Consider the following 72089-nt stretch of genomic DNA (forward strand, 5'->3'; position numbering starts at 1 on the left):
TCATTCCTTCCTTCCGACACTTCCTTCCGACACTTCCGACACTTCCTTCCAACACTTTGTTCCGACATTTCCTCCCAACACTTCCTTTCTTCCGACATTTCCTTCCGACATTTCTTCCGACATTTCCTTCCGACAATTCCTTCCGACATATCCTTCCTTCCGACACTTCCTTCCTAGACTTCCTTTCGACATTTCCAACCTTCCGACACTTCCTTCCTTCCTTCCTTCCTTCCTTCCTTCCTTCCTTCCTTCCTTCCTTCCTTCCTTCCTTCCGATACTTCCTTCTGACACTTCCTTCCGACACTTCCTTCCTTCCTTACTTCCTTCCGACACTTCCTTCCTTACTGCCTTCCGACACTTCCTTCCTTCCTTCCTTCCTTCCTTCCTTCCTTCCTTCCTTCCTTCTTCCTTCCGACACTTCCTTCCGACACTTCCTTCGGACACTTCCTTCCAACACTTCCTTTTGACACTTCCTTCCTTCCTACCGACGCTTCATTCCTTCCGACACTTCCTTCCTTCCTTCCGACACTTCCTTCCTTCCTTCCTTCCGACACTTTCTTCTGACACTTCCTTCCTTTTTTCCTTCCTTCCTTCCTTCCTTGCTTCCTTCCTTCCTTCCTTCCTTCCTTCCTTCCTTCCTTCCTTCCTTCCGACACTTCCTTCCGACACTTCCTTCGGACACTTCCTTCCGACACTTCCTTCCGACACTTCCTTCCGACACTTCCTTCCTTCCGACACTTCCTTCCTTCCTTCCGACACTTCCTTCCGACACTTCCTTCCGACACTTCCTTCCTTCCGACACTTCCTTCCTTCCTTCCGACACTTCCTTCCGACACTTCCTTCCTTCTTTCCTTCCTTCCTTCCTTCCTTCCTTCCTTCCTTCCTTCCTTCCTTCCTTCCTTCCTTCCTTCCTTCCTTCCTCCTTCCTTCCTTCCTTCCTTCCGACACTTCCTTCCGACACTTCCTTCCGACACTTCCTTCCGACACTTCCTTCCTAGACTTTCTTTCGACACTTCCTTCCGACACTTCCTTCCGACATTTCCTTCCTTCCGACACTTCCTTCCTTCCTTCCTACACTTCCTTCCGACACTTCCTTCCGACACTTCCTTCCTTCCTTCCTTCCTTCCTTCCTTCCTTCCTTCCTTCCTTCCTTCCTTCCTTCCTTCCTTCCTTCCGATACTTCCTTCTGACTCTTCCTTCCGACACTTCCTTCCTTCCGACACTTCCTTCCTTCCTTCCTTCCTCTTCCTTCCTTCCTTCCTTCCTTCCTTCCTTCCTTCCTTCCTTCCTTCCTTCCTTCCTTCCTTCCTTCCTTCCTTCCTTCCTTCCTTCCTTCCTTCCGACACTTCCTTCCGACACTTCCTTCCTTCCTTCCTTCCTTCCTTCCTTCCTTCCTTCTGACATTTCCTTCCTTCCGACACTTCCTTCTTTCCTTCCGACACTTCCTTCCGACACTTCCGACACTTCCTTCCAACACTTCCTTCCTTCCTTCCTTCCTTCCTTCCTTCCTTCCTTCCTTCCTTCCTTCCTTCCTTCCTTCCTTCCTTCCTTCCTTCCTTCCTTCCTTCCTACCGACGCTTCCTTCCTTCCTTCCCTCCGACACTTCCTTCCTTCCTTCCTTCCTTCCTTCCTTCCTTCCTTCCTTCCGACACTTCCTTCCGACACTTCCTTCCGACACTTCCTTCCGACACTTCCTTCCTTCCTTCCGACACTTCCTTCCTTCCGACACTTCCTTCCTTCCTTCCTTCCGACACTTCCTTCCGACATTTCCTTCCTTCCTTCCTTCCTTCCTTCCTTCCTTCCTTCCTTCCTTCCTTCCTTCCTTCCTTCCTTCCTTCCTTCCTTCCTTCCTTCCTTCCTTCCGACACTTCCTTCCTTCCGACACTTCCTTCCTTCCGACACTTCCTTCCTTCCTTCCTAACCTTCCGACACTTCGTTCCGACACTTCCTTCCTTCCTTCCTTCCTTCCTTCCTTCCTTCCTTCCTTCCTTCCTTCCGACATTTCCTTCCTTCCGACACTTCCGACACTTCCTTCCAACACTTCCTTCCGACACTTCCGACACTTCCTTCCAACACTTCCTTCCGACACTTCCTTCCTTCCTACCGACGCTTCCTTCCTTCCGACACTTCCTTCCTTCCTTCCTTCCGACACTTCCTTCCTTCCTTCCGACACTTTCTTCTGACACTTCCTTCCTTCCTTCCTTCCTTCCTTCCTTCCTTCCTTCCTTCCTTCCTTCCTTCCTTCCTTCCTTCCTTCCTTCCTTCCTTCCTTCCTTCCTTCCTTCCTTCCTTCCTTCCTTCCTTCCTTCCTTCCTTCCTTCCATCCTTCCTTCCTTCCTTCCTCCCTCCCTTCCTTCCTTCCTTCCTTCCTTCCGACACTTCCTTCCGACACTTCCTTCCGACACTTCCTTCCGACACTTCCTTCCGACACTTCCTTCCTTCCGACACTTCCTTCCTTCCTTCCGACACTTCCTTCCGACACTTCCTTCCGACACTTCCTTCCTTCCGACACTTCCTTCCTTCCTTCCGACACTTCCATCATTCCTTCCTTCCGACACTTCCTTCCGACACTTCCGACACTTCCTTCCAACACTTTGTTCCGACATTTCCTCCCAACACTTCCTTTCTTCCGACATTTCCTTCCGACATTTCCTTACGACACTTCCTTCCGACATTTCCTTCCTTCCGACACTTCCAACCTTCCGACACTTCCTTCCTTCCTCCCTTCCTTCCTTCCTTCCGATACTTCCTTCTGACTCTTCCTTCCGACACTTCCTTCCTTCCGACACTTCCTTCCTTCCTTCCTTCCTTCCTTCCTTCCTTCCTTCCTTCCTTCCTTCCTTCCTTCCTTCCTTCCTTCCTTCCTTCCTTCCTTCCTTCCTTCTGACATTTCCTTCCTTCCGACACTTCCTTCTTTCCTTCCGACACTTCCTTCCGACACTTCCGACACTTCCTTCCGACACTTCCTTCTTTCCTTCCTTCCTTCCTTCCTTCCTACCGACGCTTCCTTCCTTCCGACGCTTCCTTCCTTCCCTCCGACACTTCCTTCCTTCCGACACTTCCTTCCTTCCTTCCTTCCTTCCTTCCTTCCTTCCTTCCTTCCTTCCTTCCGACACTTCCTTCCGACACTTCCTTCCGACACTTCCTTCCGACACTTCCTTCCGACACTTCCTTCCTTCCTTCCTTCCTTCCGACACTTCCTTCCTTCCGACACTTCCTTTCGACATTTCCTTCCTTCCGACACTTCCTTCCTTCCTTCCTTCCGACACTTCCTTCCTTCCTTCCGACACTTCCTTCCTTCCGACACTTCCTTCCTTCCTTCCGACACTTCGTTCCGACACTTCCTTCCTTCCTTCCTTCCTTCCTTCCTTCCTTCCTTCCTTCCGACATTTCCTTCCTTCCGACACTTCCTTCTTTCCTTCCGACACTTCCTTCCGACACTTCCTTCCTTCCTTCCTTCCTTCCTTCCTTCCTTCCTTCCTTCCTTCCTTCCGACACTTCCTTCCGACACTTCCTTCCGACACTTCCTTCCGACACTTCCTTCCGACACTTCCTTCCTTCCTTCCTTCCTTCCGACACTTCCTTCCTTCCGACACTTCCTTTCGACATTTCCTTCCTTCCGACACTTCCTTCCTTCCTTCCTTCCGACACTTCCTTCCTTCCTTCCGACACTTCCTTCCTTCCGACACTTCCTTCCTTCCTTCCGACACTTCGTTCCGACACTTCCTTCCTTCCTTCCTTCCTTCCTTCCTTCCTTCCTTCCTTCCTTCCTTCCGACATTTCCTTCCTTCCGACACTTCCTTCTTTCCTTCCGACACTTCCTTCCGACACTTCCGACACTTCCTTCCTACACTTCCCTCCGACACTTACTTCCTTCCTACCGACGCTTACTTCCTTCCGACACTTCCTTCCTTCCTTCCGACACTTTCTTCTGACACTTCCTTCCTTCCTTCCTCCCTTCCTTCCTTCCTTCCTTCCTTCCTTCCTTCCTTCCTTCCTTCCTTCCTTCCTTCCGACACTTCCTTCCGACACTTCCTTCCTTCCGACACTTCCTTCCTTCCTTCTGACACTTCCATCATTCCTTCCTTCCGACACTTCCTTCCGACACTTCCGACACTTCCTTCCAACACTTTGTTCCGACATTTCCTCCCAACACTTCCTTTCTTCCGACATTTCCTTCCGACATTTCCTTCCGACATTTCCTTCCGACAATTCCTTCCGACATATCCTTCCTTCCGACATATCCTTCCTTCCGACACTTCCTTCCTAGACTTCCTTTCAACATTTCCAACCTTCCGACACTTCCTTCCGACACTTCCTTCCTTCCTTCCTTCCTTCCTTCCTTACTTCCTTCCGATACTTCCTTCTGACACTTCCTTCCGACACTTCCTTCCTTCCTTACTTCCTTCCGACACTTCCTTCCTTACTGCCTTCCGACACTTCCTTCCTTCCTTCCTTCCTTCCTTCCTTCCTTCCTTCCGACACTTCCTTCCGACACTTCCTTCCGACACTTCCTTCCAACACTTCCTTTTGACACTTCCTTCCTTCCTACCGACGCTTCCTTCCTTCCGACACTTCCTTCCTTCCTTCCGACACTTCCTTCCTTCCTTCCTTCCGACACTTTCTTCTGACACTTCCATCCTTTTTTCCTTCCTTCCTTCCTTCCTTCCTTCCTTCCTTCCTTCCTTCCTTCCTTCCTTCCTTCCTTCCTTCCTTCCTTCCTTCCTTCCTTCCGACACTTCCTTCCTTCCGACACTTCCTTCCTTCCTTCCTTCCTTCCGACACTTCCTTCCGACACTTCCTTCCGACACTTCCTTCCTTCCTTCCTTCCTTCCTTCCTTCCTTCCTTCCTTCCTTCCTTCCTTCCTTCCTTCCGACATTTCCTTCCTTCCGACACTTCCTTCTTTCCTTCCGACACTTCCTTCCGACACTTCCGACACTTCCTTCCAACACTTCCTTCCTTCCTTCCTTCCTTCCTACCGACGCTTCCTTCCTTCCGACACTTCCTTCCTTCCTTCCTTCCGACACTTCCTTCCTTCCTTCCGACACTTTCTTCTGACACTTCCTTAATTCCTTCCGTCCTCCCTTCCTTCCTTCCTTCCATCCTTCCTTCATTCCGTCACTTCCTACCGACACTTCCTTCCGACACTTCCTTACGACACTTCCATACGACACTTCCTTCCTTCCGAAACTTCCTTCCTTCCTTCCGACACTTCCTTCCGACACTTCCTTCCTTCCGACACTTCCTTCCTTCCTTCCGACACTTCCATCATTCCTTCCTTCCGACACTTCCTTCCGACACTTCCGACACTTCCTTCCAACACTTTGTTCCGACATTTCCTCCCAACACTTCCTTTCTTCCGACATTTCCTTCCGACATTTCCTTCCGACATTTCCTTCCGACATTTCCTTCCTTCCGACACTTCCTTCCTAGACTTCCTTTCGACATTTCCAACCTTCCGACACTTCCTTCCTTCCTCCCTTCCTTCCTTCCTTCCTTCCGATACTTCCTTCTGACACTTCCTTCCTTCCTTCCTTCCTTCCTTCCTTCCTTCCTTCCTTCCTTCCTTCCTTCCTTCCTTCCTTCCTTCCTTCCTTCCGACACTTCCTTCCGACACTTCCTTCCGACACTTCCTTCCAACACTTCCTTCCGACACTTCCTTCCGACACTTCCTTCCTTCCGACACTTCCTTCCTTCCTTCCTTCCTTCCTTCCTTCCTTCCGACATTTCCTTCCTTCCGACACTTCTTCCTTTCCTTCCGACACTACCTTCCGACACTTCCGACACTTCCTTCCAACACTTCCTTCCTTCCTTCCTTCCTTCCTTCCTTCCTTCCTTCCTTCCTTCCTTCCTTCCTTCCTTCCTTCCTTCCTTCCTTCCTTCCTTCCTTCCTTCCTTCCTTCCTTCCTTCCTTCCATACTTCCTTCTGACGCTTCCTTCCTTCCGACACTTCCTTCCTTCCTTCCGACACTTCCTGCCTTCCTTCCTTCCTTCCGACACTTCCTTCCGACACTTCCTTCCGACACTTCCTTCCGACACTTCCTTCCGACACTTCCTTCCTTCCGACACTTCCTTCCTTCCTTCCGACACTTCCTTCCGACACTTCCTTCCGAAACTTCCTTCCATCCGACACTTCCTTCCTTCCTTCCGACACTTCCTTCCGACACTTCCTTCCGACACTTCCTTCCGACACTTCCTTCCGACACTTCCTTCCTTCCTTCCGACACTTCCTTCCTCCCGACACTTCCTTCCTTCCGACACTTCCTTCTTTCCTTCCGACACTTCCTTCCGACACTTCCGACACTTCCTTCCAACACTTCCTTCCAACACTTCCTTCCGACATTTCCTTCCGACACTTCCTTCCGACACTTCCTTCCGACACTTCCTTCCAACACTTTCTTCCGACACTTCCTTCCGACACTTCCTTCCTTCCGACATTTCCTTCCTTCCGACACTTCCTTCCTTCCTTCCTACACTTCCTTCCGACACTTCCTTCCGACACTTCCTTCCGACACTTCCTTCCGACACTTCCTTCCTTCTTTCCTTCCGACACTTCCTTCCTTCCTTCCTTCCTTCCTTCCTTCCTTCCTTCCTTCCTTCCTTCCTTCCTTCCTTCCTTCCTTCCTTCCTTCCTTCCTTCCTTCCTTCCTTCCGCCACTTCCTTCCTTCCTTCCTTCCTTCCTTCCTTCCTTCCTTCCTTCCTTCCTTCCTTCCTTCCTTCCTTCCTTCCTTCCTTCCTTCCTTCCTTCCTTCCTTCCTTCCGACACTTCCTTCCTTCCTTCCGACACTTCCTTCCTTCCTTCCTTCCGACACTTCCTTCCTTCCTTCCGACACTTCCTTCCTTCCTTCCTTCCTTCCTTCCTTCCTTCCTTCCTTCCTTCCTTCCTTCCTTCCTTCCTTCCTTCCTTCCTTCCGACACTTCCTTCCGACACTTCCTTCCGACACTTCCTTCCGACACTTCCTTCCGACACTTCCTTCCGACACTTCCTTCCGACACTTGCTTCCGACACTTCCTTCCTTCCTTCTTTCCTTCCGACACTTCCTTCCTTCCGACACTTCCTTCCTTCCTTCCTTCCGACACTTCCTTCCGACACTTCCTTCCTTCCTTCCGACACTTCCTTCCTTCCTTCCGACACTTCCTTCCTTCCTTCCTTCCGACACTTCCTTCCTTCCTTCCTTCCTTCCTTCCTTCCTTCCTTCCTTCCTTCCTTCCTTCCTTCCTTCCTTCCTTCCTTCCTTCCTTCCTTCCTTCCTTCCTTCCTTCCTTCCGACACTTCCTTCCGACACTTCCTTCCGACACTTCCTTCCTAGACTTTCTTTCGACACTTCCTTCCGACACTTCCTTCCGACACTTCCTTCCGACATTTCCTTCCTTCCGACACTTCCTTCCTTCCTTCCTACACTTCCTTCCGACACTTCCTTCCGACACTTCCTTCCGACACTTCCTTCCGAAACTTCCTTCCGGCACTTCCTTCCTTCCTTCCTTCCTTCCTTCCTTCCTTCCTTCCTTCCTTCCTTCCTTCCTTCCTTCCTTCCTTCCTTCCTTCCTTCCTTCCTTCCTTCCTTCCGACACTTCCTTCCGACACTTCCTTCCGACACTTCCTTCCTTCCTTCCGACACTTCCTTCCTTCCTTCCTTCCTTCCTTCCGACACTTCCTTCCGACACTTCCTTCCTTCCTTCCGACACTTCCTTCCTTCCTTCCGACACTTCCTTCCTTCCTTCCTTCCGACACTTCCTTCCTTCCTTCCTTCTTTCCTTCCTTCCTTCCTTCCTTCCTTCCTTCCTTCCTTCCTTCCTTCCTTCCTTCCTTCCTTCCGATACTTCCTTCCTTCCGACACTTCCTTCCGACACTTCCTTCCGACACTTCCTTCCTTCCTTCCTTCCTTCCTTCCTTCCTTCCTTCCTTCCTTCCTTCCTTCCTTCCTTCCTTCCTTCCTTCCTTCCTTCCGACACTTCCTTCCGACACTTCCTTCCGACACTTCCTTCCGACACTTCCTTCCGACACTTCCTTCCTTCCTTACTTCCTTCCGACACTTCCTTCCTTACTTCCTTCCGACACTTCCTTCCTTCCTTCCTTCCTTCCTTCCTTCCTTCCTTCCTTCCTTCCTTCCTTCCTTCCTTCCTTCCTTCCTTCCTTCCTTCCTTCCTTCCTTCCTTCCTTCCTTCCTTCCTTCCTTCCTTCCTTCCTTCCTTCCTTCCGACACTTCCTTCCTTCCGACACTTCCTTCCTTCCTTCCGACACTTCCTTCCGACACTTCCTTCCGACACTTCCTTCCTTCCTTCCTTCCTTCCTTCCTTCCTTCCGACACTTCCTTCCGACACTTCCTTCCGACACTTCCTTCCGACACTTCCTTCCGACACTTCCTTCCGACACTTCCTTCCGACACTTTTTTCCGACACTTCCTTCCTTCCTTCCTTCCTTCCTTCCTTCCTTCCTTCCTTCCTTCCTTCCTTCCTTCCTTCCTTCCTTCCTTCCTTCCTTCCTTCCTTCCTTCCTTCCTTCCTTCCGAGACTTCCTTCCGGGACTTCCTTCCGGGACTTCCTTCCGAGACTTCCTTCCTTCCTTCCGACACTTCCTTCCGACACTTCCTTCCTCCCTCCCTCCCTCCCTCCCCGCAAACCTCTATAGTTTCCATTTGTGCATTGCAATTTTTCAATCTGTTCAAAAATGTAAATATCAAAGAAGCTCAGCCCTGTGAGATGCTCTCACTTTTCACTGGTAACATCTTTTGCTTTCAGCACAGTTTGTTGCTGTCTGTGCTCTAGCCTATCCCTTATCTTCCACACAATTCACACACTAATCCCTATCTTCTCCCTTGAAAATAATGATTGTCACATCAAATACTTTATTGAAACCCAGAGACATTACATCTACTTAATTTTTCTTGTATAACATGGTCTTATTTTATCAAAGAAAGTATCAGATGTGTCTGGTGGTATCTCCCTTTGATGAGTACAAGATGGCACTCACAGTCTGATCCAGATATACCCTGATCATATGCAGTAGCAATTTACATCTCTTTCCCAACCCAAATGGACCCCACCACTATATAACCATTTCACTCCTACAAAAGTCGCATTGCTTCTAGGAATTAATTCTAATTTCATTCTTGTATCTTGTGATCTGAACCATCTGAACATCCAGTGTAAGGCCAAAGGTGGGACTAATACCAGTGGAATCAAATATCATTGGTATATTCTCTGGGGATTGTGACTTAAAAAGAACTATACCTGTGATTGTCACACCAGATAGATTTTATCTATAATAGTTATTGTGGTAGAGGCATTTTTCTGCAAATCCCCTTGTGTAAAAATATTAGGTTTTACAGAACCTGCAGGGAAAACTGATGTGCAGTTATTCCAGTAATATCTTCTCTAGTCCCACTCTTATACAACTCAGTCAATGCCAGTAGCAAGAGAGAAATGCTTCAAGAAAAAGATAAATTAAATATTTCCTTGGAAGTGATATAGAATTTGGCATAAAAAATCATTATATTAATTCCCTACAGTAAATACTGTAGGGATCCCATTCTCAGGTAAGGGAGTATTTCTGATGCTTCATTGTAGAGACAAAAATAAAAATAGTACAACACCTAATACACCTGACTGTTTAATAAAATTCTTCCCTGACTTTCAAAGTGGACATAGTGAAGCACCCATGAAATATTCTTATATCAAGTTCAATGGAGCTAGTGTCTTAAGTTCATGCAGGATTAACTTAACACTAAATATAGCTGCACTAAGAACATTGTCTCTATGAACCAATAGTTCACACTGAAGAAGATCAAATCAGCCAGATTGAGAAAGGGATTAAAAGCACTTTCCAAGTTTCATCAGTTCATATGCTCAAAAATCAGAGCTTTGGTCATCGTCCCACAAGTTTCCACAGTGAAAAATTACAAAGATTTTGAAAGCTGCAGCTCCATTCAACTATCCATCACTCTCTAGCTCTCCTGTCTCCATTCTCCTTCTTTTCAGGGTTTTCTTCTCTTTTATGTCACACCTGCTTCAATAATTACAGGGAATGAGTTTTCAGCCATCTGACACAGTAGATTTGGGTCTTGATGATGCCCTTTCTTTTCTTTTTGTAGGACCAGATTGGGAAAGTGGTTTGGAACTGAAAATAGAGATGAGAAAGAAAAGGAGTTAGGAAAAAACTGTGATCTCTAGTACAGTCATCATGTATATTATGACATTAAATGACACCTGAGATGATCATGGAGAAAGTCCTAAAATAGTAATTTTTTTTTCCAACTTCCAGCTAGCTGAAAAAAATCCAAAACTTTTTTCCTTTTAGCTGAGAGGAGGGTATTACTAGAAAGGAATAAGTAGGTATCCACAGCAGAGAAGTTTGGTGACTAGTTGACATTTACATAGGAAGTGTGAAAAGTAGACCAAGTAGGTCATCAAACCATGTGTGACTTGAAGAACACATAAGTCTCTTAATGGTATAAATGAATCAGAAATTGTGATCGTGTATGCATTTTAGAAGGGCAGAATTTGTCCCATCATGTTGTCTGGAGAAAAGAATGACACACTGTAATGTGCTTTAATTTATTTTCCTGTGTGCAAACTCATTGTGAATGCAGAAACAGACATTGTGGTGATTAGATTTAATAGGATTAGGACTCCCTGATGCCTTGCTTGTACAGCGATTGTTCAAATTCTTGTAGAAGGAGCATTTTAATTTCATTTCTTTGTAAAATTCAAACTTCATTACCTCTTCAGCTCATTTATAATTTAATTCATTACATAATATTTATTTTCTCTTCTAATAATGACACCATTTTTTCACCTTCCTAACTGTGCTGGTACAGGGCTGAGTTTTGGATTCATGCTGAACACAAGGTTGATAATGTGGACATGGTTTTGTTTTTGCTGAGCAGGGCTTGCATAGAACCAAGGCCTTTTCTGCTTTCCCTACTGCTGGAAGGGAAGTTGAGGGCTCATGGGAGGTTGGGAAGGGTCACAGCTGGGACTGACCAAAGGGGTATCCCAAATCATATAACATCATGCTCAGTATTTAAAGTGAGGGGAGAAGGAGGAAGAGGGGGTCATTTGAGTGATGGTGTTGGTCTTCCCAAGTAACCCTTATATGTGATGGGCCTGGAGATGGCTGAACAGCTGCCTCCCCTTGGGGAGTGGTGAACCAATTCCTTGCTTTGCTTTCCTTTGGTGCGCAGCTTTTACTTTCCCTTTTAAACTGTCTTTATCTCAACCCATCAGTTTCCCAGCTTTTATCCTTCCAGCTCTCCCTGAGTGGGCTGCTGTCTGGGGTTATGCTATGACAAGAGCAAATGATCTCTCTTTCTGTACAGTACTCTCTCTAACAGGCTTGGTACTTTTATTCTGTGGCTGATTTTCTGTTGCAATTCTCTCTTTAGTCCTAATGACTACCAGACCCAGGTTCCTTATCTGCAACATCTGAGCCCCTTCTTCACCCTAATAATTGACCACATGATTCCTATACATGTGCTTTATAACCAAAGCAAGACACAAGCTAGCTCATCCATTCTATAAAGAATACACTTAACTCAATGTGGTCTAATAAGAAATCAAAGCTGGAGTGATAGTACCCTTCTAAAATGGATTGCAAAAAATATCTAAATTAAGCCTCATTCAGATGACAATTTTAAAAATTCTACTCTGCACATGGGCCAGCTAGTCAAATATAGCGTTCTCTTTAGTAAACTATATCATCACAGTGGTCTATTCTTCTTAAATATGCCAAAACCCAGAGTTTCTAACATCTTCTTAGTGCCAAAGCAATGTCTGGAAAGTTAATTTATTAACGTGGTCTTATGGTTTGGGTGCAACTGCAGTTTATCACCCAAAGCTCTAGAGATGAAAACTTCTATTTCAAAAAAATAGAAGCCATTTCTTTTTCCCCTAAAGATCAAGGCAGAAGTTAACAGTCGGGGATCATACTTGTCACTACAGCTTTGTAGGAATGAAGCCTAAAGCTGTGAGATATGTGGTGATTTCTTTCTGTTCTGTTCTACTGTGCTCTGAATTCTGTTCTGTCACAGTTCTGTAGAAAGACCCACAGCTTTTGTAATCATGTTTTTAACTATCAATAGCCTCTTTTTACATGTAAAATGTCTGCCCCCCATTTTTGGTGCAGGATATTTGACCACAGACTAATCTCCACTTCTTCCAAAAGTGTGAATTGACATTTGAAATGCTCCACGGCAGAAGATGAGACTACAGCCCCATCTGTACACAAGACTTCTGCTCCTCTCACCAGAGCAGAGAGGCCTCTTCGGTAAGATTTGCATCTCTGCCTGTCTCAAAGAATTCATGGGTAAAATTTAGCTTAATTAATGGTAAAGTTAAGCTTAATTAATTGCCAGTCATGTTTTATTTATTGTTTGGTTTGGTTTGGTTTGGTTTGGTTTGGTTTGGTTTGGTTTGGTTTGGGTTTTTCGCGGGTCTTGGTTGTTTTTTTTTTTTTTTTGTTGGTTGGGGACTTTTTGGTTTGGGCTTTTTGTTGTTTGTTTCTTTCTAAGATTTAGCACTAAAGCATTAAGTGCATTTTTCAAAGGCAATTCCAGACTTTTATTTCTGTTGCTTCAATGAACCACACTATTTGTGAACCTGCAATTGTGAGAGCTCCTTTTGAACGTGACCAGGCTGAGAGTGCCAAATGGGCTATAATCAGAATAAATCCCAACCACAGACAGCCCCTCTGATCTCTGAGGAACAGATGTAACACAAGGGGCTTTATTTTCTGCTGAGTTTCTGTACTCTTCATGCAACAAGTTTCATTTTACCCAAAATTGTATACAAATTGATAATGGTAGGTAAAAGATAAATACTGTCACTCTGCTTGACTTGTAGTACTTGATCTTTCACATGTTGAAGGTAAAAAATAGAGGGGTTTTACTAATTACTTAGTAATAAGGTATAGTTCCATTTAGAATAGGATATTTGGAGGTACTTTTTTGACATTGCATACAACATGGACTGTGAATGATCAGCCACACTGTGGAAACACATTTCTCCTGCTTCTTAATACTCCCAGATGATGAGATAAAGAGTGAGATTGAAATTACCACTTTAGCATAAGTAACTCTTTCTGTAAATCTGTGTTCATGATTCATTATGTAAGTTATAGTAATGTTCCAGTACTGTATAATTATCAGTGGTAAAATGACAAAAAGAATTAAAGATTTAATTATCTAATTAAAGAAAAAGAGACGTGAACAATCATAAGATGTTTCCATTAAGGTCGAGGAGGTAGAAAAATATACCCTGGGCATCAATTTCATGGAGAGTAGCAAATATTAGTAATTGGAAGAGTAAAGAATCACCAAACATTAACTGACATTGCTTCATGGACTTTCTAATCAGATTATAAAACTTTTAACAGTGCTTGACAGACTGCCTGCCTCAGTCCTAATTTTTCACATACTTGAAACTATCTCTAATCAATTTAGTTACAGCTTTCTAAAGGACTGGGATCATATGAAGTATGCTTATCACCTTTGAAATATCTCAGATCAAGCATTGCTGCTAAATTTCCTGTAAAGAATTATGTAAATCAAAAATCCTATAAAACTATCATAGGAATTATATAGGCCTATTTTTACAAACTATACCTTGGTTCTTTGAAGATTATTATTCTATTAAAGATAAAAGTGTTCAAGGATGCATTATAATGCTAAAGTGATAAGTAGATATGGATTAATTGTGATTTCCTATAGGTGAATACAAGTTTGCATCACTAGCTTCTGTGGCATTAAATGCTCTTAGAGTATTTTATTTATTCCTTCATTTTTTTTTTATACATTTTAAAATGTTGTTCAGGGCACAGAGTTAAACTTAGCGCTTGTTTTAAGCAAAAGTGTAATAGACAATTATCTTTTTTTTTTTTCTTTCCCGAAATCCAGAGGATGCATGAAGGTTACTTTGGTTTATGCATACACTTTGAGATTTAGAGAGAACTTAATTTGTGAATTAATAAGCCTGTGATTTTTTCCAAGGTTTGTGACAACTGTGATAGTGCTGACTAGTGACTTCTTCACTGTTCAGTTTTTGGTCTAAGATTGCACAATTAATAGCAAGTGACCATATTAGAAAATAAAATGCAGAATTAACTACCAGTTTACAAATCATTCAAGTTCAACTAAGCCAAAAGGACTCAGAGAGAGGAAGACTCAGTGGGTCCAGAGGAACACAGGGCATTAGTACAGGAAAAAGTGGTTTTTAAGCACAGAGGTCATTTGGACAGACATTAGCACTGTCCATTTACTAAATTTTCTGTTCTTTGCTTTGTTAATTCACCTTACCTTCTCTTACTTTAACATACTCACTTTTCAATGGCAGTATTTAGGTTGACCAAAAAATCCACATTAGAATTACATGTTTTGCCATGGTTTTGGGGAGGAAGACAAATAAATCAGTTAGATTAATAGAACAGTCCATATAAAAAACAGAAGAGGCTAAATCAAATTATATAGCCTCTCCTTCTTTACAGAATTGGTAAAGGACATTTTGCAGTAATTTCTTAATGAAAAATTTAATTTTCATGTAGGCATACTTAAAATCTTCTTTTGCTTTAAAGAGCTTGAATAAATGAAAAAATCATTCCTAGGGAGATTAATGTAATTATTCATTATCCTTGTTATTAAAAATAAAAATAGTGCCTTATTTTTTATAGATTAATCTAATTTCTGTAGCCATTAAGACTTCAGATAAAATACAGGGCTGTCTACTACCAGAAAATTCTTTCCCACAGAGGAATTATAAGACCACCTGGTTAATTTTCAGTGAATGACTAGATTAAATTTCTCTATAGTACCACTGGAAAACTATTTCTAACATCTTAGATCACTTTTTTGTTCTTCCTGATGAAGCTTGAGTAAACTTTGTGTATTTTGACAATGACGAAGAGACTTCAAACCAAAGCAAACACAGCTGCATATCCATACCTAATATTGCCTTAGTACTTCCACACTCACATGGTCTAGAGTGTCTTTAACCTTTTATTCTATGTGAAACAGAGAAGTTTTACTTATTTTTGGCAATATTGAGAACAACTTTTTCACCTATTGAGCAAGCCAGGAGCTGTCAGATTGTCAAAGGTCAGTCACTGCCTGAGTGATAGACACTCATTTTTTCATAAGAGCCTCAAATTTTTTTCAGAATAGGTGTAAATTTAATCTTATTCTAAGTAATTTTATTTTTGTGACTGTTCAGAGGTCTGGACGCAGCTCACCTTTACATCCTGTAGAAAGCCGTAAACCAGATGTGTTTATTTTCTTTACTGCTTAACCTGATTGGTGCTCTTAAAGCACCACTGGCTGAGGTCAGCAAAATAAAAAGACATTACCTTCCCTGTTGCAAAGTACCCTTTATCCAAGTTCAGCAGTAAAAGTTGCTGAGTCAAGTTCCAACTTTGCCAGGTTAAAACAAGACCTATTTCTCCTAATCTCCTATGATTTCCCTTTTAGCCCTTCCTTCACAAGTTGATATAACTTTACATGAAATAGGTGTTCATTAAGAAGAATCTGTACTATAAGGATCCTTAATTTTACCTATCCTTATTCATACCTATAACATTTAAGGACACTTAAATTTATATTTATGCAAAAAGGCATATCTTACCTCCTTTGAGAAAGAGAAAGGCTCTTTTCTATCTTGACAGTCTGTTTCTGGGGCATTTATTTATTCAACATGGAACACAAGAGCTTCAACAGCCATTTGGAAACTAAAGAGCCTCTAGAGCCTCTCTTGTCCCACCACCCTGTATCCCTGCCCTCCACCACTGGAGGTAAAATGTTCTGTAAACAGTGGTACAGGGCTTGCTTTCAGTGGAGGACAGACTTGAACCTGAGGCTACCATATGATACAGTATAGTGCTTTGGTATTGATGATTATTTTTTATTTGTATTTCATAAATGAATAAATGCATATTTAACTTCCAAAGAGAGATAGTAAACAGAGGCCCAGAAAAGTGTGAAATTTCCATCCTTGGAGAAGTTCAAAATTTAGGGGGAAAAGGTCCTAAGCAATCTCATCTAATATCAAAAAATTTGGCCCTGCTTGGAAGATGAGAAAGAAACAGATAGTTGCATTCCAACCTGAAAAATCTTATAGTTCTGAAACTGCATTCAGATCTACAAAGCATGCCTCAGCCATGGGAAAGACTGAGTTGCATTCCATCTGTGTCCTCACAATTTCATGTTGACTGGGGAGCCTATAATTGCACTCAAAATTTACTGGTAGCATTAAACTATTCATGAACATTGCCACATTCCATAGATTACTATGGAATATAGGAATCTCAGGTCATTGAATAACTGCTGGGAGCCTAAGAGCTAGGAGCTAAACAACTGTGCACTAATGTGGACTTCCTTTGTGGATCTGTCTGTTCACTAGCAAAACTGAAAAGGCCTTTTCAGCTTTTGTGTAGCTTTTGCATGAAGCTCCCATTATTGAAAATTGAGTTTAAGTTTTCTAAGTCTAAAGGTATGACAATTTTTTTTTGCTATTGAAATTAATTTTATTACTCTATTTATTTAATAAAATAAATTAATTTTATTACTCTATTGAGGCTGTATCCTCAATTTTTTTCCTAGTTCATATCATTAAAACACAAAAGAGAAACAAAATTGTGACTTCTTACCAATAATTTGACTATTTTACAAAGAAATAGAAGAACTATAATTTTTATTCACTATCATATTTGTACAGATTTGGAGTATGAAATTGTTTTGGTTGAAGAAAGGCAATCATTTGCCAGTTGAACAATGTCACTAAAACTGGCAAGGGTCCATCATTCTCCCAGAAAACACAGCACACTTGTGAAACATGATTACCTCAAATGAATCTGTCATTTCACACACTTGAGAGCAACATAATTGTTGCCTAATGTGTGATTTTGTTTCAGTTTACATTACCCTAAAAAAGGAAAGAAGTGTTAAAGCCTACTATTCTTTACTCAGGTTTGTTGGAGGTTTTTGTGTTAAAACTGGATACATTTCAAAAATTTGTGTGAATTTTAACTGTAACATTCTAGAATCCCATCTCACTTCTGTGAAAACAGATGCTTTCCTGTTTGAATAAAAGCGAATTTTCCTGTGTTTTGTAAGGACTGACAAATCCACCCTGTGGTCTGGCTGCACACTGCCAAACACCCTGGTGCATTAATTTGGTGTCTTCCTTGAGAAGCTGGATCACACTGAACATCTGTTTGGAGCTCTCCATAACCCAAACTCCTGGTTTATGAGAACTAAAATTACCAGCCCGTACTGGTTTTTGCTGCTGGAGGATCTCATCCATCAAAGAGGGCAAACAGAAGAACATCTATTCCAGGAGGACAATTTACCTAAACCTCCTGATTTTTAACCCCCTTTTCATCGAATGCCTTATTTATAGCTGTGAGTAATTAGTTTTAAACCCTGATGTGGTAGTTAGCACAGCTCTCATGTAGTTTCCGGCACAGAGGTGGGCCCAAAAAATGTGGATGTACATAACATTGGTTGCAGGAATCAGGAAAACTGACTTGCATTTTCTTTACAGACTGCTGGTGAATCTCTGGATAGTTTGAGTAGGCTTCTCCTTGTTTAGACAGACTGTCCAAGGAACTTTTACTTTGCTCCAAGGTAACATACAGCCACTTTTCACTGTCAAATCAACTCCACAGAGGTATATCTGAAATTGCTTTACATGTTCTCAAATCAGATTGTGGCTGTCAATACTATATATGTTCCCAGTCCTACGTGAGGTTTTTGTATTAGATAATTTATAACCATTGCTGCTTTACCACCTATTGTTATGTCTTAAAATCCTCAACAAATATCTAATATTTTAGAATATTAGGCTTCATAGAAGTCACATGTGCTGAATTCCTTTGAGAGGAGAAAAAAGTCTTGGAAAGTAGACTGAAAACCTATAACTTAGAGAAAGTAAGGTCTTGAATTTTCTGTATATGTACTACTATACTACTTTCTGTAAAAAATACATTTTCAGAAAAAAAAAAAATTTCCTCTAAGAACATGCTTTTTGGATCTAAAAATTATTTTTTGTTTTATATGTTTTGATGATGGTGTAATTGTTTTTTCTCATTTTCATTGTGGTCATATAGTCCACTGTCAGGATAATTTCTATGTGTTCTTTACATATATGTAGAGATAACTGGGCCAGATTAAGGAATATGAAGCATAGCATCAGAGTGCTTCTAGGCCATTTCATTATTAATCCCATTATTCAGAAGACAAATCACTTCAGGCTGGATGTTGGTACAGATATATTTTGATTCTAAGCATATTATATATAAAACTTTTTGCTTTTTGCTTTTTGCTTTTCTTCCACCAGACTGCTATATCTTTAGGCTTGTTTTAGCAGCATCAATATCATAAAAGGCTGCCCTAAATATTTCCTTAGATAAATATTGCCTGAAGTAAAAATTTTTTCCCTGTAGTGCATCATATCAATTGCTTGTATTAAATCAATGGTAAAATTGGTACACTTACAAGAAAAAAATCTATTGCAATTACTCTGAACTGAAAATAAGCCTGTCGCCACCTTTCTCCTTCTTCTCTTTCTTCTCTCTCTCTTTCTTCGAGGGCTGAGTGATCTTAGAGCCTCTGTTACCAAACCCAGGTTTTCTGGCATGTACCTCCATGCCACATTATCATGCAGCTACCTTCATATTGTGAAACATTTTTTTCTCAGGCCATGCAGGAAACACAGAACAGGTTTTGCATAGTGCTGCTCTAGAGTCAAACCAAAAATCACACTGACATTCACATCAAGATTCAGAGCTGGTCCTCATTCATGAATTGTAAAAATCAGTAGGAATGTCTGAGAAAGTGCCTGAAGAAGGCTGGGGGAGTGATCTGGGACCTGGTTTTGGTTACCTGAGACCCCAGGTGCACAGTGAGAACAAGAGGCTGCTGACACAAATTGCAGCAGGAGAGGCTCTCTGTCAAGAGGGGCTGCTGAGTATCCATCCCTGGACATGCTGTTTGGGGATAACAAAAAAGAGGATCTTTTGCTCCAGTCACTCTGAAATTCAGCAAAATTTTCTCAAGTAGCACAGAAACCTATTGGGGCCTCTCTTAATAGGAAAGATGGTGTCATCATGCTCCAAACTCTCTGAGAAAGCATAGAAAACAAGACTCAGCCAGTTCCTGAGTAACCTAATGTGACCTCACAGCTGGCTTCACTGGGGAGGCTGGACTGGCCAATTTTCACTGCTTCCTTCCAGAACAAGCATCTCATGAATCTGTTCCACAACAGTGAGGTTCATCACGTTAGCAAAAGTTTATATCGCCTCTTCAAAAAAATACTTGAATATGAAAGCAATTTCTTCCATATTTCCCCAAGAAACTTCCCAATACAAGACCTTTTAGTCTTTTGTAAAAAAAAAAATTATAACTTCAGTATACTGGTAAATTATCTGCTAATATTACATTCCTCTTAATTCTCATATTTAATAGAGTCATCTCAATTGAGTAGAAAAACTGTTTCTGTGGTTAAAAAAGATTCATGTTTTCACCAAAATAATTCCTATCTCACTTTTTCAATATTTTGGTTCTGTAACTAGCAGAAATATCTGTAATCCAATTATGTAAAAAGCCTACTTTTGGACTTTAATTCTCAAGAAGGCTGCTAGAACATTCTGAACTTTCAAAACGTTTAAGAATGCACAAAAAGGCTAATGAGAAACTTATCAGAACTGGTGACTTTCTACAAAATATTTTTGTTTTGATCAGTCTTTTTCTGATGAAAATTACTTCTAAGATTTTAAATACTACTCACTCAGTTATGCTCTGAACTCTATAAAAATCAAGCCGCTGCTGGTGCTGCTTAGATAATAAAGGCAGGCTGATAAAAGCTTGCTGCAACAGAAATTCCAGTTCAGCCTTTTATAGGTATCCAACTACATGAAAGTCACCTCTCTCTCGTTCATTCCCCCTCTCCTTCTTTGCCCTTCAACGTGCAGTCACTCACAGCCTACAAGAGTGAAACAATACTAAAGTAAACTCAATATGAAAGTGAGATCCAGTTTCTGCAGGCTTTTTAATTTTATCTCTGCTGATGGTCTTTAAGACCTAAGGACAACATGAAATGAGATCCTAAGGACAGTACTATTGTTGTTTACTTCTAATGGAATTAATTTTGCGTATTTTTTCTCATAGTTACAGGCATAGAAATGTCATTTCCAATTATTCTTTGTGAGGGGATGAAATAGAATAGATAAAGACATAAAAATACAATAAAGAAGAGTAAGTAGATAAGAGTGAATAATTCACATTTCACCGATGTCCTTCTTTTTGATGGATCTCCTTATCAGGCCTATATTTGCTTCTAAGCCTGGCACTATCTGACTTCTATTACTGCAAATTATTGTTGGCGATATTGAATTGTGATACTAAAATGCTAGACAAATGACTTAAATGTAAGAGTATTGCTTTCACCCCAGTTAAAGCTGCTTGCACAATCCTTTTGTCCTCATTTTGCCTCAGTACTCTGTTTGTCATGCTAATGAATGTTTGCAGAGCCATCCTTGCCAGCAGCCCTAGGCGGGATCAGCTCTGCCTCTCGCCATAAAGGCAGCAGGGAAAGTATATCTGCTCATGGAAACTTCCTAAAAAGCAGCTCATCGAGTCAAGGGCTGGTCCTCAGAACCAGAATAATTTTTTTCTCCATGACAGTTGTTTGCAGGCATAAATGCTTGCAGATAACAGAGTAGCAACAAAGGAGTATCAAGACTGAGCAATATGTAGAAGGAGAGATATATCAAAAATACTAGCAGAATGCTTTTGTTGAACACCTTGCAGCTGTGGATTTGCATTCAAAGTAGGGATTGACTTGTAAAAAGAAAAAAAAAAAAGGAAAAAAAAGAAAGAAAAACTAAACCAAAACAACAACAAGAACAAGACAGAACCTCTCCTAAGATGCGATCCATTTGGTCCCAGAAATTTTGCATGTGAGTTATAGTCCTGGCAAGATCAAGGAAAACATGACAAGAGAGAGAAAAATAGATTTCCAAATGCCTGTGTATGGCTACAGTGGTGATTTGATATTGGTCTTATCTCACTCTCTGGTGTAAGGTCATTGCAATCTTTCAGAAGGTGGGAGAAGCAGAAAGGACAGGTTATTTAAACACACTGCAGTTTTCTTCCTCTGCTGTTAAATTGTGAAGATAAATTTTGCATGCAGCTACAAAACATGAGATTTTATCCAAGCTTCTGCTATCCTGAGTCATAGCAACTTAAAAGGACCTGTCAATGGCAACAATGGAAAAAATATTTGGCAGAATAGACTCCAGTCAGAAAAAAGGAAGAAATAATAGAGTTACCTTAGTGAACTTTCTAAGGGTTAGAAACTAGAAAGATCATCACCCAAGAAGTAGAAAGATCAAGCATGGAAATCACCATCTCTATACAAGTATTAAGACCCTTTGAGTTTCATGTGTCTGGTGAACAAAAAAATGGACAGAATATGGTTTTGATTACGGTTTTGGTTATAAATTAATGTCTATTTTTATGTCCATATGCATGTTTGGGAGGCTGTAAAAAAGATATAAAGCAGAAACCAACGTGCACCTATTAATGTCCTAAGAAAACCAAAGAAAGTAAGAAAAATGTAACTTGCTTGACAGTCAATATTTTAAGGATGAGCTGGTATTTTGAGAGAGATCTTGTACAATGTTCAGACATCTGTCTTCTGCTGAGTCAGGTTTACAATGCTTGAAAAATCCAAAATACATTTCTTTCTGTTTCATTCTTAAAACTTCTTCCTAAAGAAAGATTTCTTTGTGTCCCTTGGGATAGAAAAACACACTGCACAAAACTGCATGAGAGAAGCTTTGTGATAGGATTGCACAATTCAAAATATAAATCTCAATGTAAATTCTTATTTACAGCCATGTTATTTTGTGGGAAAACTGTTTAGTATCCTTTTTTGAGAGACAGAACCCAGTGTCAGAAATTTTTAAAAGCAGCATGCAGACCTAAGTTATCACCCAGGAGTTAGTCTTAGCTTCAAAACACTTTCCTGTCATGGTTTATATATAACTCATGTAAGTTTGCACATCATTAGGTACCATCACCTCTCCTGCCACAATCCCAGTATCCCAAGATGTGGGTACATTAACAGGCTAAGGACAATGTAAATATTCAGCTCAAATGTGCTTCTTGAATTTCTCAGAATATGTTTCAAAAGCAGGAAAGGATCTAAGTACATAAAAACTAAATAATTGCAATAAAAACCTTTCCAGGACATGACATTTTTCTGCTACATCTATCAGTACATCAGCATGCAATTCCTGAGTAGTTACATATTTTTGTCAGAAAATCAATTCTAGAAATATTCACTGTCTCTGTGCCTATATTTTTATTTTTGGAAGAAATGAAAAATACTACAGCACTACAGATAAAATACTGAAGTAATTATCTGTAATACTAAAATTACTACACATAAAATATTTTAAAGAGATTTCAGTTGCTAGTTCTCACCATCACTGGGCATGGAGGACCTAAGTATCTTTTGAAAATCTGACCACTTTCACTGGATTGTTTTTCCTGGCAAATCCTCTCTGAGCTCTCTGATGAAGTTAAAAAACCCCAAAAAACTAAAGAAAACAGATATTCCTATCAAAATTTTGTCTTTAGCTTACCTTTTATCTTAAAAATGTATTGTTTAGTTGTAAGACAGTTTGAAATTATCTTTTGTTTGTTCCTCTACACCATAATTTTTCCTAGAAGCCACATTAGATGGGCAGCAGAAAAATGATATATTTGCTTTCAGGACAATTACTAAGGCTGATAAATTAAGTACTACACTCTTCTTTGACAGGTCACCCACAAAACAGACAAAAAGGTCTTTCCAATCTTTCTGCTTTCTCATAGAGTCTGGAGCATGATGACACCATCTTTCCTATTAAGAGAGCCCTCATTTTTGTGTAGCTGTCAACAGGTTTCTGTGTAAGCTGAGAAAATTTTGCTGAATTTCAGAGTAACTGCAGCAAAAGTTCCTCTTTTTAGTTATCCCCAAATAAACATAAGTTTCAATTTTATTGATAAAGTAATATTCTTTGTTTCTTTCTGCTGGTAAAATGGCAGCAACATTTGCTTGATAGTAGTGCCCTGGAACATATTTTACCCACTGAAGGTGCTAAGAAGCTCAACAAAATTCTTCCGTTGACAGAAGGAAAACAGACCTTTAAGGAAATTAATTTTGTCCTTGGAAAATAATAAAAAAAAAAAGATGCTTTCTAAAAATTCCTTCAATTTACCACAGAACAGCTTCTCTGAAAAAATGCGTTTCTTACTCAGAATTCATATCTCCAGCTTCCTTACCCCTTGCATTTCTTCTCTGATTGTTTGAGTTTCAACTCTCATACCCTTTTAAGTCACTAAAAAGATATACTTAGACTGTTATATGCATCTCCTTCTATTCCTTTAATTCTCCATAAATTGCTTTTTGGAAATGGCAAGCCAAAGACATTTTTTTCAAGCTATCATCTATATTATTAATTTCTTACTATTCATTCTTGAATTGAGAATGAATGAATGAAGTCTTCATGGTGAAACTTACCTCTAGAAAACTAAAAAACTGTCTGTCTCCCATATGAGCTACCTGAAAAACTAAGACAAATTTAGGGAGGTTTGAATTTTCACATGAATTTTTATTTACCAGAAATAATTGCTTGGTTTTATTTTTTTCATTTATACTGCATCGTATTTCAGATTCTGCATGTAATTACTTAACAGAAATGTAGAACTGATAAAAAAAATCAAAGGAAGCAACTTAGAAAATTCTGGAGAGCTGATGTTTGCACAGCTTGACCAGATAGTCTGCAAGACAGAAATGTTTCTGAGTCTGACACGCTCTGCAAGCTTGTCCCAAGAGCTTTTACTTATATTATCTGCATAATGCAGGTAATTTCTTACGCCTATAAAATAGGGAAAAATCAAATATTCCTTTACCTGATGTCAGAGTTTCATCTGAATTCCCCTCATTCTATACAGCTCACTGAATCATGGTGGATTTTTCTATGATGCCTTTCACCAAGGTTTGTCTTTGAGCTTTAATGGTTTTGTGAGTTTCTTGCCTAGTCAATCATCTAAAAAATCACTGTGAACACAACTACTTTAAATAAGCATTCCATTGCAATGTCATCAAAATTACAAAAAAAAAAAAAAAAAAAAAGGGTCACTGGGTACACTAAAATTCCTGCCAAAAATATAAATTTTTTGTTAATTTATTTAGACCTCCCAAGTTTATATTGCATGTATGACAGCTAGTGAGAAAAATACATTATGCTGATTTCTATTACATACGTAGTATTAAGTTTCCTGGGATATTTAGGAAAATTTTGGAGAAAAATCCAACATTTTGGTGTCTTTGTGCATGGAGTACCTGCAATTCTAGCCAGTTTCCTGTTAGACCATGTTTTAATCTGCTAAGGTTATTTAAGAGCAAGTGCCAAAAATCTGATATGGTAGTGTAGGTCAGGTTACCCTTCACAGGATCACTAAAAATAAGGCACTACAATCAGAATAACATCCACTGAATGTTTACAGTCCAATAAAAATATCATTCAATAAACTATATAAAATTTCTTTAAAATCAGAATAATGATGTTCACTATATTATTACTACTATTGATAACAATAACAATAATAAAAATATAACCCTACACCTCTCCAATGTAACAAGGATACACTCTAAAGCATGGCCTCTAAAAGAACAAGTTATTGCATCCAGAGTAACTGAGGCAGGGGACCTCCATTTCTGAATGCCAGGTCAGAAGTCCAGTAAACACAGAAACACTTTCAGGATCCCAGAAGAATTAATCTGTTGCTGAAATCCCATCTATAGCAGTAAAACACTTATATTGCCATCAAGTCTGCAAAAAAAAGTGGAGCTGAGATATGTTTCATAGAGATAATTTTTTTGTGAGTCCTGTCTCTGGATGTTTGACACCTCTTAGCAGGTGTGGAGACTTCCCAGCCATCTCTAACAATGAAAGATTTGAAAACTTGGACAGGTATTCCCTGGCACTGAATTCAACAGTACAGCCTAAATTTTATTGTTAAAATAGTAGTTAGATTATCCAATAAAATATAGAAGGGATGTCATCTATAGCAAAGATGTGAGAACACAAAATGAAGTTGTTCATAAATATACAACTTGTAAAATACAAATAAAAAGAGCAAAACCAGTGGGATTCATCTCACTTGACTCCTATCACCCAAAATCCGTATTGGGGGTTGATTCCTGCATTTTTGCATACCTATTTAACAAGTAAAGGGTGTTCTACAGAATCTGCTTGTCTCCGCTGACTACAAGAGCTTTAATGCTGTGAATTTAGATCTGACACCTGACTTTTAGCCAGTTCAGGTGAGATGAACTTTATCCTAAGTATCCAGAGAAAATTCTAGAATGGGTCACCTGAATTGGCCTAAACATGGAGTTTACATACAGGGTATTTTCATAAGTGTTTGAGATAATCTGTTGTTTCTCCCTGGCACTACATATAGAATGTTTAAGAAACCCGCAAGTACGTAAAGATTCTCTGCAGAAGAGACCACATATTTTGCAGTTGAACTTGAATTTCTCTTATAAATCACAAACCTCTGACAAATCACAGGGACTTTAAGTTATATAACAGTACAGTGAAAACTCCAAACTCCAGCTCTTTTTCTTTCAGAGACAGGACTCAAAAACTGATATGAAGCCTTGTCAAATGAAGAAAGGTTTTCATTTTCACTGTCACCACCAAAAAAAGCTGCAAAAGAACAACTTGCTCAGGATTGCTGTACTTAAGGGATTTGTCTTTCCTTTTCCAGAAGTTTGAAAGTCACCAAGAGTGACAGGACTGAGTTCAGCATGCCCCGTTCCTAATGGACCATCCACTCCTTGTGCCCCTGCCCTGGGAACATTTGCCAGGGCTGTACACTTAGAAGAGAGACTGGGATGAGGAGAGAGGTCATAAGCAACATTTTTGAAATCACATTATAATTAAATGGAAGAGATTCAATAAATTTAATTTTTGTAACCTAAACCATTTCATTTTAATAAGCCTGAAAAATGGTTTCTACAAGAGTTTCAATATTTTTGGTTTTCACTCTGAAGTGGAATGGAATATAAGTCAAAGTAGCAACACATCAATTCTTGATGAATATATTTTAGACATGGTTCAAAAATGGCTCTTCCTTCATAAAAACATAAGTCATTTTTGAACATAAAACTGACTTTATAAAACATGATGTCTTTAAGAAATATTCTCAATACAGAACCCAAAGTTACCAAAACTTATTCAACAAATTCATATGATAATAAATTTATAAAAATCATATTTTTATTTCTGATATCTGACATCTTTTTCTATGCAGTTTTGGCTATATTTAGAATTATAATAGTTTCAATGAGCCAAAAAAAAATCCATATGTAAGTTAGAATTTATCTAACATTATGAATTAATATTTTGGTTTTCCTTTAACTAATCAAGAATTTGTAAAAGATAGTATGAAAAATGAAATATTTCTTTGACAAGTCTTCACAGTGAGAATTTTAAAAAAAGTTATTTCTCTAGAAATTATATTGTTGGATTAATGTAATTTCTTTAAGTTGTATTACTTTCCAAAACCTCTGAACAACCCAGTGAGTTTATCAAACGTATTTTTAAAGACTCATTAAAGAAATAGCATTCTTATAATATTTTTATATTCAGCCAAATGAAGTTAAATAATTTATCATTTTAGAGAAAAACTGAGTAAGACTGTAATAACTTAGGGGGAGAAAAGACCATTAAAAGCACTTTGTTTAATTACCTCAGTATTCCTATCTGCATTTTCTGATTCAGATTTATACTCCAGACTTGCAAAGGAATTAAGTTTTTTAATTATATTAAAAATTATGTTGTTTTAGGGAAAAATAAAATGTGATGTATTTACTGAAAGCACTTCAAACAGCAATTGTAATTGCAGGCAAAAAAAAGAGCAAAAAAAGAAAAAAGGTAATAATTTTAAATAATCTCAGACTCTGTAATGATTTTGAACTTGCAGGAACATTTTTCCATAGCTGGAAGAGCTTTCCAAGTAAAACATTTATTTTGAGGAATTTAAATAGCCTACAAATTCTCTAGCTTATTGTTGCCATTTGCATTCCACATTGTGCACTATTAGAGCACTATCTGAGGCACCCACACAAATATATAAAGACTGATTCAATAAAGTTGGCTGTTCCAGGGCTGGTGTGCCTTCCCGAGCTATTGAGGAGGTGTTTCAGCTGCATAAGTGAATAGATAAAATCTCTCTCAGTCACAAAAGGCATAGCTCACTTCCTGCAAGGGAATAATTCATGTGAATGTCAGGACAAATTTCAGCAAAAGCTGCAGAGTCATTGCCCTCATGCCAGAGAGAGGAGACATCTAAACAAATGCCCAGATTCATAGTATCTAGATGTTTTTAAAGTTTGCAGGTAGAATAGGATAAGGCTGTTATCCTATTTTATCCTATGTTTTGATAAATATAAAATAACTGAGTGTGGTTGCTTAACCTTTACATATAGATATGTGTTTCACTGACAACTAGACTTACATTATTTTATTGCAATTATCATCTTCATGGAATGTGGAAACCCAGGGCACCAGGAATATTTCTCTCTCCACTCTGGGGTGTCCTGACCCCTAGGGGAGCACTGCCTGACCCTCATTCATGGAGAAAGTTTCCTGGACTTCAAGCTAGACTAGAATCCACAGAAGTGTGAAATAGATTATAGAGAGTACTGTAGGTGTATTACTTGGTGGGAAATTTAGGTTTTGGGATTTTTAGTATGTTGTGGATGGAAGCAAGATGGAGGGCACAGGGTGTCCTCCTGGGTTTCTTCCTCATGCTTCTTCTTCCCCCTTCTTTTTGGGTTTGGGTGGCATTTTGTAATTGGGCAGAAAAGTCCACATTGTGGGCTCTGTGGGATCAGTTATTGGGTTAAAAGGGAAAATAGTCTAGGTGTCAGTTCTTAATTGGATGGTTTAGTCTTAAAAGACATTGTAACAAGACATTGTTGGCCATTTTGTGCCTTCTGACGAAAAGCTGCCCAACTCACAGTAGTGAGACTGTTTTACAGATAAGAAATAATAAACACCTGAATCTGAACACGAATTACTGTCTCAAGTGCCTTCAATCCAGAAGCAGAGAAACCAATGTATGCATCTTAGCCTTTTTCTAAACTCTTAATGGACCACCAGTTTTCTTCTGTAATTTTAAAACAGCTAAAATTTACCACCAAGACTGTCATTACTCTGCTGTGTTTTAGCTTAAACCACAGTTTTCGCAGTGTTAATTTTCCAGGAAGGATAATTGGCTTATCAGTCATAATGAACAAAAATGTAGTGAGATACTGGCAAGCGCCAGCATTGTAAGGCATGTACAGGCTGATGCATAGTTTAGTTATAGAAGAATTTTGTTTAAGTAAATGAACAGCTTAGAGTTGTTGACAGAGTGAAACCAAAGGAGCAAAAAGGTTAATACAGCTGTCTACACCTTTATCTTTACTCTGTGTTTGTTTAATAAAGGAACATTTTTGAGTAATAGGTGAAGTATAGTAATTGAAAAATTTGCTGTCAGGGCCTTGGAACATTAAGCTAGAAGGATCCCTAGAAGATGTTATTTGATCCATTCATACAGACAAAATAAGACCAGCCTTACCACCGTAATTCAGAATTTGGGGTCTGTATAGAGGTTCACAATCTTTCAAGTCACAAAGTTTTCCCGACACCTTGTCTGAATCTTTGTTGCATCAATAAAATTCTACTATTTCACTTAAAAAGCTGAGACTCCTTTCATATACACCTCCTCCACCATTTCTTCTTCAGTCTAAACAATCTTGAATCTCTGTCTTTCTGTAGGAAATATTTTCTGCATTTCTAGGATTTGTGTCCCACTGTACTGTCTGCAAGTGGTCCAAGTGTCTCTCAGGGTGAAGTGGCCAACCCTATACTAATGTGTTACTCCTTTTGCATAGGACAAGGTTATACCATTGCTCATCTTAAATTATTCTGTTTTCCAGAATTATATTTACCTTGTAATGTATCAGTGCTGCCTCACATCCAATTTACAATCCACACACCTCTGAACCTGTGGTCAGCTACAGCACCAGTGCTCTGTCCTGCAGCTGCCTCACTGTTTATACCTGCCAGGGCTGGGACTTAACATTTGCCCACGTCAAATACAAATTTACGTTTCCCAAGATATTTCTCCAATTTCTCCACTTAACATAATTTCAAATTCTCTCAGCAAGTGTACCACAAGACTATTTCTGGCTCTTTGCACCTTCTAGCAGCACCTGGCCATTTACAAATCCACTTTTGGCAGCAGGGTTAGAGCAACCCTCACTGAATTACATTGAGTTCTCCTTCTATTTCCATAGTGGCATGGAGCTAATAAAATAAGCCTCCAAGTAGGTTCCTTGTCAGACTAAAAGCTGTGATACAGGTTTTTTTTTTTTTCCTAGACCATGCTGCCTGGCATCAGGACTACTCTGCAGTTTATGAGACTGTGTTTATGGAAGTTGTGCCATTAATTAAATCTATCGTGCTATACATTCTTGACCACACTTAAGCTCTTGTCTTTGCTTAGTGAATACATAACTCAAAAACAAATTATGGGCAAATATAAAAGGAGGCAGATGGAATGCTTTATTTTTTTCTTGTACTTGTTTACCACCCACCAGGGCAATGCTCTTGGGTCAGAATGGTCTGTGACAGACAAGAAGAAAAGAGACCAGATGTTAACTATAAATTGTTTTATTAATTTAATGCCAGTCTGAAATACAACCAGCAATGGGGTCACTACTGCTGTGGCACAAAAGAGAAAAAGCAGAGACTGTAACAGATGTGTCTATTTTTTTCCAAAAGGATTTTTTATTATTATTTCTCACTAATCCAAAGCTTCAGTGACAGAAGTTTCTATCACTAACCTCAAGACATACAGAGAGATGTAGACGCTTCTCAAAATTTTGTAGTTCCTGATCTGAACCTGATCAAAAGTAGAACAGGGCTGTGCAGATACTAGCCTCAGTTGAGGAAACCATACTGGGAAACTAGTGGAATAATGCCAGGAGGCTAATTTTCCACTCCAAGGAGGCTCAGATCAGAAAATGGCCATGATGCTGCCAGCACCCAAGAAACCTTGCTCACAGCTAGGTCAAATATCTGTGCATGGCATTGAATCGTATGGTGTAGGGATAAGGAAGTAAAGTAAAATCACATGGTATAGGGGAAAAGAAGTAAAACACTACAAATGTCTGTAAACAAAAAGGTTATCTGATGAAATAACGACCCCCGCCCCCCAAAGTTATAAAAAAAAACCAATCCTCTAATTATTCTAGTTCCTTTAATTGTATATTACTTAACTGGCAGTGAGACAGCTATACATATTATGCATGAATACTGCTTTAAAGGAGATTCCCAGCCATGTCTCATTCTGGAGTCGATCCTTAGCCAGTGTAGGATGACATATCCCCCTTTAAAGCCAACATGTTGTAGCTGATTAAAACAGCTTCAGATGTGGCCCACGAAGACCTCTTCCATATGGCCTGTGGCCATGACCATTTGGTGTATCTTATTTCTGTACATCTGCACTACTTCCCCTGCAGTGACAGGACAGGACCTTCTGTAGGGACAGCTGATGCTTGTTTGATGTGAGGTGAACCATGGGGCATTGACAATAGATGTCCATGAGATGAGAACATCTTTTAAAATAGGCATAAGCTTGGAAAATTGAGTTGGATTCACAGAAAAAGCAAAGGAAATGTTTTCAAAGGGAAAAAATATATCATGACACTAAATTAAATTATCCATTTCAAAGGCTGAGATTGACTCTCTTTTAAAATAAACATTTTTACAGCATTATGATTGAGATGACAGCAAAAAAATTAAGCATCCATAAGAATAACTTTCAGTAAAGGGGATAATTCAAAGGAACAATTGTAGGCATAATTCCAGTTGTTTTTACCAATACTAACATTACAGTGTAGGAGAAACTGAGCACATAGGCCAGTGGTAGCCTACAAGTTTATTTCTTGTGCATTGCAATACTAGTAAAGATAAGGCCACGGGTATTCACATTTACAAGCTCTGAACTATCATTGTTAAATATCCCTTTAGGCAGAAAACCCTTGCTAGAATCAAGAGTGTACCTGTAAAAGCATAAATGCCAGAAACACAAATTGTCATGGATGTATTCACTAGCACCCACTCTACATGTAGCTTTTTGTTGTAATCTTGAAATGTTAAGGTTTACTGCATTTTTTTTTAGCTACTAATTTAATTCTACAGTATGGCAAAACAAAATATAGCAAAATTCATTCATATCTTTATTTCTAAATTTAATGCAGTCAGCTAAGTTTATTTTTCTTTTTGAAAAGCCTATATGGGAGATACATTTCTGGTCTTCCTGATTCTACTGAGTATCTTAGAGACATCAGAAATCTTTTGGCCTACTCACTCAGACAGCATGAACAAACATAGAATGAAGATAAGACTAAAATAGGCCCTGCAAAATATGGTCCCTGAAGAAACATTACCCTGGAGGATGGAAAACAGAACAGGCATGTGTCTGCAATCCTCCTGTGAAGAGGGGAAGAGATAACTCTGCTCATAGAAGGCATCTAGTACTCCCACACAGGGTCTCCTTCATGTGACATCAGTAATGACAAGTAGAAATGAAAATAACACTCATTTCAGGTTTAGGTTTTACTCTGCCACATGTATGAGAGGATATATTCAATATTTGATGATTATTGTTTAATTGACAGACATTTTATCACTGGCCAGAAAATGTTAGCATCATCAAAAGGTTTTCTAACTTTATAACTTTCTATGAACTGCCTTTTGTAGATGTGCAGAAATATAGTCAGAACAGCATTGGGCATTTCTTTGTAGAAACGCTAGATGTGAATTTCTCAACAGCCATCAAATTAATTTTTTTCAATGGGACAAAAGCTCTGGAAACCCCTGTAAATCCCTTTGCTACTTACAGAGTTATGACAAAATATTTGTCATCCTCAATTCCTTAACAGTCTGTACTTGCATTCTTACAAGGGGGAAATCAGTATCTCCGTCACGCATTGAATGAAAGCAAAAAGAGATAAAATGGAACATGGGGTTTAGAGTGTAGATCCTTCATTTCAGAGTACTCACCCTAAATCTTCTGCTTAAAACCAAAAAATAAGACAGCTTCAATCCCCAGCAAGTGAGATGTGTACTTATAATGATAACCAATTTCATTTCTTCAGTTCAAGAGGTGGTCACCTCCTTCCATTCTTTTATCTTGATTACCTGCTGACTTTTGCAGTAAAGCAGCATTTTTAGCTGCAGAGACACATGCTTATCAAATGGCAAACATGAAACAGTATGGTCTTGGTAGCAGTGGCCAAAATTTGGCAAATATTCTTGTCAAACAAATGGAAAGGTAAATGTCTCACTCCACACATGATGATAAGAGTTTTTGATTAATCAAAAATGTAAATATTAAATTCTCATTCAAAAATATTTGTGCTTCTTAAAGTTACGGGAAAAAAATTAATGTACAAAATTGGATTAAGTATTGCTGCAAGTTTCTTCAAGATGGCCAGTTTACCATAATCTAAAAAGGGACTCCACCTTACAAATAATTCCTAAAGCCCAAGGTGGTCTCATTTAGCAGAAAGAAATGATGACAGTCATACGAGTTGATTTCCTTCTGTTGGAAAAAATCACATGCATTATGTAGTTTGCACTCTTTTTAAACTTTTTCTAATAACATTGATGTCAGATATGTGCAGGCATTCTGACTTGGCAGTGAGATCTTCCAGCTAGGCAGAATCGCGCTGAGTGCCTGACATTAAAATGTCTAGGGCCTTCTCCAGACTTCATCAGCATTTATTTGGCACTATCTGTACTTTGTAAAGTAAATTTCAGGTTTACTTCTCATAGTAGGTGACTTCATACAATAGTTTAGTGAGTACAAAAGCCAGTAAGCAAGATCACCTTGTAGTCAAAACCTGGTAGATGCCAGGCACATATTGACTGGGTTTACCTGGCTGGTATCATAAGTTTGACTTATTCTTTCAATCTTTCTCCTGCATTTAGTTCTGTGAAATGTAGGAAAAGAGTAAGCACTGCCTAAGTTTTGTAGAAATTAATGAGCTATTGTATGTTCTTACCACCTAAGAACATTCCAGTAGGTGCCATATCTCACTCCCTGCTGATATTGCCATAAGAGACATCCAAACAGTGCTAGTAAGAGGATTAAGAAGCTGAAGAAGAGATTTGTGAGGGGAAGAGGGTCTGGACATCCTCAGTGAGCAAGTAGGAAAATAACCAGTAATTGTTGACTCAGCTGTTTAACTAGAGAGGGGTGGGGAGTCTGGTTGGTGGCTCTGTGTAGCCGTGTGTAGGTAACATGGGCAGTTTGGCTGAACAAAGGTCAGCTATCCCAAAATATATTTGGGCAGATGGTTCTTTATTACTGAACAGAACATCTGTCTAGAGGGTCATGTACAATCTGTCTAGTCAGTGGAAATGTCACACCTGAATAAGACATTTGTTTCCAGTTGTAGTAATTCTATGGCTTTAACAGTGTTTAACGATGCTGCTGGCAAATAGAAGCTGCTGGGCAATCTTTCAGCAGTTCAGACTGGACTAACTTCAGTGATGATAGAGCCAGACTGTTCTCAGTGATGCCCAGCTACTGGACAACAAGGAATGGGCATGAACAGAGTCACCCAAAACTCTATTTAAAAAGAAACTTTTTATTTTTATGGTAAGACAAGTGAAGTACAGGAAATGGTTGTCCAGAGAAGCTATGAAGAGAAAGAAACCCAACTGGAGGGACCTCTGATCAACCTGCTCTAGGTGGCCCTCCTGGAAGCAGAAAACTGGACCAGTTATCTCCAGAGCTGCCTTCCAGCCCCAGCCATCCTGCGATTCTGTGGTGCCCGGGGTTTGGCTTTGTCCTTTTGCAAATTTTGCAACTCTTCATTCTCATAACAATTTCTACAAAAAATGGCTTTAAACAGAATCAGCTTGTCTTGTGAAAGGCTGATTATATTTCAGGAATTTGAGTATTATCCAGTGAATCTTCAACAGCTGAAAAGTTCAGTGAGATTATGCAAAGCATAACTGGTGCCAAAGAATGAACATGTGCATGGTTATACTGCAGTGCTGTAGCATCAGCCACTCAGCTGATATGATTTATTTTGATTGTAATAGGATTTGGGATACACACAACCGAGCAAACCTTTACAAGTAGATGACAATTAGTTCTGTAGATACCATGGAAAGTGGAAATTATGGGAGCAAGTTTTCTCATTTTAGGACTCTATCCATGGGTGTTTTGATACGTGCACTTGAAAGAAAAGTGCACAGAATCTTAGGAAAAAAAAAATTGTTCTTTTTTATTCTAGTCACCACCTGTTAGCATCCTCTCCCTGTCCTCGCAGATATTGCTATCTTTATTAGTATTTCTAATTAATAATACTTACAATTAATCCACACAGACTGATTCTTAATTAGTGTTAGAATAATTTCAGCAGAGTGAAAGATACTATGATACCATATATTGTTTCTACCAAAGAAATACAATATACATTTGATCCCAGACAATGTTAGACTAAGACTTCACCAAATGATTTTCAGAGAGTTAATTTAGCGGTTAAAAAAAGTTTAATTTATGTGGCCTTCTAAATATTGCCATGCACAAATATTTTGTAAATTTGATACAAGGTCTTGAATGCATCCAATATATATATAATACTGTAGAAAATAACACAAATGTGTTAATGCTGTTACATAAGTACAAAAGTAAAATGCAGTAAATAAATGGTCAACAACAATGGGAAGATAAGGATAGTTAAATAACAGCACAGTGTCTGCTTCATTCTTACTTGAGAAGTGATAAAAATGGAATTAAATTAATATTCAGTGTATAAAATAGTGAATACTGAATAGTCAGTGTATGTTTGCTCAAAATTAGAAACCTAAAGTGCAAAATTACCTGCTGTAGATCAATAATAAAAATGACAGCAGATTATTAAATGCATTAACATGGCACAGAGACAGCCTGCAGGGCAATTTATGTAATCTTTTTCCAAATTTTTGTTTTTGATGAAAATCCATTTCAGATCTGGATGACATGGGGTTTTTTAGACTGTCCACTTGAAATTATTTTAATCTTAAATGACTATTGCAAAATCATGTCTGGTCTTGCTTTAAAGAAACACTTTTTTTTTCAATTAATGAGGAAGCCCTCTTTTCAAATGCATATGTTATGAAAAATCAAGTCAACAGAAATATCACAATATTCAGATTTTGTATCAGATTTTGAACTGTGTGCATGTCTACATAAATGAAAATACCCCACAAAAATGCACCAAAAAATCTACACATATGTACACATGCACCCACACACGTATTTCGATATATCTAAATACTAAAATCCCAGAATAAATTCAATAGTGGCTTCTGATACAAATAGACTTTAAAGCTATTTCCAATGTTAGTGAAATTACATAGCATTATTCCTTCTATAATTCTTCTCCTTTTGAGGATTATTGCTATTACTATTATCCTAAATCCAGAGATATACATACCTTATCCATTATTGCCATATCCAGTTGCCTTCTGATTATGAGTCACATATTCTACAATATACTAATGTCATTTATATTCTATATCACATTTCATCCTGTACTTACAGGTACTGCTTTTCAATTCTGCCAGGTTTTTTCAGTCTAAGTAAGGAATGTGTGGATTTTGTTTTCCAGTACATATATAATTAAGTATGGGTACCTATCCGGAGCCAGAATCACTTCTGAAATGTACCACCAACTAAGCCAAAGTCAGTAGAAACATTTTTTAATGTCACAGCTTAAATCTTGTATTTACTTTCTTCATTTGAACAATGCACTAGGAAACATTTTTAGTACATTTGAACTCTGATAGGAAATAAGTCTGTTGCATTATCTTCTAAATTATACTAAAAATGTACATGCTACATATTTGGCACCAAAGTCTTTGTTGGTTTCATTAATGAAAATCACAAGGAAAATAAAGATTAATATGGGCCTGTGACCATGCATAATGGTCAGAGGATTTTGCTCATGTGACAGAATTTCCCTCTATTTTTAGTTCAACACTAAATAGATAGCACAAAATATGCAGTCTAGCAAATAAAGAGGCATGTCTAGATTTTTGACTGTCTTCATGGATGGTAGATATTTACTCTATTGTCATGTTTAATAGTATTTTGATGCCTTAGGAAACAAATACAATTCATACTATCCTATGTATACATGGCATGAGAACAGTACATTAAGAACAGAAAAATATTTTTTAAAAAAAGACCTTTTTCTAACTGACCTCCAGCATCAGTTTATACATAAAAAAATCTAAAGATAATGTTATTCCTATTATTACTGCTACATTACTATTAATAGAAAGTCCTCTTATTCATCTATTTTCCTCTAGACTCAGCTTGCTTTACTAATCAATATGGGTTGTTACTAGAAGATAATAAGCTAACTGACATATAATCTCAGTGTTTTGGTATGATAAAGAACAGTACTTTTAATAGTTTCTTATTTCAAAGAGTGTATAGATATCCACATACTTCAGAGATCAGGTTTTTTCACAAAGAGCAAAAATTAAGATTTGAGATGTAATTTTGATATTTTTCTCTGTTTTAGTTGGGAAACACTTAAAATTTCACTAACAGCAACAAAAATCATGCCCATGATCAGTTTGGGTTATCACAGGGTTTTCCACTAGTTTTGAAACTTTACATGTTGTTTATAATAGTTTATGTTCTAAAATAACAGTATTATTTCAAGCTGGTTTTGTCTTAAAGGCTTTAGAAAAGCTTTTTTAAACTGTTTCAAACCACTTTTTAATTTTCAAATTTTTTTTCCCTTAAAAATACATTTTGGAAAGGTGAAACAAACTGAAATCAATGAATTCTGAAAGGAAGACTCGATTTTGCTGAATCTGTATCTTCCAAAAAAAAAAACAAAAACCAAAAAAACCCCAAAACCACAACCAGTTTTAGCTAGTCAAAAATACCATTCCAACAGCTTCCCACTAAATCTGTTAGAGGTCTGGCATTCATGTTTTATATCAACATTGGCAGTGACTACTGCTGCAGTGAAGTTCCTTGCCATAATTTTTATATTTCTCCTTAACAAAGAATGAAGGTTTTGTTTTTCTTGGTCTTCAAAGCCTAGGTAAATCCTAGAATTTGTGCTGAATTGAAAAGTTTCAGTGCTATCTGGAAATATCAATGGTTAAATTATCAATAAAGTAGTCAGAGGTCCAAAAATAATCTTTCATTTGCTAGAGAGCTGAGTGGTAAAGCCTCATTAGGTTCTCTCTACAGTTTTCATTTAAAAATAATAATCTCAGAAGTGAGAGCAGTAGTCTGTGAGGATGTAACTGAACAGATTTCCACATCAAAGTGTCACCAGTTAAGATACTTTATCTGAAGTATTTATAGTGTGAGATATGCAATCGCTTACAAGTCACATGGCACTACTCTTGCTATGAGCTAAAGCCTTATTGCAAAAATAGTCTTTCTGAGATTAAGTTATCAATATAGGTTTTATATTGATTTGTCAAATCAACATTTTATTGAATTTATCAATACAAGTACCTGGGTCACACTTTTATAGATTAAGGCTGCCATGGCCCCTTGATTCAGATGAGTTGCAGAAATTAATTGGTTTACAGATACTTGCTTGTAAACTGACTGGAAAATGATGAAGTAATATAATGCAGAGAAAAGAAGCAAATCTTTCAGGTTAACAGACTGATTCAAGAGGAGTGGGTTTACACTGATCATGGGAAAACTGAAGATAAATGTTAGATGCCAATAGGTACAACATTAGTGGTAAATGAAGGAATTTATCCTATCATTTTTGAATGGTAGGAGATATTTTTTAAGTACAGATTATGACAGGGATGGTAGATATAAAGAGGTCAAAGTCTCACCAAATTTAAAGACAACAATGAAGAAATTAATGGCAAGATTCTACATTCCCCTGTCTAGTCTACTAAAACTTCTAGTCTAAAAAAATATACAATTATCTGTTCTCCACACACCATGTAACAATGTCCAATGCTGGAATTGGACTGAGGTTACTTACAGGAAGGGGGTTTGGGTATGGCATGTTCATTAATCAGAACATTTCAGACAATGAGTCATTGGGAGCTCTAAGAAGCAGCATCATCAGCAAAATCATTTACTGAATTGCTGCTGGGAAGGGTGCATTAATGACACTGATAATGTTGAGAAAAAGACAGTGTAAAGATTACTTTAGAATAAAAAGTACTCTGAAGAAAGTAGGTCACATAGAAGTTGCTCACATCCATGATATGGCCACTCTCATCCTTAATTTTAAATTATGTTGCCTGTTATGGGGCAGTTTGGTTTAGCTTTTTTTTTTCTTTGATAACCTGAGATGAATGCTTGAATTTTTTCAACACAGTAATGAATTCTGCTACAGCAAATATACTGTAGTTGATAAAAGCAAACTATTTGACAAACTGTCAGAGATGCATATACAGAATGACAGCTACCCCCTTTAGTGTTGTTGGAATAACAGACTTGAAAATTAAAACCAGCTATAATTAACTTTTACAAATTTTGGGATGCAGAGTAGAGTCCCCAGGCAATAATTTCTAGGATGTTCAAGGCTCAGACTTGACTCTCAATACTCTCTAATTTGAAGAAAAACCTACTACTTAGCAGTCTAATGGCAATAATTCACAAAGGAATGTAATGGAAGCACAAGAGGACTAAGGACATGGGAAGTCCAGCCCAAAATTATGTGATGCCTCAGGAGTATGTCAGTGAAAAGTTGTGTCAAATGAAACCCCTATTCTTTGCTAGATTCTTTCTTCTTTGAAGTGCAGACAACGAGAAAACACAGTTAAAGGAAGAAACATTTACTTTATGTGCCCTCATCTCCTGCATCAGCGAATGTAGGAAGGTCTGCTTCCAACCTCATGAACCAAGATACAGAGGAAAGAAGTGAAGCATAGCCCACATGTCACTGTTGAAATCCCCATGCAATGGTTTCTCTGAATATCACTCCAGGAATTCTAAAACTTAACTGAAAACTGGCAGACTTTTTACAGGCTCTTAAACCCTCTATTACACTCTCTACTTTATTCTGGAATAGCCTACTTGGGAAAGTATTAGAAGATGAAAGTGCTGGAAAGCAGTAGGAATTCTCTTCCAGTGGCTGAATAGGCTTGAATCTACTTCTTACGTTACCTCAAAAGACCTTACAAAATCAGGGCAAAGTAACATTGCATCTCCTTCCTGTACAGATCGTGGATCAAGTTCTTCTTTTATTTCAGTGACACAGTTCTACTGTTGAAGACGTATCTCAGGACACAGAGAAAGCATTTGGGCTTGTCCCTTAATACTGTGTTTAGGAAAATGACTCTTATGAAGGAGCAATTGCATAAGAGGCATGTATCGTAGGTTTTCAAGATTTATTCCAACCTGTTTTCTTTGACATAAGTGTAGAGGCTTATGAGACATAGAATGTTATTCCATACTCAAAAAACCTGACCTATGCAAAGATATATCTAAAGTTGCTCTATCAGGATGTTAACTCTCACAATGTCTGAGAGATGTTTTTTTCCTAGCCTATCAATATTACCTATGAATGGTACAGGGCCAAATGTATCATAATTTGGTTGTAAAAGAGGCAAATCCTGAAAGCATTTGAACCTCACAAATAATGTCATTTCACTGGTGTTACTTCAGGTTTTCACTAGTCCAGAGCAGAATCTGGCCAAGCCTATTAAAAGACTTGACAGTTGATGATACAATGAGATATGCCCCAAGACACTGAGCAAAAAGTCACCATAACAGATGCATTGCAGAAAACCAATTTCATTGTACTACAAAAAGAAAATGCAGCTTCCTTAGTTTCAGAGGAAATTTTCTGTCATTGTGGAAAGTGGATTCAAATACAAAAGGTGGTGAACCTACATGTTCAGGTAGGAAATTTCTGTCCTTTTCTCAGAAGAAATCATTACATATTCAATCACTGGTTTTTTCAATGCTCTGTTCAGCCATTTTAAGGTGATGTTCTGCCAGGATGGTGATGGGTATTCTTAATTTACCACAACAGTACAATAAATAAAAAATAGATCAAACTTTAGCAACCTCAGCTGAAATGGAAGAAAGAAAAAATAATATGGAATAATAAAGCAGAAACATAAGGAGTGATATTTAATTAATTGCCAGCATTAATAAATTAAAACCATACTTCAAGATCACCTCAAATAAAGCCATAGATATGTGCAATCCACCTGTGTACATCCCATCCTAATAATTGATTTTGCCTCCTTGAGATGGCAACAGTAATTGCAGGATTGTGTCAAGTGTTTAATCTACAGGAAGAAGATAAAAAGGTGTAAATTACCTGAGACTCATGGGTGGCAGCAGATATGTGCAAGAGAAAGAACAGATACAGGAGAAACTTTAAACAGGAAACCAATTCATATGCCCAGCTCTAACTATTTTGGAAGTTCTTGTCTGCCTGATCCCACACAAGAGGAACTCTTCTCATTGCCATGGCGCTTATGCCCAGAGTCTTCACGAACAAAATCTTTTTGTGATTCACCTAGATCTAAGTCTGGAAAGGATGTTTCCCATTGCTAAAAAACCACAATATTAACACATAGTCTTTCTGTGGCAGTTCTTAAGTGAATTTGTCTAATTTGCTAAGAATATGTCCCAGGTAATCCTACTCCCAAACAGAAGGGTTGTCATGCTTTGGAGGTATCTGATGGGTATATCACAGATATACAAATACAAAAAAATATTATTTATACCAGTTTGCAACTGACAAAATTAATTCAATTAGATAATTTGTAGTAATTTGGTTTATGCTTCACTAATAGCTTTCCTAATTGCAGATAAGCAACAGGCTTGTAATTCAACACACTTACTGAAGATTCACTGAGAACTGAAAACACATTTGCAAGATTTGTCTTGGGGATGAAATGAACAGAAGCTGATTTTTTTGGGTTTTTTTGTCTGTGATTGAAACCAGTAAACTATGAATCCAAATCCTAAGGATAAAGTCAAGTAATTCAAACTAGTAAATAACACACATACAGAAATGTGGTTTGTTCCTAGCTCAGCAAAAATAGAGTGTTAATGTCTGGCAAAAGTCTTGTACAGATTTCTGTCTTTATGATTGCTGGGGGGGAAGCAAATACAAATGATTTAGGGGCTCCATCTGAACAAGTGCAAGACCTTTCACTGAGTTTACTGATGGTGGAATTGCAGGGAAGAAAATGAATGGGAAAATAGACAAGTACTTCTTACACAGCATCAGGGTCTCTTGGGTTCTGCTGAGCAGCCACCAGTATCATCACACATTCCCTCTAACGGACCTTGCTCTGGCAAATACTGCAGCAGCGTCATGAGCTGTGATTTCTGCTGATATGCTTTCAGATTGCTTTGTGTTTCATCTTCAATAGAAAAGTGTGGTAACCCAGTTTTCCTACAAATGACTGTGGACATAGAGTGGGCTCAGACTGCATCTCTGCACATGGTTAAGCCTGCCATGTGGCTTACTAGTACTAAAATCATTATGCCCATCCCACCTCATCCCATCCCTTTCTCCTTCTTCACTCCCCCGCTCCTTATATCCATTCCAGGCAATATTGTCTCTTGAGACAGCTAAGGGTCTGACTGAACTCTTCTGCAGTAGAAGAAGTAGAACCCACCTCAGCAGAAGACTACACTCTATTTTTCTAGATTATTTTTCTGCCAAATTTGTGAGAAGCCATGGGGAGGATGAGTGTGCACTAGGGCAGTCATGAGTGGCTGCAGCACATGACAGAGATGGGAATAAAATCTATGGGGAGAAGGATAGAGAAACAAGAAAGCTATGGACATGATGGGATGCATTCACAAGTGCTGAGAGAGCTAGTAGGTATAACGGGGCTGCTCATGATTATCTTTGAAGGGTTGTGAAGATCAGGAGCAGTGCCTGAGAAGTGGAAGAAAGAAAATATCATCTCACTTTTTAAAAAGTGCAAGGAGGACCCAGGGAATTATAGTCTCAACTTCCCTGGAGAGGAGATGGAGTCCCTCATCGTGGAGGACCCCTGTCATCCCTTATGGAGGATGCACAACACAAGAAGGTGATCACGAATAGTCAGTGTTAAAGATAAATCATGTCTGACCAACTTGATTGCCTTGTGTGATGAAACAACTACCTTGATGAATGAGGGGAGAGCAGTGGATATTGTCTACTTTCACTTCAGCAAGGCTTTTGACACTGCCTCCATCACAACATCTTCATGGGAAAACAGGAAGAGTGGACTGGATGAGAGGGCAGTGAGATGAATTGAGAACTGACTGAATGGCAATCCCAGAACATTGCAATCAGTGGCACAGGATCTAGGTGGAGGCCTGTTTCTGGGGTGTCCCCAGGGGTCAATACAGGACCCAGTATTGTTTAATTTTTCATCAATGGCTTGGAGGAAGGGCAGATGCCTCCTCAGCACATTTGCTGATGACACAAAGCTGGGAGGGGTGGCCAATACCCCAGAGAGCTCTGCAGCCCTTCAGAGGCACCTTGGCAGGATCGAGAGATGGGCAGAGAAAAACAATCTGAAATTCAGCACAGGAAAATCCAGGGTCCTGCACCCGAGGAGGAATGATCCCATGCACTGTACAGGCCAGGGGCTGGCCTGCTGGGAACTGGGAAGCAGCTCAGAGGAGAAGGGCCGGGGAGTCCTGGTGTCCATGAACAAACAGTGTTTCCTTGGGGCCAAGAAGAACAATGGTGTCCTGGGGTGCATCAGGAAGAGCAGTGCCAGCAGGGAGAGGGAGGTGATTCTGCCCTCTTCTCAGCCCTGGTGAGGCACATGTGGAGAGCAGTGCACAGTTCTGCGCTTTTCAGTACAACCGAGACAAGGAACTCCTGCAGCAGGTCCAGTGGGCAGCAAAAAGATCAAGGGATTGGAGTATCTCTCTAATGAGAGAGTTGTGCCTGTTCAGCCTGGAGAAGAGACAACTGAGAGGGGACCTCATCAGTGTCTGTCAGTGTTGGCAGGGAGAGATCAGAGCAGGGACTGGGCTCTCCTCCATGGTGATGAACAGGACAAGAGACAAGGGGAAGAAACTCATGCACAGGAAATTACACCTGAACATGGAGAAGAAATTCTTTACTGTGTGGGTGACAATGGACTGGAATAGATATTGCCCAAAAATATTGTGGAGTTGCCCACTGGAGATTTTCAAGAACCATCTGGACACAATCCTGTGCGCTGTGTGCTCTGGGATGGCCCTGCCTGAGCAGGGAGGTTGGGCCCCTCCAACCTGACTCATTCTGTGAAGAGATGTGCTTAACGTTACAGTGACCTTTCAGACTAGCTTTCCATGTCTTAGCATGGCAACTTGGAAATTTGTCTGAAAACCTCACTTTGGAAATCACCCTCTTTTTCTCTTCCGACCATCTGCCATTTTTTACCTGTGTTTATGCTTTCCATGATCTGTTTGTTCTCTCATTTCCTCTCCTCTCTCTTGCAGCATTTCAGCTCTCACATTGATTCTTGTTTCCCTTGCCACATCCTCATTTTCCCCTAATTTTTTAATTTGTTTTAAAAAAAAATTTAAAAGTCCCCAAAAATCAATAGCCATTTTTATCTGCTGCATAGTAAATATATTCTCTGTAATGTGTTAATGCCTCAAATCAAACTTTCATACTGACAAGTTACGTGACAATAGAGATGACAGCTGTATGCTAAATTCTAATAATTGAGATTTCAGACTGTGTTGACCTTTCTCTCACCCACCATTTTAAGATCTGTGTGTCACTTCATCCAGTTCCTACCAAAATGTTTTTAGAAGATGCTTTTGAAAGAATTGGAGCTGCCCATGCACCTTAGCAACCAGAAAGACACTAATCTAATCTAAGCACAAATCTCTGACATGTCCCATGTAGTGAGTGTTTATGAGTGTGAAGCAGCTCTTGATGAACCAACACAGCTCAGCCTTCACACAGACTCATCACAACAGATGAGGAATCTCAATTTCTGCCCTGCAAGCCCTCCTCTCAGTGGGAGGGCTTTCAGCATCACTGGAGACACAAAGATCTCCCAAATCCTGCCCAAAGGAACAACTGGATGTAGGAACTAGTCCTGCTTCAGTACCCAGCAAAGACAAGCAGGATAATTTTACACACACTTCAACAGAAGTGAGGAGTGAAATACACACGTGTCTGTACTGTCAGATGCATGGTGACCCTGGGTGATATGGAGAATCAGCACAGGGAAGGGAGTGAGTGATATGGAAGAATTAGCGCAGAGAAAGGAGTGAGCGATAGATACTGAGAGAAGAAGATAGCAACCAAGCTGGGAACTAATCTGGGTCTGCTCTGTTTCTAGGTCATTTTACTGAGGAAGTCAAATGCTGCCTTTTACTGGAGATAGACTGTGAGATGCAGTTCCAGCACAGTGATAGCTGAGTCTTCAAAATGAGCTTCAGTCAGATTAGATATTTCCTCTATTTCCTTAGAAAGGGGAGAAAGCAGCCAGATGTATATTAAAGTCAATATTCCAATAGCACAACTAACTAATCAGACTTTGTGTTTTTCACATTTGACAGCCTTGACTGTGTACAGTATTTCCTATTTTCTGAAGTGTCAGAGGGTCTCAAATTGTATTTTCTGGAACTGGATCTTGACCTCTGAAACTTGAAGACAAACTGTTGGAGGTTTTGATTAAATATTGATTCTTGCATTCAACGCTGTTTGTAAATGTCTGTTATAGAACATGAAACAAACAGATCTCTTTATCACAGATATAGATGTTTCATTTTGCAGCTAGTATATTTGACCGGATTAAGTTGTTTCCTAAAAGTATGTTATATATTTTGATAATTATGCCACAACTATATGGAGTTAAATAACTCTCTTATTTATGACTAAATACCTCTCTTATTTATGACTATTTTCATTTTGGTTATCTGGATCAACAGGCTATTTTTGAAGGGTACACTTTCTGCTCTCACTGCCAAAACTATACTCTGAGCCCTTTGTACCAGCACAGTGAGCAGATTTTTTTCCTTCCAACTATGCTTGAAGGATATTAAATCCATTACTTTTTTCCCCCTTATATTTTCATAAGCTTCTTTTAAATGATATGATTTTTTCTTGCTACCATAGGATCTTCTCAGCTCCCAATTACTCAGCTCCCATTTAACAAGTTGTCAAGTGACTACTCAAGCAGCAAAAGGCATCTATAGAATTGTGAATTATTTATTGCTTATAGGTACTGAAAATCAGCCTAACCAGTCCTATGAAAAAGAAAAATAAAAAATAACTTCATAATTAGTTGGAGTGCTTGGCAACACTAAACAGAAAGTTACAAGGCACTATGAGGACAAAAATGTAATTGTAGAGATGCTATTCCTGATCTTATTTGCCTGCTTTGAGAATTCACAGATATCTGCTCCTTACCTGCCTTCCCTAACCCTGTCACGCCTGCACGGTCAACAGCTTTTTGTATCCAGTCTGTTCTGATAGGAAGCGTGACATTTCAGTTTCTGTGCACTGATTCCATCCTTGAGGAGAGGGACTCTCAATAGAGGGAGGAAATGGGAACGATGGGCGTGCAGCTTCCAGCCTGGGAGTACAGAATCATCTCCACAGGACTGCAGGTTCCTTGTGTGACAGTACCCTTACTGACTTCACAGTGATGTTCTGACCTTCTTCAGAGATCCTACCAGACCTATTAGTGGAATCCAACAAATCTTGCCTTTCAAGCAAACATTTTTTATTCCCCATTCACCGCTGCATAATATTTTGGTTTATTTTTTAAAAAAAGGATGCTACTGTGGACCTAAGTAAGTATGATAAAGTGTGCTACTCATGTGATGCTCTTTTTAAAGTAGTATTTAGATCCCTCTTTAGCCTAACAAATGCACACCTACTATAATGAATCTTTAAATGCAAACTTCAAGACTTCTGTTTAATTTGGGCCAGTGAACAGCAGCAAATGTTCCATTTGGAAACCATTGGGAAGTAGTGCAAGCATAAAGCAATAAAGGTACAAGGGCTCATTCAGACTGAAATTTTTGGACAAATATATTAATCCAATGACTAATACACTTAAACAATATGGAGTGAAACTATTCTCTGATGCATGACTACTTACTATCTAGACATTTTCTTCTCTTCTTTTTTCCTCCCTTTGTCAGACTGGCAACCATTCACTCAAATTTGGCAATGTTAGAAATCAAGTCTCCCTATGAACTTGGCCAGCCTATCTTTTGGAGAAAGGCCAATTCACTTCCCACCTGGTGGCCTGGACCCATACCCATGTATTGTTTAGGTGAGAATTGAGGGTCATAGGGGGAAAAGGCTAGAAGCAGCAGGGGAAGAGGGAGGAAAAGCAGTTTCTGCTGGCTCTCTTGCCTTAACACTTGGCACTACTCCATATGTCTGGAGTCATTGCTTTTTCATTTCTTGCTTTACATTGCTTTGGCTTCAAAAAAACCCCAAAAATGTAAATGGAAAGTGATTTCCAATTAGAAAAACTGACAAAATGTTGAACAAATGTGTGTCTGGACAAAACAAGAGTTGTGTGCTGGTCTTTAGCAGATCAGCAAAAAGGTAGAAAAATAATTACTCTTAACACACTCAATTCCATTTTAAAAGCTGAAGACTGTCACTATTAGAAATGATTGCATTCTGTAGATCAAATGAGGCTTAATAGGACTTTAGAGGCCACCAGTGACTGATCATCTCCCATTATGCACTCTTCAAAAAGCGGAAAAGAGTACTAGTTTATCTAGACACTACTGTAAGTACTTCCCTTGTCACAATATTCCCTCATATATATAATTTCATTCAAGTATTTTAAACAAATTGGAAATTTTATTTTCTTCATTTTTTGAAATAATGCTCTCATATACTTTTGTCAAGATTTCCTAGGCTACAGATTCAGTTTTATCTCTTCTGACTCAAACAAAGTCGAGTTCTACTTATCCCCTTCAAGAGTGAAAATGGATGAAAGTGTCAAATTAAGTAACAGTTTTCACCCAGCAGATATTAAGGGTATGGGAGGACACTGGAAGTTATGGACTGTAACCCTGACTTGCATAGTTCATTTTAAGAAGTACTGTCAGCTCTTTATTCTGATAAGATTCATCTGTGAAACACCCAGACTGACAGCAGTAGATAACAATTTTAATGGAACAATATTTATAGCTGATTTAGAATGAACTGTAATGGATCATCACAAAGAAATGCCTAGCTGGCTTGTTTTCTCTCTGACAAATGTTCCCACAAGTGTAATCGTATTAGGGAAGGTTTGCATTAATTTTAAAAGAAAACCATGTTTTATGCTTAAAATGGCAAAGCTGGCCGCATTATTCCATGATTTTCATAACACTTTCACTAGAATGACAATATCTGCTCCGAATTAGCAATACAGCAATACCCAGATATGATACATCTAAAGAGCCAGATGAAAATATCTCTGTACCATTTTAGAAATGTCTGTATAGAATTAAAAGAATATAGAATTGTGTAAAACTTTACATTTAAAATCCTTTTCCATTTAACAATGGAAGAGCAACAGTCTTCCTGGAAGGTTCTGGAGTATGCTGGAACATGGGAATCCCAGAATCACTGCGCAAGTCATGAAACACAGAAAGAGGGTAAGCAATCCATCATCTTGTCATGTCTCCCCAGCACCTTCTACCATTGCCCATGAACTTGAAGGGAAAACCACTTAGAATGAAATTGTCTTGCAATCTTTATTTTTTGTCTGCATCTTCAAGCCACCATTCTTCTCTGCAGTGATAGCTTAAGACCACCTATGATTTTCACTGGATTATCCAGTTTTCTTTGCAATAGGATTTAAGTAAATCACTTGATGGGTTATAGATTTCAGAAGCAGAAATCTTTTCACTCCCCACATCTAATTGCTTGGGTACCAGAGGGTCTGCCAAACTTCCCTATGACAGAAGTCCCAGACCAATGAAACACTCCCAAGCCCCTGACTACCTCTTGTGCTGGATACCTCAGGAAACAAATCAACTACACCTGTAATAAGATCTTACAACATAAAGGAACTGAAACCCCCAAGATGTGTGCAACACAATTATGCAGGAGGTGACAGATTAGAGCTTCAGGAGGAAAGAGCAGAGAATGGGGTTTCAGTACAGACTTAGTAGACTTCTGCATTTGATATTGGCAAACTTTTACCAGGGTATTACACATTCAAAATTCAGTTTCAAATGCATGCAGTTTGATATTGCAAAACTGCACAGCGCATGAAGGATGACATTGCCTGTATTTTGCCCTTATTAGAAGAGGAATAAACAGGTTCTAGCACCGAAAGAAGCTACACTAAGCATTGATTCTACCAGTGCCTGTATAGGCATCTCTGTGTGGTCTGCAATGTGAAATGGGCATTAGTCTAGCCTTAGACTGCCATTTCATAATGGCAGAATCTATTAGTCCTGTGACAAACATCAAGACAAGAGCAAAATACGCATGTGCCAAAACTATATTTGCCAAAAAAAAAAACCCCTACAGCAATCAATTAAAATAAAACAGAAAAAAATTAGAGTTTTGTTCAACTATCTGTCATAACCATCTAAATTAGAAATAACACTAGTTATAAACAGTGAAATACACTGCATCATACCTTATTAAAACCAATTTGATTTCCATCACATAAATAAGAAGTCATGCACTTACAAAGGCACTCCCATGAATAATAAAAAACAGAAGGATAATTTTATGGGATTAAATTGAAATTAAGGATGACCTTATGCAATTCATAGAAAAATTTACAGATAACTGCAAATTCTGTGGCATAGGAAAGTTATTAATATTCCTTCTAGTTTACATCACCATTAACTACAACAGCAGATGAAAGGTTCAAGAGCTTTTATGTGAGATTTTGAACATCAAAAGTTTAAATTACACAGTAAATTGAAGGCATTTTAATGACCTTTGAAAAGGGTTGCAACTAGCTCATACTATGAACCACAAAAGAAACACAAAAATTATTCCACATTAATTTGTGCTTTAAAAGCCCAGCAAAGACTTAAGAGAAAACCTTAATTTATAAAACCAAAAGTGTGCAAGTTAATTTAAAAATTAAATGTTGTAGCATCTCTGCTGGATAAACTTCTATGTTTAATGAACAGATGGGTGAACTCAAGCCACAAAGGAGTTCAGCAACATGTTTAAAACCACATAGGAAATTACTGGTAAAATTCAGGACTGAATTTCAAAATACTGCTCCCCAGTGACCTGCTCTGTCCCTTGTATCACACTTTTTAATCAGAATCTTCTCTCTCCCAAACTGTTACTAATGAGTTAATCATCAATTTCTACTGCTTAATTCATTTTAAAAAATTCTGCAGGTAAAAAAAAATGTTGTAATAGGAGAATTTTGGAAGAGCACAGCTAAGTAGTCAGCTTCCACAGAAAGGGCTGAAGAGGAAAAAACATAACTGTGGAGGAAAAGAATTAGGGAACTGATAGTGATTCCATCTATTTAAATACACAAAAGGAAGAGCTCTCTTGATTACAGCACATCCAGGGGCTACTGAATAATTACAAGCAAACTTATGTTGACTTCTTCAGAAATCTTCTGAAAATTTCCTTTGGGGAAAAAAATCTGTACACAGGAGGTTTCTTTTTCTTTTCAAGCATAAGTACCCATAACCCACATGACACCATTCTGTGTTATGAAATAACTGAAGAAAAACAGATCCCTGTCTTATAAGAAATACTCATCACTGGCATTTAAGCTAGGCTAATGCAACAGTGTGACGGACTATCTTTATGTGTAAGAATCCGGGACATTAAAAACCCCTCATCCTTTGAGCAACTCATTTTTCTATAATTATTCTCTCCATTTTGAGCCCATTTGAATGATCATGAAGAATTTTTTTGTTTAGTTTCAGCAAATATATGTAAAAATGATGCTTGATTCCAAGTTTTAGAGGAACCAGTGCATTTATGATAATGAAATGGTGCATGTATTTGCACATCCCATCTTGTATTTGATGGGATTGCACAGGATGTGAATGAGTGGGGAATTTGTTGTGTCATGACTTTTCCTCCTCTCAGGAAGAACAGATTTCATTTCTGTGAGCATGAACACTTTTAAATTTAACTTTTCCTCTTCCTTTTTCTTGCCTTCAGCCCCCAACACCATCTGGAGAAAGGGATGGAAGCCCCTGGCAGCTCCCTACGGAAGACAGAGGGTGACTAGAGGCTATGCAAGAAGGGAAAATGCTGCATTAAATTAAAAATGCATCTTCTTATGCAACAGGGAGATCTTGTTCAAGATCTGGCATACGTAGAATTAGCTAAGGAACATTCAAAATACCACCATTTTTCATTCCCAGTGTGAGGCATGTATTTTGACCTTGTCATTTCCAGTGCAAGCACGTGTCAGTATCCTACGTATGAAAATTCAGAAACATAACACTCCACTGCGCACACTTCTTCCCCTGGGGAGACAGTGAGCGAACAAACACATGCCAGATGGTAGTTGCATTGCTCAGTGCACTACTGGAAGGCACCCAGATATTGCAGAGACAAACACAGCACACACTGAAAGCAGAAGGTCTCCCCCTTTTTGGTGCTGTGTGTTCACACAGCCCCTAGCACAAAGGATTCCTGGTCCACAGCAAGGTCCATGCATATTTGCAAACAAAGGACAGTAGCATATCCTAGATTTTGTGTGGTGGATATAACGGCTGACAGGTGGAGAAAAGACACCTTGAATAAGAAAAAAAGCTCTGGATTCAAGTCAGACATTTAATCCTATTACAACATAATGCTAGGCAGAAGACCACAAACATACAAATAAATATCGTAACACTTCTAAGAAGTTAAAAATATTATGATGTTCAAAGGCTGATACTGCCAGCCCTCAATTTATGGAATTTCAAATGAAACCTGCAAATCTGGATACCATTTTCTCAATTCAGGCAAAAGTATTCATAATCTCTTTTTTTTAAGGGAGAATTTGTAACATTTAAAACAGTTGATAACTTTCACTGCAGAGGGTACTTTCCACTGCAGTAGGAAAATTTACTTTGAGAATTGTACTGAAGGCCAGTGGGTGTGCCATCCTTTAAAAATCAGCAGTAGGAAATAGTCAGGTGGTAACATGTTATTTAAATTTATGCTATGCAATTTCACTCAAATTTTGCAGGATGGTTTGAAGGGAGGGAAAAACAGTGTTTCCTTTCTGCTGCTTGCACTTTTTTAAAGATTTTGCCAAGGTAAGGCGACTGAAAACAGCCACTCAAAATAGCTGAGACAGCTTGAAATAGCTGTGAAGACCAGTGCAGGAGCAGGAAGGCCAGAATGAGCCAGTAAGGCTGCGAGGAACATCCCGCAATTCAAGGGCCAGGTGGGTACTTGGGTTTCAGGAATCATGGCACGTTCAGGGTTCACAAGGCCATAATTCTCAACAGTACTTAACTTTAAAATATGCAATTATTTATTTGCCCTCAGAAAATCCACACAAATATGAGTAAATTATGTCAAAATACTGACAATCTGCTTTGCTATGCTAGTAGAACTCTGCTTGCTTTTGCACAACAGCAGAAACAAATGGTCAATAGCCAAGGGGGAATTTATTTACTTCTGGGAATCTGATTTTTCTATCTAAATAGTTATCTTTTTCTAAGCACCTAATTGTTATTAGTTATTTGTGGGCCACCCTCACAGCTGATACAAAAAGAGTTTGTTATTCAGGACTTTACACAGCAATTAATTATAAACACATTAAGCTTAAAGTGAATTGAAGGACCAGAAAACCAACAGTTGTGCCTGTAATTAGAAATTAAATGTTTTCTTTAAAGGAGGCTGGGCCTTGACAGCACTAATGAGTGGATGAGCTGAGCAAATTTATAAGAGGACAGGTGCATCCACAGACACCTATCAGGTGTTTCTCTGCACCTGTGTATTTTCAGTATGGGAAAAAGCACCTTCAAAACTCAAGTTCAGAGGCCTGAACTTAGTAGTTATGTATTAATACATGAATATTTCCTCCATCTCTAGAATGCATGCATAAATTTAAAAGACATAGAGGATAAAAACCAGCATATCAACAACATTTATTATTATTATTATTATTATTACTATTATTATTATTATTATTATTATTATTATTATTATTATTATTATTATTATTATTATTATTATTATTATTATTATATAAAGCTGTATATTTTTAAAAAGTGTAGGCATTGGCCCATGAAGCACTGCTTCATTTTTCTGCACGATAGTGCAACAACGGTTGCACTAGCATAAAATAGGGCATAGTGCAAAGCATGCAGAGGGTTTTTGTCCTGCTGACGTTCCTCTCATTCATGTTTTTGGGCATCCATGCATTTCTGCTTGTCATGCTGTAATGGCTTTCTTGCCATCCAAGCTATTTCTTTTTTTTCTGTTTTCTTAAAACTCAGAAACTTAATATATATATATATATATTTTACCAAAAGCTTGTGTGTTACAGTTTAAATTGAAGTAAAATAATCTGAACAATAAACACTATAGCTGAGGCTGACATATCCACTAACAGTGTGGATATTTCATAAGCAATTTCATGAATTCTACAACGAATAACTACATAATCTATTTTAAATGTGTCAGTGAGGTACAGGTCCTTGAAACTAATCAAAATACATGATATCAGAAATGGAGAAGGAAGAAAGTCAGATGGGAGAGAATAAAAAATATCTTTAATTTTTTCCTATTATTCCTTAAGTGTCAGTCAGGTAATAGAAAATCAAACAAGAGTCATAAACTCTATAACAAGAGTCATAAAAATTGGCTACAAAAATAAGATGTTTTTTCATGTTTACATCTCACATATATTGGTCAGATCTTGTAGAATCAAGTTGTCTTTTATTTTCTATAGTCTTTCTTCTACTTTCTCATCTTGTAATTGCACAAACAGCTCACCGAAGAATAATTGCAAAAACAACTCACTGAATTTCCCAAAATTTCTGCTCTTCTTTTCCCCAAAAAAATATGGAACTCCTCACACTCTGTATAGTTTATAAAACAACAACAGCAACCCCAGCCGGTTTGGTTACAAAGAAGAATATCACCAACCTGAGAGATGGATTTTTTTTTCAAGTACCATACTAACTGACGTCACTCTTAGCAAGGTAACTGGGAGTTCAAATCTTAAAAATGCACTAGAATTTATTTCTCAGCAATGCACTTCAAAAGAATTTGTTTATAATGAGCTCCATAGTAGTCTGGAGATGAAAGATGATGACTTATTAGAAGAGATTGTTTATCTGAACGTTCCCACAAACAAATATTTGATGGAAGTGTCAGCTCAGTATTCAGAGATTTACTTTCTTCTCTGGCATGCTAGGAAAACAGAAGACTGTCTACAGGTTTTGAAGCTTTGACAACATGTCGGCTGCTTAGCAGTCTATTGGAGACCTAGAGAGAGAGATTAAAGCTTATTTTTAAAATTCATGGCTGGCAATGTATAGAGAGAATGTCTCTGAAATGGCAGACACTTCTGACACACACATTTTGGAGAAATGTTTTTCTGCTTACCCACCTATCTGTTAGAGTCAATGTTAGAATGAGGAAGCTTTATGCAAACACTAGTCAATATTTCCCCCAGAATTTAATAAAACAATTCTAGCTATCTCACTCTGAATTTTTTCCCTTTTTATTATAATTAATAGAGATAAATTTCCATGAGCTTTATTTGAACATGAGTACTTGAAAAAATATTTGCTGTTGATGTCTTCATTCAACCCTTTAACTCAATATAGCAAGATTTTACTAAAGGCTCGGGAAAAAATAGCATGTCTGCTTCAAATGAAATCTACACAAAGGAAAGGTTTTTTTTTTTTTATTTTTAGTTCTGCTACATACAGAGGAAAATCTACTTCCTGCAGATCAATTTTGCCTTGCTGCCAATATCCAAACTGAGAAATCCTGGGGCCATGGATAATTTGAATCAGTATTCTCCAGCATTTGTAGGGAGTATCTCCATCCTTACAGTACACTAGCTTTGGCAAGTGTCTGGCACAGGAATTTCACTAAGGTATAGAAGCAAGTATCTGTCCTGTGTACAAGAAATTAGCCATATCTAGCCAAAACCTGCCTCAGAGCACCCTGACTGTCTTGCTGACTACACTGAGGCAGAATTACCCCAAGGAAGGATGAAACCACAAGCCTGTCGGGTAAAGGAGGTCCAACAAGTGGAAAAGTGGCCTATGTCTCCACTGGAAAATATTTAGGAATTCACCAAGGGAAAGGCTGCACCCCATGGCTGTGGAAGTGCAGGGTCCAACAGCTGCATTCTCACCCTGCACTCACAGGGCCAGAAAAATCAAGCCTGGAAAGGCACCCAGCAGTCCCCTGGACTGTGCTGTGCCCAGAGGCAGAAGTGCCTGTGCACAGGCTTCTCCCTCTGCTCACACTCTTTATTACTCCCAGGGGTGCTGGTACTTTAATATTGGTGCTTCTGTATTGTTGGAGCTTTCTCCTCTTTGTTTGTATGAAAATATATACAGGGAGGATTGTCATGTTCTAGAACTGAGAGGTTTTTGTGAAACCTTATTACCTTTTAGAAAGTTTTAATATATTAAGCAATGTAGATGAAAATTGAGGTATCTTGTGAGTTTTCTCAAAGGGAAGATTATTTCTCCCACCTTAATTCAGAAATAGTGATCTTATATTTTTATGTAAATTAGCTGAATGAAATTGGGTTGTAGAAAGATTATTCCTTATGCTGACCAAATATTACCTTTTCTTGTGTGTTCCATGGAATTATGTTATTCAGTATTGTACACAGAAAAAAAAACTTTTTGAAAAGTTAAATAAAATGTGGAAACGATGCTTAATTCTTCTCACTGTCCCTTTTTTATGGGGAATAAAATTAAATGCATATGAAATTAAATGCAAATGTTTCATGCAAATATAAAACATCATGAAAGAAGGTCTTCAAATTCCCTGAATTATCTGTCTTGCTGACTACACTGAGGTAGAACTACCCCAAGGAAGGATAAAAACATAAACCTGTTAGGTAAAGGAGGTCAAACACATGGAAAATGTTACTTACTCACATCTAAAGTTTAATTAACTCATTTTTATAAAATTATTATTTGTGCTCTGGACAGGGGTCTTTGTGCTGTGGCTAATTTATCCCTGAGAAACTGCATATTTGTGGCATGGGGAAGGGATGTCTTGGGGGAATTCAGTCTGTTAAGCAACAATTAAAAAAAGAGCAGAACGGAGGCAAGAAGAGAACTCTACATCCAATGGGGAAGGGGCCACAGAGAAGAGGGATGAGAAAACATGTTGATATCTAAGGTGATCCTGATGGTCAGCTGATGCCTCACAAAGACTGTTGGCTCACTATTAAACCAGTTGATCTTGTGATGTCCCACTCTGGTTGCAATCAATTGCAATTATTGGAGTACTATTAGTGAATCCTGATCACTCACTCCTGTCCTTCCAGGCTGATTTAGCAATAGGCATGAAAGTCAGTAGCTCTAATTTATTTGTGGAAAAAGCCTCAAAAAGTCTCTTAATATTGAAATATATGGAGTTGATTGTATTATTTCTGTGAAATGCTATCATAATCCAAAATGCCCTCTGAAGAATGATTTTGAAACCCACTTCATAACTGGCATTGCTCTAGCAAGCTATTACTCTTGCCCCCTGATAGAGCAGTAAGGTTTTAAACTCTACCTCCCCTTCTGTGAGACTGCCTCTGTAGGTGTGATTGAAACCTTTAATTAGGATTTAAAATTTCCTACCCTTATGTTCTTAAACTGACAGATTATCCTTTGACTGCTAATGTTTGTGATCAGACAGTACCCGTCTACTTTTCCATTCACTATAGAAAGTAAATAAAAGTTTTGCTCTACCTCTAGTTCTTTACCTTTTCCTCTCTTTCTTGGGACTCAGTATATTAGAGACAGAATATCCTATCTGATGCTTCAGATAGGAAGCATCAGATCATGCTGATTAATTACCACCCAGAAATACGTGGAAAAAGAAGTGTTCGATATCAATGTTCAGTGACAGCTTCATACCTGAAGCTCTCATATCAGAATCTGAAAGGATTCAGGGGAGAAATCCAGGCACTATTAAAGTTTTGGCAAAGTTTTACTGAGGTCAATGCTACCCACAAAGAAGGTAAAGAAAATGAAAGCAACTTTTTCTCTCAGTTCCTCAGAAAACAAATTTCTGTTTATGAAGAATTTTGCAGCAATTTGAAAAGCTGTATCAAAAACCAAATTTCACTCAAATTTCCAAACAGTTTGAAACACTATACTAAAACAGAAAATTAATGTCTTTTAAACTGTCATGACTGAGGCCTTCTGTTCTTCCAAAAGAACAATTTTATTATCTCAAATCAAAGCCATCCATAGTCCAGTAACCAACTTCCAGTTTTTCCCAAACCATCTTTTCATGGTCACTTATGAGTCTGTGGACCTCTACTTCTCATAATTTAAAAAATGTCCTTGTCTGCCTGCCACATATGACTACCCCTCCATAACTTGCTAATCCGTATTGTTCCTTTTTAAATCTTTCTGTCTTCTGTGACAATTTTCTAAGTTGGCAAGATCAGAATTGCATACTTTGTTGAAGGTTCAGACATACTGTGGAATTATACACCAGCAAAATGAGATTTTCTGGATTTTTTCCTTCTCATTTATAGCATTTTTAGGTGTTGCAGGGCAGTTAAGTCTTACTGGGTAATGAGTTCATGCATCTGCAAAACACCTGTAATTTTAAAAAATATTTCTGAATACTAATACTCATTCAGTTTCTGTTGTTTTTTAAGGTGTTTTTAAAATATTTTCCTTTAATGAATTATTTTTTATTCATGTACATAAAATTTCCACTGTCATCTAATCATTCAGTCAGTCAAAAATGAGAACTTATTTAGAGACTGTAAGAAAAGTAAGTAGAAAAAGAGTTTTGCTAAAAATATTAAGTTTATTCTCATAGTAAACCAGAACTTAGAAGGTTCTGCATAGCCAGTGGTGTAGTCATTTTACCTCCCGGGAAAATGTCAACATTTGTGTGAAATCTAATTTTTTATAATCCAGATAAACAGTGTATTATGCTACACTGACATGCTGTAGGATATTTGCTTAGAAAATAATTGCTCTGGTTCCTCTACTGGCATGTGATAGAACCTTCATTCACTGGGCTCCCTTTCAAATTAGCTGCCTTTTTCTTCTTTGAGGCCTTATCTAGGGAAAAAACACATACAGATCTGTGTTCCAAGTGAGATAAAACCACACAGCAAACCTGCCATGGCCATCGACAATAAAACCCAGAGAAATTCAGCTGTGGTGGCAGGAAGGCTGTACCAGCTGTGGAGAGCTCAGCTGCTGCAGGCCCCAGCGAGGATGGCATTGCACAGCACCTGTAAGCATTTAGGGAAGCTCTGCTGTGCCAGCTGGAGCTTCACACACCAGCGGTAGCTGGAGCAGACCCCGGAGAATACCATGTGTCACCGTGCAGTGACAACAACGCTGGCGTCACTGAGTAATCTCAGAGATCCTTCTTCTGGGAAGCATATTGAGAAAACATCATCTGCATGCATACAAACACAGAAAATAACAGTGCTTTGCTCAAGTGAGAAAGTCCTTGTGCTGCTTCCAGGACACCTTGCCTGAATGCTTACTTTTAAAATAAGCCATGTCTAAGTTATTAGGCCAAACAATGGATCTGAAAGGCAATAAATATGTGTATAAATACATAAATAAATACATGTCTTATGTATTTGCATCTATACAAAGAACAGTGAAAAAAACTTGGCTCTGCAGATGTGTAAGGGTTAAAATATGATGTCCACTACCACTGCATGACCTACCAACTAAGCCTCAATTAAAACTAGCACAACCAAGGGCTTGGTAGCCATAATACATTAACAACATGTAGCTGCAGAAAATTTACACCTTCATGATCTTTGTGTAAATCAGAAGCATGTACTAATATTAATGAGAATATTGCAAATGTAAACATAGGAAACATCAAATGCAGCAGAATTGAAAGGAAGGGTAATTTGCTCATTGACTACAGGAAAACATCCAAGTTGCTTAATATTGCCACAGGGCTTGTAAATCAGCCTTACCTCTGCAGCCTTGCAGAACAGCATTTCGCATATTGTTGAGCCTAGTGATCTGTAGAGCTGAAGAATTTTAAATGAAGGGAGTGCAGAACTGTAATTTTTGTGGCTAACTATCAAGAAATGGTTTAGAAATCATCAAGAAACTACTGTTAATTGCTGACATACTGACACTGAAAGCAAAAAGTAGGTAGCATTAATTCAAGATGAGAAGATATCTAAACTCAAACTCAAAAGATATCTATTGATGGAAAGTCCTGATTTGCTGAGACTTGAACAACTGCAAAGCCAGTGAAAGAGCTTTGCATTTTTAAAGGTCCATATGAGTTTGCTTCGTACCCTTTGCAACTATGATGCTTTTTCTTTATTGAGAGTGAACACTTTGACTAACGGAGGAAAGCAATATAAACATGCAAGTGTGTAACAGCATATTCTCTAAGCTGTTCTATCAGAGAATTTCTGATTTACACAGTAATTTCATAAAAATTCACCCACACAATAGTTAAAAAAATTTACTAGTCCCTGCCCAATCAGACATAGCCTCAACCAAGATTCTCATGCACCCTGAGCAGCACAAACTAGGCTACTGCTGCAGCAAAGGGAAAATCAATTTAAGAACTGAGAAATACCTTCTTTTCAGTCTTAAACTGAAGGATCTTGAAGAAAGCTCAATGCAGCCCAAGGCAGGTTCTCCTCACTACAAATCCAGAACCCAAAGCTGCACCCCAGAGCACCCAGGCAGAGCAGGGCAGAGAGAGCTTGCCCCTGACTTCTCACCTTGCAGTGCAGAGCGGGTGGAGTTAATCCAGCCCATCCCTGATCCTTGCTTGATTCATTTTATGCAAAGTCTCACTGGGAATGATCAGGGATCTAACACAGTGCTCGGACACTGTTCAGCACCTCCAACTAGCAGTTAAGCAGTGCTGTCAAAGGGGTTCTGGTGGATATTGCAGGGATGTGTGGAAACCCAGGGCACCAGGAATATTTCTCTGTCTGCCCTGACCCCCAGGGGAGCACTGACTGACCCTCATTCATGGAGAAAGTTTCCTGGACTTCAAGGTAGATTAGAATCCACAAAAGTGTGGAATAGATTATAGAGAGTACTGTAGGTGTATCACTTGGTGGGAAATTTAGGTTTTGGGATTTTTAATATGTTGTGGTTGGAAGCAAGATGGAGGGCACAGGGTGTACTCCTGGGTTTCTTCCTCATGCTTCTTATTCCTTTTTCTTCTTCATGGGTTTGGGTGGCATTTTGTAATTGGGCAGAAAAGTCCACATTGTGGGCTCTGTGGGATCAGTTATTGGGTTAAAAGGGAAAATAGTCTAGGTGTCAGTTCTTAATTGGATAGTTTAGTCTTAAAAGACTTTGCAACAAGACATTGTTGGCCATTTTGTGCCTTCTGACGAAAAGCTGCCCAACTCACAGTAGTGAGACTGTTTTACAGATAAGAAATAATAAACACCTGAATCTGAACACGAATTACTGTCTCAAGTGCCTTCAATCCAGACCTAGAGAAACCCACAACTGGTACTGCCACAGGGCTGTGCCCACAAATATCTGCTGTAAGGGAGGTTAAAGAGAGATACATCTTAAGGATAACACAATTAACTAGGTATCTAGGAAAGTCTTGCCAATTTTCTTCTGGTGACAAGAAGAAAGGATATGAGTACTTTCTAAAAATCTCCCTGTATACTTTATAATTTTTATACAAATTATTCAGTCCTCTTTTTTTTGTTGTGCACCATGGAAAATGTAAAAAACACTCTAGTTACGTCGAAAAGATTTTCAGGAGGCCTCAGGAAATCAGAAAAAGGAGAAAGAAATTAGGAAAATAGATCTTAAAAGATGACTGTTGGATTTATAGGTGCCCTAAAATGGCTTCCCTTTCCAGCCTGGCATAGATTGCAGGAAGCATGAAGTCACCAACCAAGCCACCACCATGGTCAAGTGAAGACACTCAGACTGTGGAATATAAACTGTGATTTCTTCCAATATTCAGGTTTTCACCAATCATTTGGATTTGGGCTCTGCATTTCTGTATAGACACTAATAATATAACCACAGCTCCTATCCATCAGAGGGTGCAAATTCAAGTACTTCCTTTGGATGCAATAGGAGCAGCTGCCTACCTGATCCTTTGGATCAGCTGTCATTCTGGTCTGACATTCAGAGCAGACACAAGTGCATATACCAAAACAACTAATTAAATCAAATGCACCCATATGAAATTTACAGCCTCCTACACAATTGTATCTAATAAAAATGTGAGGCCTGCAGAAAAATTTTAGGTTAGAAAATTTAAGAATTATATGCTATTTAATATCTTTGTGAAGTAATTACTTAGGTGCTCTAAAAATTATTAGGTAGTTTTAAAACAAACCCCAAAAATTGGACTAGAGGTTGAGAAGACCAAGATTATGTCAGTTGCATACTCAGTGGCTTTCATTGCCATGCAGAATGTTTCATTGCCATGTTTACCTAACATACAGTTTGGCATTGCTTTATTTTTTTAAAAACTCATCTTCTAGGGTTTGGTTTTACAACATGAAGTTGTTCATTAGAGTAAAGAGGCAAACATTTGGTAACAAATGGCATGAACACAGTCCACAGAGCATCTATAAAGCTTTTATCTGATAATAAGGCTGGAAGCAAGGAGGTAGAACATTTTGTTCTATGATTCATAAAGCAAGTCTGCATTGCAGATGACTGAACAGTGAAAACTAGAACAAATGCACCTGAGTGAACTTCCGGCTACCCCGCTCCTGACAGCAAGAGTATTGCATGTGGAACTAGCTCAGATGTCTCTGGGCCACACAGCATTTTGCACTGGGGACCTGCCAGACACTCAAACAAATCACCTTCCTAAAACAAGCATAATATCACCTTTTCACTCACAACAAAGACGAATGCTTCTCAGCCATTGTGGCTCAGAATAAGATAATCTTGGTGAAAAGCAACCCATGCATTAAAGAAATTATTCTTATTTGCATGTCTTACTTGCAGTTTGGTTTGTTACTGTGGAAAGTTTGCTATTAGTATTTTCCATATTAAACAGAGAACTTTGTCTTTTTTTTTATTGTTCAGTTTTGCAGTTTTGATCAGCTTTGTACAAACTCCTTCAGAGTGTCTTTGAAAGAAATGCTCTCTCCACCAGATCTGAAAGAAATCTGTCTCTGATAAGCAAGTGGAAGGAAGGGAAGAAGAATAAAATTTTAGGAAAAGTAATGAATAAATACTGTTAAATGCAATAGAGGCTATGTGCTGAATTATAGTACTGAGTCATGTTTCAGTGTCAGGGCCAAGGTTGCTTTATTGATCTGTTCTTTTCTACCAGTAAGCAGACTCCAGCTGGGACTTTTCAAAGCCATCTAAACTTGAACATATACTTTTTAATAAACTGGGTGCTCAAATAACTTTTCAAAGCCATCCAAACCTGAACATATACTTTTTAATAAATTGGGTGCCCAAATAACTTAGACTGAAAACTGTAGCCTGACTAAGCTGACATCATTTCTTGACCTGTTGTCTGAGGAGAAGCTCAGAAAGAATTTGTGAATAGCTAAGGCATTAACAATCTCTCCATCCACAGGACCAGCTGGTGCATAGGAGGGATGCACAGGTTTAACCTTCCCCCTGCCACTGCACAAATTTCATGAGAGGAGTCTCACTCATGCTCAGAGGAAGGCAAGCTGATTACTGGCAAAGCTGAGAATCATATCCCCATACAATTTCATTGCAGAGGGGAATATTTACAGTGAATCTGTTATCCTGGCCCAAGCACATCTTGGGTAATACAGAATGTACTCATTATAAAGCCCTCCTTTAGTGGGCAGGCCAATTTTACTTCCCTGTGTGCTGCTTTTCCCCTGCACCATAGTTAATTGTACTCTCTTCTTGATGATACAAATGAGGTTTACTTTTTCTGAGCATTTCTGTTCACGGATAACATTTGCTGTAGAGCCTGAAAAATACCTCTAACAACACAGCTAAGAGAAAGGCAATCAGAGGGGAAGAGAGCTGGAGATGAAAGGAGGAGAGGACTTGGACAAACATGAGCATTCTTTCTCAAAGCCAGCTTTATCACTGCAACCAGAGACATGTTGTAAAATGGCAGTACAGTCACAAAAGGTAGGCAATAGCCAGTGCTCCTCAACTGCATACTGAAAGAGCAGTTGGCTAAAGGGAGTCAGCAAACAGTTGTAGAGAAGGAAATTGAGGTGCCCCTAAAGTAAGTGCTAATTCTTATCATTCCCCTCACAGGTATGGGAAGTCACCTTACCATTTTCAGGATATAGGTAACACTCAACTATTTTAAAATATTTAAAAACTTGCTGAGAAGAAAAATAAAGAAACAGTTACCAGCACTTTAAGAATTAAAACTTACCTAGAGATAGTAAGAAAGAGCAGGAGGAGAAGGAATATACAATGGTAGGGAAAATAATGGAAAATAGGGCAAAATAAGTGCAAAGCTGGACAACGTGATGGGAGCCTCAGGGAGCCTCAGGGCCCACAGAGCACTGAACAGGGCTGGGCTGCCAGGCTGGCAGAGGATGCTGCTGGAAAGCAGCAGGGCCTGTGCCCAAGTGACAGGCTAGGTTAGGGTATTAATCCCATACACTGCCGCAGTGATGACAGACAATATGAACATAGCCATAAGGTGCACCTCTGTTTAACGGGCTCGGCAACAAAAAACTGATTTAGCTTACATATAAAGTCTGTAACTCAAAACTTTTCTGAATAGGATGATGAGATCAGCACTTTCAGGTATGAAAATATTATCCTTTTTACCAGCCTAGCCTATTGCCCCTTTTATCTTCACTTCCTTATCTATGCACTCATTACCTCTTTTCCACTTTCATTTTTAGCACCTGAATAAAATGAGGGTTACCATATTTCTGCTGAAGATGCACACTCATGGAGGTTCATGCATGATGGATGTTACTTTCTCCACATATGTAGTGCATTTCACCTCACCATTTCAAACTGTCACCAGTCTGAAATTACAATAATAGATACTGAATAACCAGCAAAAAAAAACCTGTCTACAAAAAAGTTCCAAAAGAGGACACTTCCTAGCAAGCCTACATGTATGACTACTTTACTTAAGGACAGGGAAAGGAGAAGAGAGGAGAGAAAAGAGGAGGAGCAGGGAAGGGAGAGTTCATTTTCCAAATGCAAGATAAAAAAAGTGACAGAAAAGTCCAAAATACCAGTCTGATTTTTTGTCATTAGGTCATGCACAAGAACTTTTAGGGCATGAGTTCTCTGATTTAGGCATCTACTTTAGGACTGTGCTCTGAATATACCTACTTCTCCCTAATATCTTTCATAGGAGTTTAGGATTATTAGCTCCATACAGCAAAATGGGTATCCATATGATGGACAGAGCCACTGAACCACGTTTCACAAATACTTTTTGTGTCAGATAAAAAAGTAAGTTTCACACGGGTTTTGACCCACTCACTGTCTAATTTCAGACAAATTGGTTCTGTGTCAGTTCTCCTGTAGCACTTTGCATTTTATCTGTCTTTCTTACTACTTACAAGAGAAAGAAATGCGCCTGGTTATCACGAAAGCATTTACCTGGTTATCACAAACTTGCTCTGAAAAACAGGAATTGGCTTACCATTGTAATCATCTGCATATATCTTCAAAGTTTTATTCAATCTGTGAGTAAAATAAAATGGGGTTGTTTTTCTCTATGCCTAAGAAAGTCAAGTTGGGCTTTGCCCCTGTTAAGCATTGGGGTCTGCACAAAATATCTGCCAAACAAATAGTCCCTCAAGGGCAGTAGTGGAGCCCTAGTGCCTACCTTGCGATGGACATGACCTCAATAATGAGTTCTGCTAATGGCACTCAGGAGGCACAGAGGACGCAGCTTTTTTCCTATAGCTGTGTCAGTTCAACAAAGTTAAGAGAATTAAACTGAAATGGGAGCACTGCATGAGACAGTTGTTGAAGGTAGATCCAGACGAATGAACAAGAAACTGCAGCAGCTACATAATTTCTCCCATTAGGACTGAATTAATTAATTTTCCAATACCTCCATCTCCCTGTCCTTTAAAAAAGGGTAGTGCACCTTTCTCTACAACTGCCAGAAGACTTAGAAACACGTTTGGCAAATGTTTGGGTCTTATACACAACATCATCATCATCATTCTTGAGAAGCAGATAGATTATTTCAAGGTGCAGAAATTTTGCTGCCTTGGAGCAGAGCTGCCTCGGAGGCAGAGAGGAAGGCACTGCTCTGTGCCTTGGAGAGCTGTCCTGTTGCCCTGAGAGCAGTGGAGACTGCCAGGTCTCTGCTTTGGCAAGGGCTGTAGAGCAGACCTGGATGATTTGAGGACACTGCAACAGTCATTTGTGAGAGCATCCATATTGTTTCTTTAAAGTTCTTTAAACTATAAAAACAACCCCAGTGTAACATTGACCTAAATGCATTTGAACTGCAGCAGGGGAGGTGAGATGGCTCTTTATATCACTGTTGGCTGCCTTCTGTGTTAGGAAGGCAGGTTCCCAGAGCGCAGGTGTCTGCCACAGCAGGTAGGACTGGGGGCAATGGCACTTTTATGAGGCATTTAAAATCTGCAATTTTACACTGCCCAAGGGAAATGGCAGAAATATTCACCCCAAATGTGCACCAGGCAGGTTTTCAATAATCACACATATTTCACTTTCCCCCCTCTTATGTTTTAATCTATTCCTAGAGTTTCCTTCAAATGGTGTTTCATATTTTTGAAATTTCCTTTACAATTCTGTAATCATCTTAGGAATTGACACCATCCTTCTTTCACTTCACGCAGCAATAACACCCTTTCTTCTCCACTAAGCCAGGCTGTTCAAGGTTCTGTTGCAAAGCCCAGCAAGGTTTGTTTGTCATATTGGAGCACTACACAGACTTCAGGAATAACTATATGTAGTTGTGTTCAGTACTTTCTATACTAAGTAGTACTGAAGAACTAACAGAATTTTAGGTAAAACTGTATTATGGTAGCTATAATGGGATTTAGTTTATTTATCTTAATGGTAAGTAGTACTTTTAAAAAAAACAGTTCTGCATTTACAGTATTCTAATAATCTTATTTTTCTTCTTGACTTAATTTTGTCAAAGTTTATATTCAGTCTGACACAAAAAAATTTCTGATGTACATGATTTTAATCATGTTCACTGTGTAAGACTGCAATTTAGCACATATTTTTCATCACATAATTTCTAGAAATATGAGTGTACTAATGGAAAATATCAATATGCTAGAGACTATATTTTGAAATCTAAGAGTGAAGTGAGTGAAAAAAAGTCATTTAAAATGTTATTAATTTTCAATACCAGCAGTAAAATCACAATTGTGATTAGTGACATATATTCAATTACAGCATTGATGAACTACTTGTTCTACAGAAAACATCATTTTGTTGGGAAGTCAATATTACTAAGCAAATTAATTTTGAAGAGAGGAAAACCATCTGAAGAATGAAAGAAGTCAAAGGTTTATGAACATGTGAAAATGTTTTCTTTTAACAATTCAGGACAACTTTCACAGGAAATAGTTAACAACTTTCATATGATGACAGAATTTCAACAGCAGAATGAAACCAAGAAGAAATGTTAAGGCAAAAATTATTCAAACTTTATTGAGACATGAGTGAGGCTGGGGAAGAGAAAGTGGCATCTATTTTGTCCATATCATGAATTTGCTTGTAAGAGGAAGATTATGACTTTGCTCATGGCTCTGGTTTTTCATATCAGGTCACATCAGTACTCCAAGGCCTCCTTGTTAGCAAATACCATGTTTATACATATACAGTAAATAAATATACAGTAAATACAGTTAAATACATATACAGTAGCCTATAGTTAGAATTTATGTGTGTCATTTATCCTGACTTTTCACTGCCCCTCAAGGTTACTCCTTGAGGCTGAGTAAAAGAGATTTGCCCAAAGTCATCAGTATGGTTGGGTGATATCAATCTCTACATAATAATAGTTTTATCCAGCTTTAATACCATTGTTTTAATATAATTGCTTGAATATTGCTTCATATTGCACTATAATAGTTGCTATAGCTCCTATACTCTGTTGCAACTCATTCTGATTAAAATATTTTTGTCTAATCCTCATTATAATGAATGTTGTATAAATTATAAATTTATAAATTAAAAATAGAAATTTATGAGTTCCATATCTGGTTTGCCATCCTTAATTCTGCAGGACAAAGCTGTATAAAGGTTCAATTACACCTGTACAATACTTTAGACATAAACGATTGATAAATCCATTTGGTTTTGGTTTGTTTGGGTTTTTTTTGCAAAACCCTAATAAATACCCAGATGCCTTGTGCAAGATTTCCTGGAGACCTTACTAACTGTGAGACCGAAAATAGGATAGCAGAAAACATTAATGTTCTTGGCAGGACATATGGAAGACTGAGTCTCCTGAGTCCTTATCAGCTATGCCCTTGGGCCTCTTGCTGAGCAATACCAGCACTACTCAAACAGATAACATGCAGAAGAGGAGATTTTAGGTGCTTTCAGGGGGGAAAAAAGAAGCCTTTCTGTACTTTCTGTACTCCTGTGGATGAAACTGGACTAATTGAAGGCCAGCTCCTTTCCTTTACACAGGCATGCTTGTATGCTGTCGGCATCCTTGTTTGCTGTCAGCACCCGTGCTTCTGCCTCTGGTGCCATCAGCGGCTCCATAAGGATGTTCCACCTGCAGGCCTCCAACTTGTCCCTGACCCTTCTCCTAAATGATGCCTGCAGCCCACAATAATCCATTTGACCAAGACTGACTTAACTCACTGCCTGCAAAAAGACTGTCTTCTGAGACTAAGGATAGCCTGAATCAACACCCAACAGCTTTGATAAAGTATCATCTATTCAGAACAAAAACATGACGGGGAAAAACACTCAGAAAACAATCCTGACTGTCCTCCAAATTCCAGGCTGTCATCCAAATTCCACAAAGAGGCTCTAGGGCTGAATTACCTCAGACCATCTCTGCAGAGTGTCTGTGTTGGTCAGTCCTGTTCCACTCCCAAAATGATTTAGCAACTCCACTGCTTCAGCTAACGGTGTCTGATCTGACTGAGAGCTACCAAAAGCAATAAAAACAGTAACAGCAGATGCCTCACTTCCCTGTGGGAGTGCAGTTTAAGACCACTCACCTACTTTGCCTCAGCACTCGGGATTTCCATTAAATTAGTGCTTTGTGAGGTGAGCTTGTGATCTGAACCATTGAGGTGCACATATTTAGATATTTGTAGAGTCTTTGAATATTCCACATGGCCTTAGTGTCTCCACTAGGTTTCACTCAAAACAACTGTTCTCAGTAAATGAGAAGCCTGTCTCTAGTCTTTGTTTAGAAACAGCAGCAAAGAGATTATAGGACCAAGCTGTTCTTCTAACTGAGGCTGCAACTTTAAGAAGCTTCTCAGTGACAGATGGTAGAGGAATATAGAACTATCACACTCACTATATCCCCAATCTGATCTGAAATTTAAATAACTTGACTCATTAAAGGATAATGCATATGCACTTATACAACATAAAAAAAACCCAAAACAACCTAAACCAACAAGCCTGATTTCAATGCTTATGTTAGTCTGTGATAGGTCATTAAAGGGTATCAGCTTTGGCAGACGATAAAATTTCTCAGATAAAAATGACAGCAACAGGAGGTTGTCACAGGCACAAGCAATCTCTTCTAAAACATTGAAACTCTATAGCTGCAGCCAGAAATCCTGCCCTCTAAATCATGTAGGAATGATCCAAATGTGAGTTAGTTTTAAAAAAAGCAGGAGTACATACCTGCAAATTCTGTTCTTGACTAATACATTCAGTTAGTTTGGTATCCATGCATTGCAAGGCCTAAATCTGAAACTGTCATTTAAAATCTTTCTAGTGCCACACAATTTAATTCCCACTTTTCTTTTCTCCTCTTCTCCTCCTACACAGCATTAGTAAATTATTTTAATGTAATGAGGGCTCAAGGGTGTTTTTATTTACATACACTTTACTGTACCATGGGAGTCAGTAGCATTTGCAATAGATTGAATCTGGATAGCTGACAAAATCTAGATATTAAAACATCTTTTGAGTTGGTATGCAATAATATAATGCCAAACACCCCGTTAAGAACAGCAATTGCAGTGTAGGGGAGTCATCTCTCAGAACTGCAGCTCCAGGTGCTGATATTACTTTCTTGTAAGAGCACAGCAAGTTCTTTGTGGTAAAACTGACCTGGCTGACGCTATCCTCTGCAAGGGAAGGGACCATGTGGAGAGGAAGGGACAGAGTATTGATGTGTTGCAGAAAGGTGAAAATGCAAGGAGTTAGTCAGACAAATATAACTGCAGGTTAAATGGAGGCAGCCAGGACCTTTACAAGGCTAAGAACCTGGAGAGGTGAAAGGAGACGACAAGCAATTCCATGCTGTTGTCATATTTACTCAGGTAAATGTATCTGAAGGAGGCAATCAGGGCAGAGACTTTTTCTCAAAGATATAATTTCAAAACTGCTTAGTAAAATTCCAAGCACATAAAAATAATAAGTAACAATCAGTAGTTTGGTTTTTTTAAATCATCCTTCTCAACAGGAAAGGGGTAAACAGATACATCAATAACAGGAAAAAAAAAAAAAAAACAATGGGGATTTTTTAGTCATTTAAAGGTTTTTTTAAAATTTTACATCAGCTACTTGACTGATTGTGACACTTTTCCTTGGTTACTGTACCTGATGTTAAATTCCATTTTCCACAGCAGCCTCTAAGTCATGTTTTCTCCTATAGTAAGGACCCTGGTGTTTTTTTCTTCCTTCCTTAGGCTTCCATTAACTCTGATTCAAGAGTCTAATCCTATTGAGTATTTAGATCTTTACCACTTTTAGTCAGAGGCCTTATATTTCACATTATTGCAGCTTCATAGGAAAGCGGCTATGACAGAAAAGTGTTTTATGGTATAGGATGGAGGAGCTTGTTCCAGCTGTGGAAAGGAGAAACGCAGGAAGGAGCCTGGAAAATATACTAGGAGTTCAATAAGAATACATTGGGAATAAGGGGAGTACCTACTTATCAGCTGAAAATCCTAAAATAAAGGCCATTTCACTTTTTGCCTGGATTCAGAGTCACCTGAAAAGTAATCATAAATCACTGCTGATAGAAACCAGAAAATTAAATTTGAGAAAACCATGGAGGAGGAAAAAAAGCTATTATACTTTGCATTTTTTGAGCAAAGTTGTTGTACTGAAGAGAGGAGTCTGGATAAGCCCTGGTGTGCTGCAGCAGACTGCCAGGACACACTGCACACCATGGGGCTGTCTGCTGGGACCCCCTGACACGCCAGAAAAGCTCCATTCTGCTTAAATAGTTACCTGTTTGTTTTTTTTTTGCTTGTAATTAAGAAGAAAGCTTCAGTCCAAGATACATTTTTGCATGTTACCAGATTTATCACTGCTCCCACCCACTTCTGGCGAGCTCACCTTGAAGAGGTGGTAGCGCTGGGGGCTCTGGGGAGTCTAGACAACAACATTCCTTTCTAATCCTTCCTTGAATTACCTACCCAGAAAGGCAAGTCAGGTATTTGATATAGACAGTGGAGAGATAAAGGCACAAGCTGCAAGTGCCAGGTGAGCCTGGCTAGCCTTGGGTTCCCCAGCAACTCCTGCAGGCCAGGGCAGTCTCCTGCACTCACATCACAGGATGGAGAGGAAATGACAGAGGTCTGTGGGTGGAGGCACCTGCTCCTCTCAACTGCACCAAGCAGGATGAGACTGCCAAGTCGAATTTATAAATCAAACTGTAAGCACTCCCTACATCTAAGCGTAGTGTCGAGCATTTAATCCTGAAACAGGGAGAAAAAACCAAACCACCAGTGCATGAATGCTTTGCTTACTTTGGAAAATATGGTAATACTACTCTTTCACTGTTACACAGACTGTCACAGTAATTGCAAGCACAAAAAATGTGTTTCAATTGGTCTTCCAAAAGGCATGTGTCCTTTTGAGGTTTGTGGATAGATTTTTGTTGCTGTTTCCCATCCAAGCCGGCTATGGCAAGGCCTCTGAGCAATCTAGTTTTCAGCTGGCTGTGTGCATATGCATGTGAGGAAAAATGAATCCCCAACTTAAAAGACCTTTGAAGTGATTCATGGCAAACATATGGCTATTTTCCCCCAGACACGCCCATTTTTCTTCTTCCGAGTGTTTAATCAGAGTTATCCCACTAAGCTTCTAAACAGGGCTGAAAAAAAGAAAATTTAGCTTTTCTTATGCTTGCTTGTAATTTCCCTTCCCTCTGTAGTATCTAAATTCCAGAACTGGCAGGAATGTCATTACATAAAATGATCAGTACCCTTGCTCCAAGTTTTAGAAGGCTATTTCTTAACAGTAGTGTATACAAATGGACTTTTAGCTTTATTAATAGTCTACATAAAGGAAAGGAGACATCTTTCAAAAACATTTTTCCAGGAAAATGATGAATAGTGCTGAATTTCATAATATAAAATTCTTCCTCTCTTTCACAACGTTTGTCAGGAGGAAGAACTGTCACCAATAGTAATATTATTAATCTTTATGATTGCCAGAAATCCCGATTTTGTTTATACTTCTGAATTAGAGATATTCAGGGGGCCAACCAAGATAATTATCTTGAAAACTACTAAGCAGCATGTAGATGGGCAACTATGACAAACGCTAAGATGGAAAAAGGGGTGATTTATTTTAATTTCTTTCAGGTGGAGGCCGGATGCTCTTTTGTTTTCTAAATTATCTTCTGCTGGCTAAGGCCATGGTTTTTTTCCTGCAGATTAAGCTATTTGAAAGTGCAAGGTAGCACAAGGAATGGACAATTAGTCCAGCCAAAAGGCAAGATGCAAGACAGCTTATTTGCTTTAAGTGAATCTGTGCCAAGCAAACTTTGAGAAAATAGTTTCAGTTATTTTCAGTCACATGGCTCCAGACTAATTCTTCAGCAGAGAAACAGACATGTACCACTTCTCTAGATCTCAAATACAATGAAATTTTAAGTATGCTTTATTGTTTTATTCATAAATTTTAAGCTTGAATGCTCTTAGGTAAGCATACTACTGAATTGAAAACCATTTAATTTTGTCTAGACAGACATTAAACAGTGAACGTAGAACACAGCCAGATAACAGAAAAAACCTCCAAAACCTAAAACCTATGAACAACAAAATCTTCTTTTTGTTTTCTCTGTTTTCACACAGACTTTCAGAATCTAAGTTCATCACAAGGTTATTGAAGTGAACCAGTGGAAGGATATCAAGAAACTAGAAGTTATCTTTTATTTCTGAATATATATTACAGAATAAATAAAAACCTTATGTATACAAGTGTAGATATCTTGGTTTTACTTGGTTGAATGTTTACATTCAGCAGCAAGACTTTTCAGTTTGAATACATAGGTGCCAGTAGCTCTGTAAGGATGTTCAACTGAAAAGACTTTGGTTCACTCAGATCTTCTGTTTTCAGGCAATTGCTGAACATCCTTCCATGCACAAAGAGTTTGAGTTCAGCCTGACAATTCACTAGAAGAGATCACAGACTCAAGCAAATACAATTTCCAGGTTTATTCCTGACCAATTAATGTCTATTAGTTCTTTAAATGAGAAATAATTTTCTTTAAAAGCCCACTCCTTTCCTGTCTTTCAAAGCCTTTTTTTTTTAATTTTGCCAAACTGTTAAACTTCCAGTTCTCAAAAGCTTAATTTTGTATAACTGTAATAAGTGAAAAGTTAAAAATTAGTTATAAAGACAAGATGTTGAGATGAGGATTTTAAGGAAGTCATCAAACAGTGGGCAAAAAGTACTAGATACAGTAAACCAAAAATGACTAAAATTATTTTCAGATGACAATATTGTCAGCATATTAAGAATGCAATGATTTATGGCTTCAGACATGTAACAATTAGCATAG

Source organism: Ammospiza nelsoni, chromosome Z (genome assembly GCF_027579445.1).
Source record: "Ammospiza nelsoni isolate bAmmNel1 chromosome Z, bAmmNel1.pri, whole genome shotgun sequence".
Classification (NCBI taxonomy): Eukaryota; Metazoa; Chordata; class Aves; order Passeriformes; family Passerellidae; genus Ammospiza; species Ammospiza nelsoni.